At 39.9% G+C, this 72,089-nt stretch overlaps 3 protein-coding genes across 8 annotated transcripts; 1 reads left to right on the top strand and 2 right to left on the bottom strand.

Moving 5' to 3' along the window:
• The first annotated feature begins 1,698 nt into the window (after window positions 1-1,698).
• LOC141544204 (splicing factor C9orf78) lies at window positions 1,699-2,940 on the top strand. Its single transcript, XM_074270099.1, has one exon. The coding sequence runs from the start codon at window positions 1,934-1,936 to the stop codon at window positions 2,798-2,800; it is 867 nt and encodes a 288-aa protein (XP_074126200.1). The 5' UTR covers window positions 1,699-1,933; the 3' UTR covers window positions 2,801-2,940.
• A 2,492-nt stretch (window positions 2,941-5,432) lies between these two features.
• OR10P1 (olfactory receptor family 10 subfamily P member 1) lies at window positions 5,433-6,362 on the bottom strand. The gene has a single exon (XM_074270098.1). The coding sequence runs from the start codon at window positions 6,360-6,362 to the stop codon at window positions 5,433-5,435; it is 930 nt and encodes a 309-aa protein (XP_074126199.1).
• Window positions 6,363-42,694: 36,332 nt separating this feature from the next.
• On the bottom strand, window positions 42,695-71,616 carry ITGA7 (integrin subunit alpha 7). Of its 6 annotated transcripts, none has more exons than XM_074270097.1 (26): window positions 71,214-71,610; window positions 66,440-66,567; window positions 66,259-66,338; window positions 63,790-64,045; window positions 63,060-63,191; window positions 62,635-62,754; window positions 61,365-61,572; window positions 60,840-61,033; window positions 60,574-60,662; window positions 60,303-60,430; window positions 57,597-57,692; window positions 57,110-57,171; window positions 56,806-56,975; window positions 54,822-54,971; window positions 54,503-54,618; window positions 53,816-54,008; window positions 53,650-53,730; window positions 53,466-53,545; window positions 53,257-53,331; window positions 52,928-53,030; window positions 52,096-52,272; window positions 51,749-51,865; window positions 46,695-46,808; window positions 45,624-45,722; window positions 45,391-45,516; window positions 42,695-43,435 (listed from the first exon to the last, which is right to left on the bottom strand). In XM_074270097.1, exons 1-26 carry the CDS (start codon window positions 71,396-71,398, stop codon window positions 43,205-43,207), a joined length of 3,510 nt encoding a protein of 1,169 aa, XP_074126198.1. In that variant the 5' UTR covers window positions 71,399-71,610; the 3' UTR covers window positions 42,695-43,204. The 6 variants fall into 6 exon arrangements, with proteins under 6 accessions (XP_074126198.1, XP_074126193.1, XP_074126192.1 ...); XM_074270095.1 differs by lacking the exon at window positions 63,060-63,191 and adding an exon at window positions 44,793-44,905 and having other exon boundaries at window positions 43,237-43,435; window positions 71,214-71,616; XM_074270094.1 differs by lacking the exon at window positions 62,635-62,754 and adding an exon at window positions 44,793-44,905 and having other exon boundaries at window positions 43,237-43,435.
• Between the last annotated feature and the right edge of the window lie 473 nt (window positions 71,617-72,089).

Genomic DNA, 72,089 nt, shown 5'->3' with positions numbered 1-72,089 from the left:
TTAAAAAAAAAAAAAAAAAAGAGTTCATGATAGGGAGCAATGTGTATTCAGTCTAGAAAAATAGGCTGGAGCCATATTGTCAAAGGCTTTAAATACCAAACACATGAGTTTTTTATCCCAGAAATAACAGGGAGCCACTAAAAGTTTTTAAACAGAGGAGTGACATGCTCAAAACTGTGTCTCAAGACAGCTAGATGGTGTAATGGCTAGAACACTAGGCCTGGAGTCAAGAGGATCTGAGTTCAAATTATGTCTCAGACATTGCCCTTAACTTAACTCTGATTACCCACCAAAATAGAATTAAAAAAAACTTGTATTTCAGAGATTTTAACTTAGCAGTGGTGTGCAAACAGATTCATGAGGAGAGAGGCTAAAAACAAGGAATCTAGTTAAATAATTATGTTATTATTGTTACTGATTAGATAAGCATTGCAATAGCCCACCAAAAAAGGTGAAGTCTGAACTAGAGTAATGATCAAGAAAGAGATAGGCACGGATACTATCTTAGAGACAGATTCAACAAGCCTAGGTGATTGATTGATATGAGTCACAAGGAGAAAAGGGCTAAGGATGACTCAGAGGTTTCAAACATAGAAAGATAAAGGAATCCTCAACAAAAATAGAAGAAAAATTGGCTTATAAGAATAGAAAAGTGAATTCTGTTTTGGAATTATTGACTATGGGATGCCTCTGAGGCATTCAAATGCAAGTCTCCAGTAGCAGGAGAGAGAATCGTCTGACTAGAAATGATCCTTAATCTCTTAGGAGTTATGAGATCACCCCCCCCCCAAAAAAAAAAAAGAGTTTAGAAAAAAGAAAGAAGACCTGGGACAGTGTGATTCTGGGCAAATCATTTAATCGCAATTGCCTTAAAAAAAAGAGAGAGAGAAAGAATCCCTGGGTCAGATGCTGGAGGTATATCCATTCATAGGACAGAGATATGAATGAGGATACAACAAAAAGACTAAGAAGCAGCAATTTTCTAAGTTTGTCCCTCTTTCTGGAAGAGAACCAACTTTCTAGGTCGAAGAAACGTCCAGGAGTCATCTATTCTCAAGGAGAACGCGCAGGAGTCGTAGTCTGCTGTATCCAGAGCTGCAGAGAGAACACTAAGATTTGGGCTCAGCGATCCACACTTGGTAGCCTTGGAGAAAGCAGTTTCAGTTTGAAGGTAAATAGCGGTCTTTTCGGCTTTGGCCGGAAACCCCGCAGGTCTTCCCTTCCGAGATGTATTTATGTAGGTTGCGGAGGGGAGGAGACTAGGTGAAAGAGGAGCTTCTTTGCCCAGATTGCTACCCAGCCTTAACCACTGAATGGGGCGGCCTCTGCCAAAGGGAGACCTGTTGAAGACCTTAGCTTAAAGAGACGAAGGTCTCCCGTTTCATTAAGCCCATCTCCAGTCGCTTGATCTATATCTGGCCACTGGACCCAGAGGGCTCTGGAGGGGAGGTGACCTGCACAGCCTTCCTTAATGAAATCCAATTCACTTGCATGTCATGGCATCCCCTCCCTGATGTCATGGTCCTCTTCCAGAACGGACAAACAACCAGAGGACAAACAATCAACATTAAAAGTTTGGAAAGTAAAGGACAGGCGCTTCCCTATTCGGCCCCGGAGCCGAAGTTGCCCAACCACATTCACCTAGACGGGCTATGGGCGGAGCTTCCGGGAGGCCGTGCGGGAGGACTCCTCCCTGCCCCCCACCCTCTCACCGCCTTTCCCAGTCAGTGGGGGCGGCGGGAGGGGCTGGAGGGAGCGCACCCCCCACGAGAGCCCACCCCCAGGACGGGCCGCTGCGCGCCCTCTGACCTCACTCGCCTGCGCCGGAACTAGTCACCAGCCCCTGTTAGGACCTAGGACCTAGTGCCCTGGTCGGAGAGGGTGAGAGGCTTCCCTGCTGCGGCCCCTGAGGGAATCCCGAGCGCGGGGAATCATGCGGGCAGGTAAGACCTTCCGCAGGCGCCGCGCCGACTCGGAGTCGGAGTCGGACGAGCAGGACAGCGAGGAGGTCCGGCTGAAACTGGAGGAAACCAAAGAAGTTCAGAGCTTGAGGAGGCGACCTAACGGGGTGAGTGCAGTAGCCCTCCTGGTTGGGGAGAAAGTGCAGGAAGAGACGGCCCTGGTGGACGATCCCTTTCAGGTGAAGACCGGTGGAATGGTGGACATGAAGAAACTTAAGGAAAGAAACAAGGACAGAATCAGCGAAGAGGAGGATCTCAACTTAGGAACATCATTTTCGGCCGAAACCAACCGGAGGGATGAGGACGCCGACATGATGAAGTACATAGAGACGGAACTCAAGAAGAGGAAAGGGATCGTGGAAAACGAGGAGCAGAAAGTAAAGCTGAAGAATGCCGAAGACTGTCTCTACGAGCTCCCCGAGAGCATCCGGGTCTCGTCCGCCAAGAAAACGGAGGAGATGCTGTCCAACCAAATGCTGAGCGGCATCCCCGAAGTGGATTTAGGCATTGAGGCAAAAATAAAAAATATCATTTCGACCGAGGATGCCAAAGCCCGGCTGCTGGCCGAGCAGCGGAACAAAAAGAAAGACAGCGAAACCTCTTTTGTTCCCACGAACATGGCTGTGAACTACGTGCAGCACAACCGCTTTTATCATGAAGAGCTCCACGCCCCAGTCCGGAGGCACAAGGAAGAGCCGAAAACTCGACCCCTCCGGGTGGGAGATACCGAGAAGCCGGAAGCCGAGAGGTCGCCTCCGAATCGCAAGCGCCCCCCCAACGAAAAAGCAACTGATGATTATCATTATGAGAAGTTTAAGAAAATGAACAGACGCTATTGATATCAAGCTGGAAAGTGGAGAGGGTTTTGTTTTGGAGTTTGGGGGTTCTTTTGTTTTTGCAGAGATTTTATTTTTTTGTCAAACACAAATTGCAATGTAAAAAATCAGAGAAATAAAAGTTTGTTTCTTTAAAAAAAAAATGAGGTTGTGAGAAAATAAAGACGGGTTTTTCCCCCCCCTAAGGAATTTATCAAAAGCAGAAAACTTGTAGTATAGTAGTTTGTTTTTTTAATGCCACAATAAGTTGTTTTGTTTTTTAAAGGAGTTTGTAAGCATTTTTGCATGTATCAAGGAAGTAAACTGGATAAAAAGAAATTGGAGATTAGAAAGATAGTATAATTTAAAAATGCAAGCTTCCATGCGAGTTTGCAGGGGATGTGATCAGTAATTAGCTTTGTCCCTGAGATTGCAAGAAAGAATGAAATGTTAAGGGTACTTGAGATGTAGGATTAGAAATGAAAGGGAGATCACAAAAATTGTCTTTTATTGGTAGAATATGAAACAAAATCTGCTTAGAAGAAAAGGGTAGGATAATATCAATGACTTGAAGAAATAAGAAAAGGCTTAAAATAAAAAGTGCACCAATCAATCAGGGAAGAGTAAAGATTACTAGGCAGCCATGGGATCCAGCCAGGATATAATAATTATTATCTCACAATAACCCTGAGGTAGGTGCTAATATAATCCTTACACATAGGAGCTTGAGACTGGTAAAGTGATTTGATCTGAATCATTCAGCTAATAAGTATCTGAGATCACATCTGAATTCAGATCTTGCTGATTCCTGGCCCAGAGTTTTATCCCAAATTTGTAGCAGGGTTCTAGAATCAGCAGATCTGACCTAATCTCTATATCTAACTCACTTTGCCCTATCTAAATATACCGTCCTATAGAGATTCTGGTGGTGATTTACTGACCCTTCAGATTATTTGTCAGGCTCACAGATGTCTTTTCTTTTTGGAAAAATTGGAGTTAAGTGACTTGCTCAGGGTCATATAGCTAGTAACTGTTTGAATCCACAGTTTGAAATCAAATCCTCCAGACTGCTGGACTATTGTGCCACCTAGCAGCCCCTTTAGGGAGACTTCAATATACATGTTTATACCCCTCAAATATAATTGGCTTCCCATTTCATTGTCTCCTCTATGACCCTGATCTTTACCTTTTCTCCATCTTTTTTTCTCTTACACATATAGAGAGTAGTTACTTGTCCTTTGATAGCTTTAATCTCATCATCTCCTGTATAATCCAGAAATTTTTGTGTGCCATTAAGCTTCTACATTTGTATCTCTTACTGTCTCATACCCCTTCTGAAACTATTCTTCATTTTCAGGGCTGTTCTCAAGTCATTTTAATTTTCATTGCTTTCTTAGTGCATTACTGTTGCCCTTGCTTTGAGGTGTCATTTGATCTGCTGATTCCAGAAACAAGGGATCTAAAAACAGGCTGTACATCCATTCAAGCTCAAGAGTAGGACTCAGAACCTGGTGGAGTTAATGATTCTAAAAGGATCTCAGGAAAAACTTAGCCTAAGATGGGGATAGGAGGTGAACAAATGCTGGAGACAGAAGCAGCTATAGGGAAGTGTGATCTAAACTAGACATCTAATTTAGATCATTCCTCCAGTAAAATCTAAGTTCCTTAAAGGAGGACCTGTTACATTTGTGTCTTGTAAAATGTCACGTGTGTAACTTTGCAGAGTAAGCACATAATACTTGTTAAACTGATCTGAATACTCCTTACCCTTGGTAACTTCAAACTTTTATAGATTTATTCTCTGATAGTTCTTATCACTAAAGTAGTTACTGGTACTGAACATAGCCAGTGGAATGGCTTACTACCAAGGAAGGGGAAGAGTGCACTTCAAGATTCTAGTGCAGGAAGGGGTCCCAAATCCTGAGGTATAAAGCTGGTATATCATAATCACACTAAATCATTCACATCTATGTCCCTTAATCCATGTGAATCACTATCAGACTGCAATATTAGACTCAGCACATACTAATATTATTAACATAATAGATATAATAAACCTCCAAATAATATAAAATCTCAATGTTAAAAGTAAACTTAAGGAGGTCCAGTTCACAGCCTCCTCCACCCCAACTACTTTATACTTGGAGATTTCCCAGTATTTATTTCCTTCAAACATTAATTTCCTAATCCATATCTGAACATCCCTCCAAATGTGCTCATCCAGCCTCCACTTGACGCACAAACCTGAAAACAGGTACCAGGTCAGGATCTCAGATGAAAAATACATTCAATTACTGGGACCTTCAGAAAAGATAGGATTCCCTTCTAAAAGACCAAGGGCATCTTAATTAAAAATCTCTAGGAATCCCCCTGCTGATCAAAAGGTCTAGGGGTTTCCGCCTTTGACAAAGATCAGATCATAATAGGGAAGAACATTAAATATGCAGAAGAGACATTTCTGGGCAAAATTGATAAAGGAGTATTTTTTTTATGTATTGTATGTATTATAGCAAAGATTTTGCTTTTCTTTTTTCCTTAGTGCAAGGCAAGGGGGTGGAAGAACAAATGTTTGATAGTTGAAAAATATAAAAGTAAAAGAAAATAAAAATCAGGGAACAACTCCCAACTCACCAAAAATCTGGACCAGGCAAAGACTTCAAAGGTGTTTTGTTAATTTACGCCTCAGGGCTCCCATCACCTCCTTGTTCCTCAGAGTATAGATAAAAGGGTTGAGCATGGGAGTTACAACTGTGTAAAAAAGGGAAAGAACTTGATCTGTGTCCCCAGTTTCATTGGTTCCAGGTTTCATGTAGGTTAGAATTGCAGTCCCAAAGAAAAGTGTGACCACCAATAGGTGGGAAGAGCAAGTAGAGAAGACTTTTTGCCGTCCCTGAGCAGAGGCAACCCCAAGGATGGTAATGAGGATGCGAACATAGGAAAACAAAATCAGTGCAAAGGGAGTAATGATAAAGAGCAGGGTGACAACAAGATTCCCAACCTCACCCCAGAATGTGTCTCCACTTGCCAGTCTCAAAACAGGCAAAACGTCACATAGGAAGTGGTGAACAATGTTGGTGCCATGGAAGGGCAAGGTAAAGATGAATATGGAGTGGGTAGTGCTTGTAGTGATGCCCATTAGATAAGAAGCACCCACCATACCCACACATGCCTGCCGGTTCATCAGCATGGCATAGTGCAGGGGCTGACAAATGGCAGCATAACGGTCATAGGCCATGGCAGTGAGCACACAGCATTCAGCAATGCCAAAGAGGGCAAAGAAATACATTTGGGTGAAGCAGCTGGCAGGAGAGATGGCAGGATGGGAGAAAAGCAGATCAGTCAGCATCCTGGGTACAATAGTCATAGTGTAGAGAATCTCTATCAGAGAGAGATGTCGAAGGAAAAAGTACATGGGAGTGTTCAGGACTGGGTCCAACAGGGTAAGGGTGATGATCAAGGAGTTACCCAACAAGGTGACCAAGTAGACAAAGAGCACTCCCAAAAAGAGAGTGCTCTGGTAAACCCCCAAATCTGAGAATCCCAACAAAATGAACTCAGTCACTGCTGTCCCATTATCATCATCCATGTTTTTAAATCTGCATCTGGGTACAGAACCAAAGGAAAATTGTTAATAATCCCAAAGAAGAGAAAGAAGTAGATAAACTGCTGCAGCAAGAGAGATCCAGATTAGAGAAGACAAGAACATCCCAAGTGTGGAGATAGTGATGAATAAGCAGTATAATATTAGAATGTCCTTTCTAAGAAAACTATAACATAAATGATTTTTTTGACTTATCAAAAGTAAAATGGGATCTAGCTGTATATAATATCAATGTGAGTCCCTTCCACCTCATAAAACCCTGGATTCTAGGAGGGGGGGAACCTCAGTCTTTCAGCATTAAACTAAAAATGGGAACAGATACAGACAGACATAGAGAAATATTATGAGAAGAGGGGGAAAGAGAGAAGAAAAGAGGGGAGAGAAAGTGGAAAGAGGAGAAGAGAAAGATAAAAAGAGAAAGAGAAGCAAGGGGAGAGTTTAAAAAAAAAAAAAAAGAAGAAGAACCAGAGGAACACTGAGATAGACAGAGTGAGGCACAAGAAAAAGAGAAATAATGGGGGAAACTTTAAGCTTCAGATATAATCCCTATGGGTGTCCCTCTCAGAGCCCCTGTTAGAGTCAATTGCTGCTAGCAGTCATTCTCATGTGGTTCCCTGGTTTACTATATCCCATGGGGACTCCCTACAATGCAGGTATAGAGCTCTGTCAAGAGATAACTCAGTCTCATCTCTGTCAACCCAACTTCACCAAAAGGATTAGGGGATGGAGGGAATGTGTCAAGTCTGGAGAGAAACAGACGTCCAGAGAGGTCCAGAAAGAGGCAAATAACACACTCAAATCTTATCCAGTGAGTCTTAGGTAGATACTCTTACAGGATGCTAAAGAGACATGGATTCTGAAGATGTATACCCTCTGTTCAAGATGGATATTACCTAGTTTTCCTCCCGTCAGCCTTTAAGTAGTTAACACTCACACAGACCAAAGAGCCAGAATTTGATTGATAAGCAAGCCTTCTTATCTAGCCCCAACCCCACATTACCCTTAAGAATGTAAACTGAGTATTTTTTAATTTCGTGCAGGACAAGCTGGCAATGGGCCTGGCAGACAGATGGTATAACAGCTTAACAGCTGTGCTGGGAACCTGAAGATGATCATAGCCACCATTCCACCATAAGCTGACTCACTGGCTACCTGAGAGTAAAAGGAACAGAATTCAGGACAAGAGGGAAGAGAGGATACCTCCAGCAGCAGTAGTGCTGGGACCTTCCTGCCACAGCAGGTGCCAGCTACAGCCACCACCACTGCCAGCAAATTGTCAAGGAAGTAAAAAGCTAAGATACTAAGACAAAGATAATAATCCTAATTCTACAATGCAGGAAACACAGAAAAAAATGTAGAGTCGAAAAATCGTTCCTGATGCTAAGGACAGATCTGATAATTCTTTTCTCTCTTGAAGAAACAGGGTTTCCTGTCTTTGTCTCTTAAACGTTCTTTTTAGGAATATGCAGTTGTCTCTGCTACCATGGAGCAAAAAGGGGAGCAGAAAAAGAAGAAGGAGGAAGTGAAGGAGGAAGATGAGAACAAGGATAAAGACAAGGAAGAGCATAAGCAGCCCGTCTCATTCACCCTGAATATCAGAATGCATTTCACTGCACTGTTGTCTCATTCTATCAACTGACAAAGAGATGTAGTTCAAAGTAACCTTAGCTATTTCTAAGGTTACCTTTCAACAGTGTTAAAACTTTGACAAAGACCTTGAAACATTTGCCAGATATAAAAAAAAAAAGCATAATTAAAATGGAAAATCTGAAATCTTAATCAGAAGGAATAACTCATTGCTAAAATAAATCCCATATGAGGACATTTTCTTCAGGTTCATATAGAACAAAAGAAGAAAAAGAAAATGGAAGGAGAAAGAAAAAAAAATCAAAGAAATATGTGATGACTGAAATGGAGATTGTCAACTGAGATAGCATGTCACTATTAAATACTATGTAATACATATGGGATTGATCAGCACAGTGGATGATAGCAAGAATGACCATCTAAAAAAGTTACAATCTTTAGCAAAGACCAATTTAAAAGGAGGAATAGAGATAATAAATCCTTTTTATGCTAATATATTGCTACTCTAAGTAACTGAGTAACACTATTAATATATGAGAAAGTTGGAAACATTTAAGCAATTTAAACCTATGTTTTATTGGAATACCAAGAAAAGAAATGTGAAATGTGGATTTATATTTGTTTTTATTTTAGAATTAATAAAATGTGTTGAATTTTTTTTTTAAAGAGTTCTTTCTTTACGGTTTGCTTTTTGTGTTTAAAATAAACTAGTTTCTCTAAGAAAAGATCATTTGCCATTGAATTACTAAGTGTGTTTCAAGTAGGAGACAAAAAAAGGAAGAACTGGGAAAGAATAGCCCTCACCTATACAAGAATGGGGGCCAGAAAGAGGGAGTAATTGAGACCTCTCCTCAGTCCATCATATTACCACCCTGACACAGAGGATTTTCCCAACCACCAATATTATAGTTTTGCTATTTCTTTTTGCAGCTCTCTTAATTTCTCTTTTAAGAATTTAGATGCTGCACCACTTGGTGCATATATGTTTAATATTGATACTGCTTCATTATCTATGCTACCCTTTAGCAGGATATAATGTCTTTCCTTATCTCTTTTAATTAGATCAATTTTTGTTTTGGCTTCACCTGAAGCATAGTAGATTCTGCTCCACCCTTTTACTTTTATTTTGAATGTATCACCCTATTTCAGGTGTGTTTCCTATAAACAACATATAGTAGGATTCTGGCTTTTAATCCAGTCTGCTAACTGCTTCCTCTTTATGAGGGAGTTTACCCCATTCACATTTATGGTTAGAATGACTAATTCTATATTGTTTGCCATCCTGTTAACCCCTGCTTATGCTTTTCTCCTTTCCTTCCCTCTTACCCCCCTACCCAGTATTAAACTTGTGAGCACCACTTGCTTTTCACAGCCCTCCCTTTTTAGGATCCCTCCCCCACCTTAAAGTTCCTCTTCCTATTTTACCCCCTTTTCTCACAATTTCTGTATTCCTTTCCCCTTAGCTTACTCCTTCCCTCTCACTTTTCAATGAAGTACTAATTTCAATTGGGTACTAATCTACTGAAAAGTGGTGCTAATCAATTCAATTCAACTCCAAAAACTTTTTTTTTTTTTTTTTCCCTGAGGCTGGGGTTAAGTGACTTCCCCAGGGTCACACAGCTGGGAAGTGTTAAGTGTCTGAGATTAGATTTGAACTCGGGTCCTCCTGAATCGATCCACTACGCCATCTAGCTACCCCTAACTCCAAAAACTCTCAAATACTGTGCCTCAGATATTGAAGAAAAAAAAAAGTTTCTTTTTTCTTGTTATGGGTATTTTTTTCCTCTTTTATGCCCTTGTGGAAAGCAGAAAAATACCTGAAGTATGAACCAGATGTTGGGATGACATCTATCCATAGAAAGACAAAGCTAGGAAGTTGTTGTTTTTCCCAGAATTCTCTCTGGCTGTCCCCCAAGCCCTGAATACTCTTCTTAACCTGCTCTGATCCAACTAAAATTCTACCCTCTACAGGAAACCTTCCTCAACCCATCTTAATTCCAGTGCTTTCATCTTGTTGATTCCTTTCTATTTATCCTCTATATTGCTTGCTTTGTTTATTTGTTTACATGTTGTCTCCCTTATTAGACTGTAAGCTCCTTGAGAATAGAACTGTTTCTTGCCTCTATTTGTACAAAGCATTTAACACAATGCCTCGCACATCATAGTCACTTAAAAATATTATTCATTGATTTTTTTTTTTAGCCAAGAAATTGCCTATCATCACTTACTATGTGATAGTTGAATCCCCAATCTCTCTTTCTACTGCCTCTGTCAAATTCATAAAGAGGCAAAAGTAAAGAAAGATTAGTGGGAGCACCTAGACTTCCCAAAACAGACAGAGAAATGATAACAGCTGTAGAAACATTAACAGCTCCACACATTTCTATCACCATTCAAGCACATTCTATAGAGGAGGTCACAAAGCCAAGGATCCCCTTCTAGTTCCAATAGCAATGGCAGCTCTCTTGGAATCAGAAGTATGGCATATTGTGGCTGAGATCTGAAGGACCTTAGATTCAATCAGAGCAATCTCCTGAATCGGACTGCAAGGGACATAATGACAGAAATACTGAACCCATCAGGGAGACTTTGGATTCCCAGGGTTCTTAGACTCAGGTGGGGAAGAGAGATCCAGAACCCCAGGGGCCACACAGGGAAATATGTAGTACTCACAGAACACCCAGACCAGGAAAGACAAATTTCTGGAGAAAGTCCCCAGATCTTTCCAGTTAGGAAGAAATACTGTATTCCCAGTGAGATACTTGCCACAAGTGGGGAAAGATGTCAATTCATGAAGAGAGATTCCTTAGACCTAAGAGGAGATTCAATAAGAAACCAGAAGACTAGATTTCAAACCCTGACTAGGAAGACAACTTTCACAGACCCATTAAGAAAGTCATAAATGTCCTCTAGCCTAAAAGGAGAATGGACCAAGAAAAACCTTATATTCACTGAAGAGTCAGACTGATGTTTCTGACCCAGTGACAAAAATCCAAGATTCAATGACAAAGATCTTAGACCAAGATAGACCAGATGCTGATTATACTTAGAGAGACTTTTTAAATAGGGGACCAGCTCACTGTCCCTCAGACTGTTGGAGGGTCGGACTATAGTAAAAACAAAAGCTCACGCTCTGTCTCCGCCCTTCCGCCCATTTGCCATAACCCAGCAGGCTGCATAAACATCCTCAGCGGGTGCATCTGACCCGTGGTGGTAGTTTGAGAACCCCTGCGAGACAAACAGAGTAGCTGTAATAGCAAGAAGATTGTAGATGTATTCTAAGGCTAGGGAAAACAGTTTTTAAAGCCCTAAAAATACAGGTTCCCTGGGTCTCAAGCCCAAGGGGACCCTTGAGACTTGGAGCTTTATACTGTGTTATACAGGAACTGAACTAAACTATGAAACTAATCCCCTTCCCTCCTGCAGAGTTATGAGAAAGTACAGAGCAGGAGAGAGAGGGAGATAGGGTATGCACCCAGGCATTGGGGGAATGTATAGTTATGCTTACTATATCTTTGATGTAAATATTCCTTGAAATAGTTTTTAAACTATTAAGATTAAATGGAACTAGGGCTCAGGTGATCCCTAACAATTGGGAGAATACCATCAGTGGAGATTAGGCACAATGGCAGAAACTAGAATATAATCCAAACCCACTCTTCCTTTAAGGGTACTAAAGAATTCTTAGAAAGGAGTAAAATATAACACATCTGGCATTCAAGCAATAGAGGCCAAAAAAATCACAATAATTGTTCCATGGCACTATACACACCAGTTATAACAAATAATGTAATTATCACATATGAAAAGAAACTGGAAAGCCAAGTGCCTGTACCATCCTTGGATCCATTCCTGGATTCCATCCCACTCCTGTTCTTAAATCCCCAATTAAGGAACCTAGAGGATTAAATCACTATCCCCACACTCACTACAGACCTATCTGACCCCATTGCTGGGAAAAATATCCCTTTCTTAATTATTACCAGAATCTCTTATTCAACTCCACAGGGTTCTTAATTTTCCTTTTTTTCACTCACCCCCAGAGATTATAAATACTGTGGGAACAGGAAAGCAACCTATTCCCCATTCTACATCAGTTTCACAAACATGCCTTACTACTTAGCCCATGTTTCCCAGCCAACTTACTGGGAAGGGATTTGTTACATAAGGTGGAATTCATAATTTATTGCTGCCTTGATATGTTCTATCTGGATGTCCAGAAATCATAAGAAGTGGAAATAATGACACCCTTGATTTATGAGATCCTTCATCATTGTAGGAACTACTGTGACTCTTTAGTTTTGAATCACACGTGCAAACATGACCCTATCCTCACTATTCTAAATTCTAACTAGGATGGGAAGCAGGAAGTTGGGGCTAAAGGCCACTCTGATCTCCTCAGAGAGAAGGGGAATACTATCTCTTCCTTTAAATATTGTTAGTCAAGGGAATGTGAATTCCCTTCTTCTGATCACTGTTTCATTAATGGGAAGAAATGGGATTTCAAGCTTTATATTCAATATTTGACCCCTTTCTCACAAATAACAATTTCACAATGAACACACATATGGCAATTATCAAGGAAACCCCTTTATCCAATTCCACAGCAAAACAAAAATCAGAGAAAGTTTACATAAAACAATATATACCAGACAATAAAAGTAAAGAAACTCTCCCTTTGCTATCTCCTCTCATGCTGACTTTCTCCCAAAACCTTTTCCATTTTCTTTCATGAAGTTAGAAGTCAGAAATATTTGAAGTGACTCTACAAAACCAGAAGAGACTCAAAGTAAGCTCAAAGACATCCAAAGAGAGCCAAACTCTCCTCTGGAACAGTTCCTCCAACTCTTCCCCACTGTCACAGGGCATTGACCTCTCAAATAAGGCAAAAGTCCCATATCAAAAGCTTTGGAAGTAGGGATACATGTATTTGAGCCATGATATGTCAACTGTAAGAAGGCATCTCTCCAATAAGAGATTAGGCTGTCTTTAAAATTCTTCATATTGGAACTATACCCAAAGGGCTATCAAATTGCGCATACCCTTTGATTCAGCACTGTCTACTGGGCCTGTATTCCAAAGAGATCATAAAAAAGGGAAAAGGATCTACATGTGCAAAAATGTTTGTAACAGTTCTTTTTGTAGTAGTAAGGAACTGGAAACTAAGTGGATGCCCATCAGATGAGGAATGGCTAAATAAGTTATGGTATATAAATGTTATGAAATATTATTTTTCTATAAGAAACCATAAGCAGGATGATTTTAGAGAGGCCTGGAGAGACTTACATGTACTGATGCTAAGTAAAGTGAGTACAACCAAGAGAACATTGTACACAGCAATAACAAGATTATACAATGATCAGTTCTGATGGACATGGTTCTTTTCAACATTGAGGTGATTCAGACCAGTTCTAATGGTCTTGTGATGAAGAGAGCCATCTGTACCCAGAGAGAGAACTGTAGGGACTAAGTGTGGATCACAATATAGCAATTTTTATTGTTGTTTGCTTGCATTTGGGTTTTTTCTCTCTTTTTTTTTTCCTTTTTGATCTAATTTTTCTTGTGTAGCATGATAATTGTGGAGATATATAGAAGAATTACACGTTTAACATATACTGGATTACTTGTTGTCTGGGGGGAGGGGGAAGGGAGGGAAAAAATTTGGAACACAAGGTTTTGCAAGGTGAATATTGAAAAACTATCCATACATGTGTTTTGAAAATAAAAAGCTTTATATATATATATATATAATGTATATATACACATATATATTTGTGCAATAAAAAAAATAATTCCCCAGAGTAATCACAATAATAAAAATTGTTAACATTTATAATAAACTTTAAGTTTTGCAAAAACTATTATCTCATTTTATCTTCACAACAACCCTCAGAGATAGGTACTCTTGTCCTCATTTTACAGATGAGAAAATTAAAGCTAGTTAAGTGACTTGCCCAGGATAACAAAGCTAGTAAGTTCATAATTAGAACTTGAACTCCTAACCAAGGTAGTTCTATCAGGATTGTAGCTTCAAAAGATCTGGAAACTGGCTGCCACAAGTACTAAGGCACAGCCATAATGAGCACTACATTGGTGATGTAGTGTTAGGTCAGAATATCTTGGGCAGCACCATCCTTTCCATGACAAAACAAGGTGAAAGGTTTTTTGTAGTCTTTGTAGTTTTTGTGAAAGGTTTGAAGCTAGGAGCAGAGCTGATTTTCAAATAGTGTTGCCTCAACCTTCTGGAACTGAAGTAAATAATCAGGAGTGATGTCATGATTAAGGTTCTTTAATAAATTAAATAAAGCTACATATCTCTCAACCCAACAATCTACAAAAGCCAGCTGCACCCCTTAAGTCTTCATTTATAGTCAGTTGGTGTAGTGGATGGAGCTCTGGGGCCTGGACTCAGTAAATAAAAAAGTGAGTTCAACTTTTGTAAGGGCCCTTTAAATGGGCAGACACGGTGCATCGGGAGATTGAGGCCCAGAAGTAATTTCTGTGGATATTAGAACTACCTTGTAGGTGGGATCTTGGCCACAATGAGATAGCTTCATAATGGGTGACTCTCTCGCTGATTGGCTGTGTGTGTGACCTCACAGGCCCTTTATAAGCCCACTGTAGGCAGCAGTCGCTCTCTTTAACATGGTGCTCTTCACCCTGGCTCCCTAGCCTGGGTGGCCAAGCCAAGATGGGTAGCCAAAAGAGGTAAGGATTTTGGTAGTGAACACGTGGATCTTCTGACCAGGTGTTCACTCGGGAACCAACAAGTCAGAGCATCAGTCAGAGCATTATGTGAGTAGGTATAATAAAGGCTTTTAAGATTACATGTGGCTGTTCTTGAGTGTACTACCGGTTATTAAGCTATAGATTCAAGAGATTGTGGCCAGAGACCTTTGAAGGCCTCAGAGGAGGCGAGCCGGGTAGAGTTCACACTGCAAAAGTCAGTGGTCAAAGGTATGCTGTTGGGTCTAGGACACATTAGCAATTGTAACTGCCAGGAGGGCACGTTACAAACTTTAGTCTCACACCCTTAGTAACTGTGTGATTCTGAAGAAGTCACTCTGTTTCCTCATCTGTAAAGTAAGCTGGAGGAGGAAATGCAAATAAATCAGTATCTCTGCCAAGAAAACCCTGAATAAGATCACAAAGTTGGACACAACTGAAAAATGGTTGAACAACAACAGCATTACTCGGCAAATGTATTCAATAGCTCACATTAACAAATAGCAGGTAATTATCATACTGTGGAAAAACTACCAAATGTTCCCTCCTTGGAACAAGCGGACATTGGAATTTGCCCAAATTGCTTTGATCACAAAATTGGCCAACAAATAAAAACTGCATTTTCTGCCCACCCCCCAATCACAGGGACCATTTATAAACTTGGAGATTAATTTCATCCACTTATGTCAGTGTTGTTCTTATGAATATGTTCTAGTTATTTTTAACATATATGTGGAAGTCTACCCTTGAAGATCCTACCACTGTCACCAAGAAATTCCATAAGGCTTTCATTCTCATATTTGTATTTCCATTCACTATATACAGCATAAGGGAGGGATAGAGACTAGACTTGTGATTCCATGGAAATTGACACTTTCAAATGAGAGGACTCTCTCTACTACTACAGATTGTTACTTTATCTGCAATTATAATCTCAAAGAGTTGCCCAGAATAACTCTACACACGGTCAAATAGTATTACTCCAAGGCAGAGTTTGAACTCAAGTCTTTCTGGTTATAAGTTTTTTATCTATTATCTCATACATATATACCATATATATCACCATACATTTCACAATTAGTTATTAAAGATATTTGTTAAGCTCTTAATATACACAATCTACTCTGTAGTTACTACCTAAAGTCCAACAAAGAATGGGAAAATTCTGAAATAAAAACACATTTGACCAGTTTGTGCTAAACTCACCTCAAATGACCTAATATTCTTCCTATTTTTCTCATGCACATTGGATACATTGTACATGGAAAGGATGGCCTTATGTACCATATGAAATTTTCATGACATCCTCAAAACAATTTCTAGGTAGACCAACATATATATATATATATATATTCTATTCCAACACAAATCTTTAGAAAAGTGAAACTATGCTGGATTGTTGAAAAACACCTGTGAAATGTGCTGTATCTATCCAACAACAGTTCAGAAGGAGAACCATGATCCTAGATTGAGAAGTAGAAGAATATCAAAAATCATCTGGTCCAACACCCTCATTTTGCAGATTTGTCCCTATCGAAACCATCAACAGGAAATCAGATCTACTCAGAGATCTTCATAATAGAACGCTCAGAATTGCCTGGAAAGATCTGTTCCACATCTATCTGACCATCAAGACCACAATCCATTATCAAGGCCATCAGACTTGGATTCCATCATCTGTCAAAAAGATTACTCCACCTTTAAACACTGATGTCCCTGGTTGTTTCTCTATGCCACAAAGCCACCTTGTGGACAAAGAGGGGAAAGCCTAGAACAGTCAGTCTAACCCATGGCCTATGACTTCCAAATGGATTTGGATTTAAGTGAGGAAGGGCTGTGCAAAGTCACCAAAATCACTCTCCTCCAGAGCCATCTAGATCCAGTGGCAAGACATAAATCAGGACGACTGGGGATAGCCCCAGATGCAGTGGGAGACCTTAGCTTTTTCTAAGGTAAAGCCTTTCCCAGATCTCAGTTTGACTGAAGCAACAGCCATTCCCAGAACCTTATCCGAAAATACTTCTTTGCCAGGAAGGAGTATTATCATTCCTAACTATATTACTGTTAACTACTATGCTTTTAGCAGTGATCATTCTCTTACAATAGACAGATATTGGATCTGTGATATCCATGGGAATTTTATGATAACTATTCTATACATGAGTGGAAGTCAAAGTTCCTTTCAGATTTTGCCTTTTTCAGATCTTAATTGTCAATATCTGCATATCCTGCAGTTTTAGCTTTTTTAAAGGACTCTAAGGGTATACCCAATGCCAAACTTACCTTCTAATTCTATCTGAGATAGATCTTAGACTGTCTTTATATTTTGTTATCATATTAATACTCATTTGTTTCTGTTACCTATTCATTATTTTCTGTAATTGTATTAACCGACTAGGGCAGAGAACCAACTATTACTACACAAATTAAGGAGTAAGAGGGGAAGGGGGAAGGAGGAAAGGGGATAAGAGAAGGGAGAGGGGAAAGAAAAAAGGATGGGGAGGGGGAAAGAAAAGGGAAGAGTAAGGGGGAAGGGGGGAAAGGAAGGTGGAAGGGGGAAGAGGGATGAAGAAGGGGGGAGAAGGTAAAGGAGGAGGGGGAGAAAGGGAGAATAAGGAAAGGGGGAGGAGAAGGGCAGTAGCTTATTGGGACAATTCTGCTCTTTGTTCTCAAGGGTTGTTGATTGGCTCTAGAAAAATGAAGTCTCTACATCAAGACTGGAGCAAACAGTGGCATCTTCTACTGGTCCTATAAATTGCCCCCAGACTGTTTTCCCAAATGTTTTTTTGTTTTTGTTTTTGTTTTTTTAAAGATACCTCTAATAGTCAGGTATTAGATATCTCTAATAGGCACGGAGCACTGAGCCTGGAGTCAGGAAGAGCTGATCTCAGACATTTACTAGGTGCATGACCCCAGGTAAGCCACTTAAATTATGTCTGCCTTAACTGAAAAATGGGGATCATAATAGCACTTAGTTCACAAGTTATTATAGAATCAAAAGAGTTTAGCACAATTTTTAGCATATATTAATATGCTAATATTAATAAATACTTGTTCCAAGGAATTGAGTCATGTGAGCAATGAGGACTAGACATTTCCTCTGATCTCCTTGACCTCTCAAATCTCTCCAAAAAAATAAATTATGTGCCAATGATAAAGCAACTTCAGTTTTCTCCATGATCCAGAATATCCATAAAAAAGATTAAACACACACACACACACACACACACACACACACACACACACACACTAAGGTTCAGTGATACTGAACTCTCTCAGCAGCCCTTCCTCACCCATATCAGATGCTAGGCTGCACTAGCAGACCCAAGGACTGGACACACAATTATAACAAAACACACTCCTACACCACAGTCTCCCTCTCTCTTTCCAGTGCTGTGAATAGGATATTCACAGCTGTAGAAGCTTGCCCTGGGTTGTGTTGGCCTTCACGTGCTGGAGTAAAAGCCTAACAGATTCAACAATCCTGAAGAGGCCAATCCCAAAAGGGCCAAGTGCTAGGCAGGATAACCCTATGGCCCCAACAATTCAAGTTTTTAGTGTCCATGCAAGGAAAGAGAACTAAAGAACAGAAAAAGCAGGATAGAATACTTGAGGAAAAGCTGAAATGTTTAGTAATACAGTAAACATCAAAATGGACAGAGTCAGAAAGTGAATATGAGGAAAATTAGGGAGAAAAAGAAGAAAACTCAAAGACCTAGAACATAAGCAGAAAAATCAACAAGAAAAAAAAAAAAAAACAGTAACAGAAGGAAATCTGGCCTTCAGATCTAGGAAATTAGTTCAAACATCTATGAATAAATGCTGAGAAACAAAGAAAAATGATCAAATTCTTCACGAAACTGAAGACCCAGTAGAAAGTCAGAAGCACATGAAACTTCAGGACTCTGTTTCCTATTATGAATATCCTGTTTCCAAGTTGCAGAAGTTTGCCCTGGGTTGTGTTGGCCTTAACTGTCCAGGAGAAAAAGAAAAGGGCCAAGTACTGATGTAAACTGAGACTTTTTGGGGAGAAATAATAGGGATGAACCCTGAAACTGTCCAAACTCTACTCTAAAAGAGGCCCACCCTTCAAGGCATTTGGGTAGTCTCTTTCAGTGGAAGATTATGGCCAGGGACTTGGTCACACCCTCTATTGAGTTGAAGATTAGTCCCAAAACCACTCCCAAGTAGTGTCTTCTTTTGGAGATCTAGACCTGAGGCTTTGTCAACATTGAATGAATCTCATTCAATGTTGAATTGAAGCCCCAAGCCTCAAGCTAATAAAAGACAACTCTGAACTCTGAATCTTCTCAGACATCCTAAAAGGATCTTGCCCATTGTTGAAGAGATCTTCTTCTCAGTGTAACCTGCCTTTGCTATATTCCTTGCTCACTAAGAAGTCTGTCTTCCTAGCAAGCTGGCTTCTCAGTAACAATAAATCCCTTTTTGCCACACAGATTTCAAGTTTGTGAATTCTTTTGCATGTCCCACCAGAGAAGATCTCCCACCTCAATTATCACACCTCATCATTTGTACCTCATCAACCCTATAGCCCCAACTCTTCAAGTTTTTAGTGCCCATGCCAGGGAAGAGAACTAAAGAACAGAAGAAGCAGGACAGAATGATTGAAGAAAGGCTGAAATATTTAGAAATACAGCCAAAAGAAATTAGAATTAAGTGAGCAAAGCTTATGGAGCAGAAAATTATGGCTAAAAATAAGAAAATTGGAATCTGGAAAGCAGGTCTCACCAAAGAAACAATAGATTGGGAAAGCAAATACGCAGAAGTGAAAGACAATCTATAAAAAGCAACATCAAAACATTGTGATATTAAGTAAAAACATACTGTGCAAACAAAAGTTTGCACTGGAATAGATTGAAGAAATTTGATATTAAAGACAGGATACATAGAAACAATCTAAGTATCATAAGTCTCCTAGAAAAAAAAAAACACAATAAAAAACTTACCACCATAATGCAGGAATGAAGAGAATTTTTTAACAGAGAACATAAAATACCTATTGAAAGAACTCACAGGTCACTTCCAGAAAAAAAAAAAAAAAGAATGCAAAATCCAAGACATATAGTGGTTAAACTTGACAATTCAATTCAGATACATTCTAAAAATAATCAGGAGAAAGACCTTCAAATGCAAAGGAAAAGAAATTCAAATAATGTACAACTATTTTCCATCCATTAGGAAATATGGGAGGATATAGAAAACACAGGAACTCAGGTACCTACTCTGTAAATCTGATCTTAAATTACATGGGGAAGAGTGGGGACAAAAGTGGATATTCAGTAATAGATTTTTGAAACATTCCTAAAAAAAAAAAAAACAAAAACAAAAAAAAACAAAAACCTAAAAACTTGATTTGCTTCTACGACATCCCAAGCTACAAAAATGCAAGAATGAATGAAGGCAGCAAAGACAGCAACAGCAAGTGAATAACAATAGAGAGACCAATAAGAAGCTTCTTTCTAAATATACACAAAACAAACAAGAGTAAAGGTAGAAGTCTTGTAAAGATAATATCAAAGAAGCAATCTTGGGGCATTTTGGAGAAAACATAGTAACACTATCTGTAGGTAAATGAAAGTTTTGGGGGGGTTTTGTGGCAGGGAGGATGTGTCTGAATCAAACTGAAGGGAAAGAATGAGGGGAAGATGACCCTTGTGGTCTCAAAAAGAGTAGAGTTTATAGAGGAGTGAATGTGGAGGGAAAAGGATTAAAAAGGGGATGGGAAAGGAGATTTGCTTTGTTTGTTGGAAGGGATTTCATTGATGAATGGTCCCATGGGTAAAGAGAGATAGTCTATGAAGGAAGATAGGGACCTTGCACTGGGAATAGATTAAAGAATCTGATGCTTGAAAAATCATCATACTCATCCAGTAAATACTTGTTCCTCTTCCCTCTCTAGTCCAGGGGTTTCCAACCAGTGTACTCATACCCCAAAAGGATATAAAAAGCTTATCAATGGGAATATTTGTGAAACAACTTTATTGCTCTATTGTAGTTAAGAATTTCTAGGATCTGGAAATAAATTCTAGTATTTATTCTACAATAAATGCAAAATTTTACTTTCTTTGATATTATTTAATGGATTTAGGAAGGTATACAGAATGATGTGTATTTGTAGCTTACTTTGCTTGAAGCAGAAAGACTTAAGGAAGGGATTAACCCTAATTCCCAAGCAGGCAGAAGAGATTTAAACCAAGTTAAGAAGAGAGGAATTTGTTGGTTTCTGTGGGAACAAGCAGCAAACTGAGGGATTAAGTGTGAGATAGCCTGTTGGAAGATATGGACTGACCCTGTACTAGTCAGAGCAACTGATAGAGATCCATAGACCTGAGGTAGTGATAGCCAGTCCAAGGGACTTCACTAATCCAAGAATCTCATTTAATCTCTAGCAAAGCCTCTTTTCTTTCTTCTAGGTAGCTAAGTGTTCTAGTTTCTATTGTTTTCAATTTATATCTTATTTATAAAAATGATTACTCTTGATGAGGTGTGAAAATTGAGGGTAAGAGATTCCCTCTGGTCCATGTATCAGATCCCTTGGAAAAGAATTTGCTGTGGCAAAAGGGGATTTATTTACACTAATAAAAGTTTACTAAAAAAGACAGCTTTCTTAGTAGGCAGGGTCCTGTCAGGACTATTGCAAACATGGGTTTACAGTAAGAAGAAAATATCTTCATCAGTGGGCAAAATCCTGTTAGGATTTCTGCAAAGATGTCTGGGCATACATCGCTAGAATTATTGGGGCTGCTCTGATCCTTGGCCCCAGCAGGGGGCCTAATCTGTGGATGAATCTGAGAGACTGATTTTCAATTCAATGAATGAGATTACTTATCTTGGAAGTTTCCCTTATGGACAGAAGGGTATACCCATCCTAGAGGAGAATTTGAGACCCCAGTTACCTTTCCCCCACAGATTAAAGGGGACACAGTTCACAACAGGGCCTCTCCAACCTTTCCCCCAAAAGATCTCAGTTTATATCACACTGAGTCTCAATCAAATCTCACTTTCTACTTGGATACTACATTCATTCCCATCATCCTGAGTTCCAGAGTAATCCAAAGATATGTTCAGATATTTCCTCATTAAGTATTAATTTACTTCTCATTAATTGATCAGTTAAACTCAGTACACCCACCCTGTAATGTTCTTCTCTAAATTGTAATGTTCTCGTGAACAGGTTTCTTGGGGAGCTTCTGGGGGCAGCCTTAGTTTCAGTTCAGTTCAATAATCACCTCAAATTCAGCCAAGAGTTAAAGTCCAAATTCTTTATTGTCTCCTTCAAAATAGGCTGGTTAGCTTTCTTAGAAGCCTATTTCTCTCCTTGGTTCTGAGAGCTCTTGTGCTAGTGTTTTGCCTCTGCCAGCTTCAGCCTCTTGTCCTCCCAATGTCTCCAGCCAGCACAAAGGTGGAAGTTGGAATGAATCTGACTCCACCTCCGAGAGTAGGCTTGTGGGCTTGTGTGTCTGGCCCTGAGAGCTTCTTGCTTATATGCTGTGCACTGAGTATACTCCAATCATTACATCACTAGGAAACCATTATTTGTTGTAGGATTAAATCAATGCTAAATTAGATTTAACTATTGTCTCCTCAATTCCACTCAGTATCTTGTTTCAGGTTCTGGCCCATAACATCTCCTTGTAGGATCAGATCAATTATACTGAACCATGCTAAATTAGATATTTATTGTCTCTATAATTCCACTGTTTTAGTATCTTGTAAAAATCATAATATCTCCCGCTTTCTTTTGATTTAGAACATAGGTGGTCATGACCTCCCTGACTTCTCAAGGAGGTGAGAACCCCAAAAAAGAAGGTGATCATGCCTTCCCTGACTGCTCAAAAAAAGGAGTGAAAACACCATAAAAAAGGAGGTGATCACCTGACATTTCAGGAAGGGAGATGAAAACACCAAAGGGAAAGGGGAATTAAATCAGATTAGCGGGTTTCTGAAGGGGCTCACTTGAAACAGGTATATATAAATCCATCAATATGGGAGGTATTACACATAATTACATAAATTACATAAGCGCATAGTAGCATAACACAGGCTAGAAATGATGTAACAAATAACACGAATCAACATGAAGAATTATATATGTCCATAAGTCCTAGAAATAGTGCAAAAGGAATCTATTGTCCATTAGTTCATGTGCTAGGAATCCAATAATTCCTGCAAGTTTTGAAGTACTGCAACAGTCTCATCTTGTGTTAGGGAATCCAATAATTCCTGATGGTTTTCAAGTCCTGCAACAGTCTTTAACAACAATTTTTCATCTCAAGGAATCCAATGATTCCTGCTGGTTTTCAAGTCCTGAAACAGTATTATCTTGTGTTAGGGAATCCAATGATTCCTGCAGATTTTATTCTCAGGTCTTCTCCTTTGTTTCCAGATTTTTCTCTTTTTCTCTCTTTCTTCAGGTGCTCGTTGCCATCCATCTGTTTCCTTCTCCATCTGTAGGAATATAAGCAAACCCTTTCACCCAAGCAGTTAACCTATCTAATTCCTTCTATTTACTACTTTCTAAATCTCTCCTCATCATCTGGCTATTACATTGGAGCTGTTTGCATTGGACACTGTCCTGTTGGTTTAAAAAGCCGGTATTCTCCCCATTTGTAATCCCTTTATGCTATTTGATTGCTTTTTTGTTGGTTGATCATGTAATTCTTTTCTTCCATCTGATTGATTTTTGGCTGATAGATCACATCAGAGTCCTGAACTTGTAAAGACTCTCTGGGTATAAATTCAGCTGCCATTATGCCCCATCTGTCTTTTGATTGAGTTCTTGGAGCTGGGCCTCACCTCTCATATCTCTGGGTCAATCTACAATTCTGAGGCCCAGTGGAAGCTCTTGTGGCATTTTGGACATGGGGTTTTAGGTCTTCTCTCAGCCTGTCATCTCACTCTATGTCTATATCTACACTGAGTTCTCATATGTCCTATTTTTCCACATTGAAAACATTGACAAGTTTCTCTAGAAGTCCCTTGCCAAGAGGGACCCTGTCTTCCCATGTTCATCATAATGTGGGTATAATAAGCATTTGTGCCCACCACTGTGGCACAGAGTCTTATGATCTCTTCTAAAGGAACATCTTTGTGTAGTACCCATATAATTTTTCTGCAAACCTCATTAGCATTTTCCTTAGCCAGTTGTTTTATCATAATTTTTGTAGCTGCATTTTCTCCAATGGTTCTTGTGACAGCTGTTTGCAAACGTTCCACAAAATCTGCAAAGGGTTCATTGGGACCTTGCTCTATTTTTGTGAAGGCTTTACCTTCATCTGTTTTTCTGGGAGAGAACCCCAAGCTTTTATTGCAGGCTTAGAAATTTGCTCATACAATGTTATGGGATAATTAATCTGTGCTGAATTTTCTCCATACTGACCTTCACCTGCTAGTTGGTCAAAAGTGATTTGTATGTTAATTCCAGTTTGCCTATTTCGTTGGGCTTGAATCCTACATAATTCATGATACTCTGAAAGCCACAACAAGGTTTTTCCAGGTTCTAAACATGTCCTTGCTATGGATTTCCAATCACTGGGGGTTAGGATTTCATAAGCCAAATTATCTAGTAACATCTTAACATAAGATGGTGTAACCCCATAAAGAGTGCAACCTTTTTTCAAATCCTTGATTTTTTTCCATATCAAAAGGAGTGTATCTTCTCCTCTTTTGACTTGAAAAGTTATGCTCTTCAATCACAAGATATGCATTTATTTTTAAATCAGATATATCCTGCCCTTCATTTTTTGCCTTAACCAATGCCTTTTGTAATCTTGTCATAGGCTGCTTCATAGGTGAAGCTGACTGTGTCACTGTTCCTTCCCCTCCTCCTTCTTCCTTCACCCATGAAGAGTTAATTGAGGGAGGTAGGTCAGGGGATGGGAAATGCTCCTGTTGTGAAATGCCACACTCAGAATTGTACTTAACTCCATTCTTATCTGATTTTTCATCCTTTTTACCTAGTTTAGTTGGCACCTCCCCCTCCTGCTCTTCTTTTTTCTTATTCTATAACTTACTTAATTTCCTAAAGCCAGTTGTATTAAATTATATTAAGTATATTTTTGGAAATTGAGTTTAGATTGGAATTGTACTCTCCTACTAATTTCCTCTTGTCTAGATCCAATTGTTTTTCCATAGAGAACCAAGGAGGTGTGTACTATATAATTTCCAAAAGTTCAGTGATCTGCTCCCAAATTATAATCAAACTTTGGCTTTTCATAAACTTGACAATGCTCTCTACACATTTTCCTTTAAGAAGAAAAGCAGGCTGTTTTCTAAACATCTGTCCCATTTTAGGTGAAATTCTACTTTAGCTTTTTAACAAAGTTTCCTTGTTGTACTCACCCTAATTTCTGGGTTGAGGAGACTTTTCCATTGAAATCAGGATCAGAGACTTTTCTCCTGAAATCAGGATTGTGTCTACCCCACATTGGGCGCCAAAATGTAATGTTCTTCTCCAAATTGTAATGTTCTCTATGAGCAGGTTTTTTGGGGTGCTTCTGGGGGCAGCCTTAGTTTCAGTTCATTTCAATAATCACCTCAAATTCAGCCAAGAGTTAAAGTCCAAATCCTTTATTGTCTCCTTCAAAATAGGCTGGTTAGCTTTCTTAGAAGCTTATCTCTCTCCTTGGTTCCGAGAGCTCTGTCTTTTGCCTCTGCCAATTTCATCCTCTCCCCCTCCCAATGTCTCCATCCAGCATCCTCCGAGAGTAGGCTTGTGAGCTTCTGTGTCTGGCCCTGAGAGCTTATATGTTGCTTATATGTTGTGCACTGAATATACTCAAATCATTATATCACTAGGAAACCATTATTTGTTGTAGGATTAAATCAATGCTAAATTAGATTTAACTATTGTCTCCTCAATTCCACTCAGTATCTTGTTTCAGGTTCTGGCCCATAACATCTCCTTGTAGGATCTGATCAAACATACTGAACCATGCTAAATTAGATAATTATTTTCTCTATCAATTCCACTGTCTTAGTACCTTGTAAGATTCATAACACCACTCCAATTTGTCAAATATTGTTTAATAAACTAGGGAAACTTCTTTGGCCATAGTAGTTCCTCATATCTATATGTCAAAATCTCTGTCTTCTAGGATTAAATCTATATTAAAGTTTCTAACTATACAATCTATTAACAAGGCAACAAGATAAAATAATTATGTAAAATATTTTTAATTATAAGTCACCTAAAATCATCCTTAAAACTTCTAATGATTCTAAAATAGTGTCTGAACATTTAATTAACTCAAGATACCAAAGTCTTTTCTTAAAGAATTATCTTCATCTTCTTCATAAGATAAATGTTAAAAACAGTTTTATGAGAAAGTTTCTCCATTTTCTTTATCTACTAAAATCTCTCTTAAACTAGGTCCATTAATTTTTCTTCTCAGCCTGACAAAACTTTTATAGAATTTTCTTTACAATGTTTCTTCATAAAATAGCAGTTAAGGTTGGGCCTAGTGTTGATACCTGTAATGCCAGGAAGGTTTATGTTGAAGGATCTCTTGAGCTCAAGAGTTTTGAGTTCTAGTGGGCCTAAAAGCTGATTTTTATTAAGACTGGTACCAATTTGGTGAAATCCCAAGAGTGGAGCAGTATGCCTAAAGAATGCATAACCAGCCCCTTCTCCCTCCAGAAACAGAGACTGTTAAAGCTTGTAGGCCAATCAGCAATGAGATGAGTCTGTGTGTGGCCACTGCACTAGAGCTAGAAAAGAATATCCATCTCAAAATAAAAGTTTTAATAACAGCAGCAATTAAGGCAGTTTTACCGAGAAAGAAATTTTGCCTCATTCTTTCTGTTTTCCCTACCATATTTTTCAAACCATCTCTATTAATTCTCTATTTTCAGTTTCTGCCAAATCTTAAACAATCCATTTAAGCTCTTCCTTCCCTAAGCCTCATGTTGAAGTGGGAATGTTTCTTTCTCCCTCCCCAATCCAAGCTTTCCCCCAAATCTCTGTCAATGTCATTAGTGATCACATAACAAGGATTAGTGACCACCAGGACATACATATGCAGAGAGGGGAAGGTAAGGAGGGAGGGAGAGACAGACAGATAGACAGACAGACAGGAAATAACAAAAAATGACAATAAGCACTGTAAGGAAATAATTCATGTAGAAAAAACCCATCATTTGTTCCTAAATCCTTGGATAGAATAAGAATTCTCTGCATTTAACTCCTTTCTCATGTTGCATACATGGGGAATGTACTTAAACTCCACTATGATCAGAAAACATTTGTCATTCTCAAAACAGGAAAAAAAAATTCTTCTTCTGTTATTGCTACTTCTGGATATTAGAGGGAGGAAGAAACAAGACTTAGAGGTATTGGTCAATGATAAAAGTTGTTCTCTTCCTGTCATCAAGGCAGGGGTATAGAGTGTTGTCCAGAAACATTTGAATTAATTCACCAACTATTACTCTGAGTTCTCCAGATCTATGAAAAATGTGGTTCTTCTTAGTGGTTCAGTTATCTAAAACAATCCCAATAGGCTTTGGACAGAAAATGCCATCTGCCTCCAGAAAATAAACTAAGGAGACTGAATGTAAATCACCACATGTTATGTTATGTTGTTTTTTTATTGTTGTTATTGTTGTTGTTTCTCCCATGGTTTTTCCCTTTTGCTCTGATTTTTCACTCCCAACACGATTCATAAAGCAATGTGTGTTTAAAAAAAATAAATTAAAAATTAAATTAAATAAAACAAAATGAAATGAAATGAAATCATAAGACTAAAAAAAAAAAATGATGAGTGTGAATGTTTTCTCCACACATAACTGATCACAACTGGTCACTAGTTCAGGTCATAGATCCATGCCTTCTCCCTAATAATCATACTAATTTTAAACTGCCTATAAATAGTAATTTAATTATTGATGCACTTAAGGTAAAAACCTTGTCCAGCAACAATCAATATGCTCCTGAAGGAACCAAACCATAATCATACCAAAAGGCTTGCTATAAATGAAGCTATAACATATAAAGAAATTACAACTAAATGGAAAAAGGGTGAAATGTTTTATAAGCAGGGCTCTTCCCACACTCACGAATAAGGGTGAAGACCTATGATTTCCATAAATAAATCTGTGGAACAGAACTTGGAAGTTAAGTCAATAAGGACTTTGATACTCGGTGACTTCAATACACAGGTGTGTCCAGGGCAGAACACCAAAAGAAAAAAAGAAAGAAAAATAGGGAACTAAGAAAAGAAAAAAATTACAAATTGAATATATTTTTGCAAGAAGAGTAGTATGATGTTGGATATGAAAGCACCAAACTACATCATTTTTTAAAAAATGAAATTGATTCTCTCTTAAAAGGAAGTGATTATTGCCACAGAAATCATTTCAGAATCAGCTATTTATGTGCAATCAAACCACTAGGTAAAGGAAATTTATTAAAGAAAAGAAGAACCAGCTTATTACAACTCCAACCCAACATATTTATACAAACTACTGACACCAAATAATGGGAAATTAATAAAAATAAAGATCTTAAACCCTAAATGCCTGGCACACAATAAGTGTTGGGGAATTAATGTTTCTTATAAGGGTCAAGTTTCAAGTAGCAAATTCTCTCATATACAGTATCATATATTTAAAGTGCCTTAAAGATAATCTAACCAACTCTTTCCCTTTTTTGCCCGTTTTTACCCATTTTTCTATCCATTACCTTTTCTTTTTTAAAATTTATTCTTATTCTGAAATTAACAAATACCTAGTAAAATGGGCATTGCTATATATATATATATATATATATATATATATATATATATATATACCCTCTTCATTTTAAAGATGGAGCAACTGTGACCAAGAGAGTCATTTACTCAGGGTCACATAGTTAGTAACTGGCAGAACAGGAATCCATATTTTCTGATTTATAGTTTCCTGATTGACTATTACATAATCCTCAATTATTGTTCCAAGCTTTCTCCTTTCTCTTAAATCCCCATTACAACTCACATATCTTTCAGAAGATGACTTTGCCTTCTATTTTTACATTTCTTTTTTTGTTTTGTTTTGTTTTGCTGAGGCAATTGGGTTTAAGTGACTTGGCCAGGGTCATACAGCTAGGAAATGTTAAGTGTCTGATACCAGATTTGAACTTAGGTTCTTCTGATTTCAGAGCTGGTACTCTATCCACTATGTCACCTAGCTTTCCCTACTTCTACATTTCTAATTCCTTATTTCTCTATCTTCCTTTCCTCTTTACATCTAGTTCCTGAGAGAAAAGGTCACCTTTCTCCTTATCAAAACTAATAATTATTTTTGGGTTTAAGTGACTTGCCTAGGGTCACACAGCTAGGAAGTGTTAAGTGTCTGAGACCAGATTTAAACTTAGGTCCTTCTGACTTCAGAGCTGGTACTCTATCCACTATGTCACCTAGCTTCCCCTACTTCTACATTTCTAATACTTCTACATTTCTAATTCCTCATTTCTCTATCTTCTTCTTTACATCTAGTTCCTGAGGGAAAAGGTCACCTTTCTCCTTATCAAAACTAATAATTATTTTTGCTCTCAACTCCATCTCCTCCTACCTTTTTGGGGCCTCTTCAACAGTTAACATTCTCTTTCTCTTTCATCTTCAATCTCTAAATCTTTCCCTACAAATATGCTCATGTGACCCCTATTCACATGTATTACTGTAAACAGCAACCCCCTCTGGTTTGCTCCAGCTAAAGCTCACCCCATGGAATTCTTATCCTAATCTCTGATACTTTCAGGGAAATATGCTTCTCAACCTTGAAAGACTTGTTCCTTGGTATACCACATTGTGAAGGCTGGAAGATGACAAGAGGCTGTGTCAAAACTTCATCAGATATTTGTAAAAATATGTATAGAAGAATTGTTCATGTTTAATATACATTGTTACTTCCTGAGAGAATATTATAATAGTTATAAATCATTACTGCTGCTTATTTAAGTGTCCTCCACCTACAGGAGCACTGCTCATTTATTCAAGAGCTCATAAAATATCTCAATTTTCCCCTAATTAATTTTCTTAAACAAAGCAGTACTCTTAGTTACTCTAACAGCATTTTTTTAAGTGATAACAACTTAAACATCTCAAGTCATTGAAAAAAACATAAATCCAATAGCAAAAGTTTTCTATTACAAAAAGAGCTACTATAAATATTATTTCTATACAAATAGATTAAAGAAAAAAAAAAGAAATCATATGTGCACTAACATATGCAGCAGATCTTTCTGTAGTACCAAAGAACTAGAAAGTAAGGAGGTGTTTGAACAAATTATAGAATGTGATATTTGTAACAGCAAATTATTGCATCATAAGAAATTATAAAAGAAGACTTTCAGGAAAAAAAAAAAACTAGAAAGAGGAATATAAATTGATACAGAGTGAAGTAAGCTGAATTTGGAGAACAATTAATATAATAACAACAATGTAAGGAAAAACAACTTTAAAAAATTTTTAAATAGTAAGAAAAAAGAAAAGAAAAAAAATTTGAAAAATTTGAGACTTCTGATCAATGAAATGACTGTCCATTATTTCAGAGTAGCAATGATAAGGAAGCATGTTACATACCTCTCAACAGAGAGGCGATAGATTCAGGATATTCACATACACATACACACATACAGATACATGTTATAGTGAACATGGATGCTTGAAAGAATAGATATGAGAAGACACCCTAACATCACTCTTTTGAAAAAGTAGGAGGTCCACAAGTATATTGAATATATTTTCAGATTTTTTTCAAGTTATTGATAAAGTATACTAATTTTTCTTCTTCTTTTGTCTTTAAAAAATATTTGCTTTATGGATTAGTTCTCTGAAGGAGGAAGAGGTAGAATGATACTGGGAGAAAGCATAAGGATAGCAAAATCAATAAAAGTTTTTCTAATCTAATTTCTCTTCAATATATAATATGACTATATATATATATATATATACTGAGAAAGAAAGAGACAGAGACAGAGATCAGGAAGTAGGACCTAGTCATTTTGCAATCATAGTCCAAAGGGTAAACCCAACATATGGCTCCAGACTGCCTCTGATATCTTTCCCAGGAGACCTAAAGGGTAAAATGAAGAGCAGCTGGCAACTGTCACCATCATCATAATCATATCCAGATGGATTTGGATTTCCAGGAGACCATGCCCACTGCCCCAAATGCTCATCTATGCTCACTTTCTCCCATAACCACAGCTCTACATGTTCCTATAGTCTAACTCTTAGATCTCAAAATAAATTCCCTTTCAATTTCCCACCTTATAGAGCCTCCTTGGGTATCTAGGTAAAGCAATGGATAGAGTGCTGGGCCCGGAATCAGAAAGATTCATGGGTTCAAATCCAGCTTCAGACACTTCCTACTTGTGTAAACTGCTTATCTCAGTTTCCTCATCTTTTAAAATGAACTGAAGAAGGAAATGGTAAACTACTCCAGTATATTTATCAAAAGGAAAAAAAAAAAAAGATGGGGTCACAACTGAAAAATGACTAAACAAAGCTTCTTCACTAATCAGAATCCTTTCTAGGAAATATCACCATGCTACTGGTTCCACACACACATCCCAAGCATTATGGAAAATGAAATCTAATAGAAATGCCCCTTAAATCAACACTGAAAAAAATTTTCTTTATGCAATTAGATTGTGGGTAGTTAATACCTGGTGGTTACCAATTATATTTAAAATAAAGGGACTGATAGGGAAAGCTTATATTCTCCAAGTATTCTAGCACAAAGCTTTTTAAACTGTGGGTTGCAATCCCATATAAGGTCTCATAACTGAATGTGTGGAATGCAAAGTTATAATTTATTATCAGTAAATGTTTTGTTTGTATATTTATTTTATATATCAGTATACCCAGGGTTATGTAAAAACTTCTTGGGTGAAAAGGAGTAGAGAATGGAAACAATTAAAGAAGTCCTGTATTTAGCTAGCATGTATTCTTCTCAGGTGAAACTATTTTTGAATTTAGGAAAAGAAAAAGTACTAACATTCAAAAACAACTTTGTTAGAATGTATATGTATGATGCATAGAGGAAATCATTGATAAAACCATGAAAAATATCCTTTGCAAAATTTTCTGTGGCAAACTACAATTTCACAGTGATGCCCTCAATTAAATTATAAAGAAAACAAATAAAATCTTTCTGTATTTACTGCTTATACATTACACAAAACAAAAGCATTTGATTGAGTAGAGGAAAATTCAGTCTTAAGTCTGTCAAAATACTTGTTTTCCAAGTCTATAATGAGATCATGAGATCATACAAGAATTTGTGATAGCTGAAAACACAGAAACAATTTTGCCTCTGAGAATTGAGATCAAACTGGGAATAAAATATGGAAACATATAGACATATCAGTTTAGGAGCACACTGAGTATTCACCAGAATTATGGAAGATGTCCTATGTAAAATCCAAATGAAAAATGAATCTTCCATACATTCTATAATGTGCTTCTATTTGTAAATGACATTTCTATAATTACATCCAACCACAGAACACTATATGACCACCCAGAAGAGAACTGTCTAGCCATCCACATAAGGATTACCAAGGGAAAGAAGAAAGAATCCGATCTTTAACATTACATGCAGTTAAATGAGTAATCTATCATATAATTCAAGCAATATTTCTTTTTTTTAGATTCACACACTGCAAACAGACAATAAATGGCACTCATATAATTATATAGTGCCTTCAGGATTTCAGGCATTTTCCTACTACAAATACCTTTATTTCTCTAGTAATGTTATAAAACCCAAACTATGGAAATTATTTCAGGAAAAAAATGAAGAGGATTCAAAAGTCTGTGGAAAAATTCATTGTAGGGATATACCAAAGGCTTTACAAATATTATCTCATTTGATCCTCAGAGCAAACTTTTCAGGTAGCTTTTGTTATTATCCCATGTTGCAGCTGAAGAAACTGAGGCAAAAAGGCAAACAGAGATTAAGTGATTTGCCCAAGATCACAATGTCAATAAGGCTAGTATAAGGCTAGATTTGAACTCAAATCTTCCTGACCCAAGACCTAGCACACTATCCTCTACACCAACCACCTGCTTCTGAGGATAAGAGAGTTTCCAATGTTTTGAGTAGATCTCCTATAGAAAATGGATAAGAAAATGTGGACAAGAATCCCACAGGATAAAAAGCTTTAGGTTTAAAGGATGGATTTAAAATATTCTGTTATAAAACTTTGAAGACTAGATTATCAATAAACTACTGAGAATGGGGATGGAAGGGATGGAATCATTCTATAAATGAGAATATAACCAGCCAGTGTACCTAGGCTGGCATAGATGTGAAATGGACATTGGACCCATCTAGTTTAATTATTTCAATTCTTCAGGGAGGGAAAGGAATGAAAGGCAGAATTTGATAAGAAGTACCAATTTCCATACTCAAAAGTTAAACCATCAGTTCTGGGCACTGAGCCACTTGAAGAACTGGATTTCAAGTAGAACAATGGCTAAGATGCATAGAGAAAAATGTACTGTATCCCTCTTAGATTAAGGCAATAATCTGAAACCAAGAAAATTAGCTTCTTCTAAATCCCAGCCATAGGTACACCCAAGGAATATGATAGACTACTAACCCATGTATAAAGAGCCAGAGGTAAGAATGGGCTATAAAAATAGGGTTGCCAGGGTTTAACTAAAGACTAATGCTGGACTTTGTAACAAAAACAATTCCATGCTTCCGGACCTTATCTTGTATTTTCCCCCATAGTTCCTTAATTTGACTTTATAACTATTAGTAACTACTACTATTACTATGTATAGAAAGAGGTAGATAGACCTCTCTGTGTGTCTCTTTGTCTGTCTACGTCTCTCTGTGTAAATAGCTCTCTCGCTCTCTCTTTTTGTCTCTCTCTCTCTCTCTCTCTCTCTCTCTCTCTCTCTCTCTCTCTCTCTCTCTCTCTCTCTCTCTCTCTCTCTCTCTCTCTCTCATCTGTCTTTCTCTTTCTCTGAATTCTCAATACCAGAAGAGAAGCTGCTCATGAAGCCCCAGTCAGCCAGGTTCTTATTCTGAACTGCTGAAATGAGAGCTAGCTAATTCCCATGTGTGCCATTAACTTATGAGTTAACTCCACAAACACAAAAAATAGTGAATGCCTGAGATGTATTTTCCTACAGTATTGGTTCATATTTGCTGTTAACATAAGTCTTTGGGGGGGCAATTAGGGTGGCACAGTGGATAGAGCACCAGCCTTAAAGTCAGCAGGACCTGAGTTCAAATGTACTCTCAGACACATAACACTTCCTAGCTGTGTGACCCTGGACAAGTCATTTAACCCCAACTGCCTCAGTAAAAAAAAAAAAAAAAAAAATTAATAAGTCTTTTTTTTTTTTTAAAGCCAACAGCTTTGAATGAACTCAGAGTGCAATATTTAAGTAATTCTACTCTACTCAAACTATTCCCTTAGACCTGCCATGCTTACAACTAGTCACTTATTGGCAGGCTAAAAATGTAAACAAGCCTCTTCCTCACTCCCAATATGGCATTCCCATCCCACTCCCATTCCCAGGTTCCAAAGTAATCTAAGAGATGAAATATTGATTAAATATTAAAGTATGACATCTGCTATTTGTGACTGTAGGCTAATTGTCTCTAAATGTTAAGGTTGTTTTAGGTCTCTTCTCTCATCACCCATAGACTCAGACATTTAAAATTCTGTGATCACATTATTTTAATGAAAAGGGAATTGCAATGTAAAAGACAATATAAACTCCTTCTTTCATACTTTATCCTTTTTAGGTCTTTGGTGTGGATGGAAAATTCCTCAATTGCTCATACCCAACTCATAAAAAAGAAAGATTAAAGAGGCATTCACTCCACCATTTTTGATTCACAGATTAAAGAAAAATGAAACCCCCATTCCTAGTTCACCAACAACAAAAAAATATATACAACTATAAAATATGTAATATCTGTGGGTTCTTAGCCAATCTTAGGCAATTTTGGTTGTGCTGATCAAATGAGTTAATATTTTTAAAGCACTCAATAAGTGCCTGGCAAATAGTTAAGTACTAGATAAATGCTTATTTCCTCCCCTTCCCCTTTGTTGCATCATTGGCTTTCACTCATAGGTCAGCCTGTGACTGCTGTAACAGTCCTTACCATGCTTGCTATTGATGTCAATTCTGCTTATGTCCGAAGCCCTATCAACTCTTCTACAGAAGTCTGAATCAGAATAATGAAAAAAAGAAGAGAAATATGAAAGAACAAAGTATACAATAGGAGTGACAGAATGGGGTAAATTATGGTATATGAAGGTTATGGAATATTATTGCTCTGTAAGAAATGACCAGCAGGAGGAATACAGAGAGGCTTGGAGAGACTTAAATCAACTGTTTCTGAGTGAAATGAGCAGAACCAGAAGATCACTGTACACTTCAATGTTGTATGAAGATGTATTCTGATGGAAGTGGATATCTTCAACATAAAGAAGATCCAACTCACTTCCAGTTGATCAATGATGGACAGAAACAACTACACCCAAAGAAGGAACACTGGGAAGTGAATGTAAATTGTTAGCACTACTGTCTATCTACCCAGGTTACTTATACCTTCAGAATCTAATACTTAACGTGCAACGAGAAAATTGGATTTACACACATATATTATATCTAGGTTATACTGTAACACATGTAAAATGTATGGGATTGCCTGTCATCAAGGGAGGGAATAGAGGGAGGGAGGGGATAATTTGGAAAAATGAATACAAGGGATAATGTTATAAAAAAAATTACTCATGCATATATACTGTCAAAAAAATTTATAAATAAAATTTTTTAAAAAGGTTATGCCCTCACTAATCATGATCATAATGATATATTTTATAATAAATATTTCCTAAAAATAAATTTAAAAAAGGAGTGACAGAATGATCAGGGTTGTTCAACTATTCCTATTGCCTCACATCTAATTAGTTTTTAAAATTATTTTTTCAATTAAAAATCATTCATTTTCTATCTCCCACTCATCCCTGAAAAAAAAGTCTTATAACAAACAACAAAACAAATTCCCCCATTATTGTTATTGTTGTTCCGTCATTTTTCAATCATGTCTGACTCTTCATGACCCCATTAGGGGTTTTCTTGGCAAAGATACTGGAATGGTTTGCCATTTTCTTCCCTAGCTCATTTGACAGATCAAGAAACTGAGGAAACTGACTTGCCTAAGATCACTATTAAGTGCCTGAGGCCAGATTTGAACTCAGGAAATCAGGAAGACTCTAAGTCTCACACTCTATGTATCTAGTTGCCCTTATTCCCATACATTAATACACAGCAATTTGTTTAACCATTCCCTCATTAGGGGAAATACCCTCTTAGTTTCTAATTTGAGGCTACTACAAAAGGAACTACTGTACCAAGTTTTGTACATAGATTGCCTTCAATTTCTTTGGAGTATAGTCCTAATAATAGTATAGTTGGGGTATTCTGGTAAATGTTTAACCACTGGCTCCCAGAGGAGAAAAAAAAAAAGTGTACATATGACACACCTTTAAATTTAATCTGATCATAAAGAAGGGAAAAGGACTTACATTTGCAAAAATATTTGTATAAGTCCTTTTAGTAGTGGCAAGGAACTGAAAATTGAGTGGATGCCCATCCACTGAATAGGCTTTGCTATATGAATGTAATAGAATATTATTCCATAAGAAATGACCAGCAGATTACAGTGTGTCCTGGAGAGACTTACATGAACTAATGCTAAGTGAAATGAGTAGAACCCAGAGAACATTGTGCACAGCAACAGCAAGATTATATAATAATCAATTCTGACAGATGTATCTCTTTTTTCAGCAGTAAGGTCATTCAGGCCAATTTCAATAGACTTGTGATAAAGAGAGACATCTGCATCCAGAAAGAGGATCATAGGGACTGAATGTGGATCACAATATTTTATTTTCACTTTTTTGTTGTTATTGTTGTTTGCTTGCTTGGCTTTTTTTTCTTTCTCATTTTCCCCTTATGATGTGATTTTTCTTGTGCAGTATGATAAATATGGAAACTTGTATAGAAGAATTGGATTTAGCCTATATTGGATTGCTTGATGTCTAGAGGAGTGGGGAAGGAGAGAAAGAAAAATTTGGAAGTCAAGGTTTTGCAAGGGTGAATGTTAAAAATTATCTTTGCATGTATTTTGAAAAATAAAAATTATTATAATAAAGAGATAAATTTAATCTGAAATACTTGCATTTTTCCATCACTAGACAAGCAACAAAAAATAATGAATCAAGCCCTGATTTGTAACATTTGGTTATTTCAGAGATATAAATGCTCACACTAAAAATTGAACAAATAGCTCTGACAAGTTGGTTTAAACTAGCTCCAACACACCTTTGACTGGATCAAAATTACTTTTCAAAATGACTGAATCAATTCACAACTCCAAGCAACAGTAAGCAAGTGTACCTGTTTTCTCACAACCCCTTTAACATGTAATTTTTCCATTTTATCATCTTTGTCAATTGGATGGGTGTTAAATGAAACCTCAGAGTTTACACTTCTCTAATTGCTAGTGACTTGGAGTCTTTTTTATGTATGATTGTTGATAGCTTGGATTTCTTCCTTTAAAAAGCATCTGCTTATATCCTTGGATTATTTATATATTGGGGAATCGTTCTTAATCTTATAAATTTAAATAAGTTCTTTACAGGTCTTGGATACTGGAAAGATGTACTTCAGTTTTTTTTCCCCTATTACCTGCTTCTAGTCTAATTTTAACAACATCAGATTTGTTTGTGAAGTGTGTGCATTGCCCACACAGATTATATATATCCACATAGGTCTGTATGTATGACTTACGAGATAATAATAAATAGGTTTCTTTAGTATCCTACCCTCACCCTTTACCAAGGGAGACTTGATTCCTGCCAGAAGGGAAGCAGGTAGTTGGGGCCAAAGGCTGACTACTCTGCTCTCCCCAGAAAAGTAAGTCATGTTTCTAGAATGATGAAAGATATCATTCTAGAAATATGGGGACAGAAAAGAAGGTGATCAATCACACCATCAACAAATAAATGACCTGAATCTCTCACCCCTATCCAGAAAATGTGATAGATCATTTCCAGCATGTTGGATGTTATATGAAGATAAATGGACAAAAATTGGATCTCATGTGAAAGCACAGATGGGATGTCATTAATCCACACCAATAGCCATGTCAGTGAGATCATACAGCCATTTAAGGACTATAAGAAGTAATGTACTGGAAAATGCTTAACAACCAACTATGGTCAGAGGTTAGGGCAGAATGTATGTAGAACATATTTTTAAGTTTAATTTGCATTATTAACACTTTCTTAACAAATTAAAACCTTGACTTAAAGCATTTGATGATTTCCAAAATAGAAATGAATTTTGTTGTTAATCATTTCAGCTGTATGATTTTTCATGACCTCATTTGGGGTTTTCTTGACAAAGATACTGAAGTGGTTTGCCTTCTCCAGCTCATTTGATAGATGAAAAAACAGACAAATAGGGATATAAATGACATGCCTAGGGTCACACAGCTAAGAAGTATCTGAAGTCAGTTTGAACTCAGATCTTCCTGCCTTCCAGGCTCAGTACTCTATTCACTATACCACATTGCTGCCCCATGATGAATTTTAACTGAAATTTTAACAACTGATTCTCATGAGCCAGTGTGAGCTGGTTCTAGCTATAAGACATCAGGATACTTAACAGTGTTCAAGGTCTCAAACCAGCTCCACTGTAGAAAAATATAATAAAAAAGAAAGGAACAGAGGCCTATTGTCTAATGGGAGAATTCCAAGCACCATCCATCTGTTTCTCCATCTCACTCCCATGGCGCATTTAGTTCTGTTCTTTAAGGAATAAGTTTCTGTAAACAGAGTAAAGTTCAAACTATAAACAAATATTACTGAGGAAGCAGAGGAGAGTTTAGATGTTTAAATAGTACCAGACAGAAAGAAGAAATTCAATCACAGAGTGACAGAGAATAGACATTAGAACCACTATAGATGTCCTGCTTTTTGTTCTCCAGATAGTTCTGTGTCCTCCTCTTTCCAAATCCCAACTACAAGAGAATCAAACAGCTTCACTTGCTGGGTAACTGAGTGTCACTCTGAGCATAAGATTAAAGATTTAGTTGATTGGTGAGCAAGTCAATCCCCTCATGCCCTTTACCTGCTTGCCTGTTCAGACATTGGCTACCCATAGGAAATAAGCACTTCTCCTATCTCATGGCTGTACTGACTCCCAAGAGCAACCAGAAGATGAAGAAATGAAAGCTCTTTAGACAGGTAAAGAAACTTGCCAGAGCCTTTGACTTGGCTGCTGTCCGGGCGCTAACTTTTGAGTTCTATCTGGCCAGCTTCAGGGTCACCTGCATGGATCCCAACCTCTATCTTGAGAAGCTCCTGACAGTGTATGGTCAAAAACAAGAGTATGTAATGTAATCAGGAAAGTAAAACCATCTTGGAAGAAGCAGATTAGCTTAATTACTCAATGCTATGTTATCATGGGATCCTGGTGTTTTGGGAACCAGAAACTACAAAGAACAGGTCCTTGGTTTTTTGAAACCTGAAATATTTAAATAACTATAATTTTCCAGGAGTGATAAAGATAAGGCCCTGAAGACTAGGCTAGATGCCCTAATATCATCTCTTAAAAGATATTGGAGATGGACATACTCTATTATCATTATATACTAGCTCTAAAGTTAGAAGAATCCTTAAAGATCCTCAGATCTAACTCATTCATTTTACAAAAGGAGAAGTTGATACAGATTACCTGGTAAGGGTCCCTACGACTTCCTCTTCCTAAGAGAACCCAAATCCCAGCTACAAGGGAACCAAACAGCTTGACTTACTGAGTGTCTCTCTGAGCATAACATTAAAGATTTAGAGTTGATGGGTAAGCAAGGCAATCCCTTCATTTTATAGATTAAGAATCAGTTATTTGCATAATAATTCATATTTAGAAAGAGTTTTAAAGTTTTCCATGTTTCCCACACAACAATCCCATGAAATAGATTGACAAGGGGTACAATGCCCATTTTACAGACAAGGAAACTGAGTTTCAGAGAAGGTTCAGTTATACAAGTGAAAAAGTCTGGACTCAAACACAGGTCTTCTGACTCTATATCCTGAGTTTTTTCCCTACTCTTGTGAGCCTCTGAGGAGTTATAGGAATGTCATTGTGGGTCTAAGGGACCAAACTCCCACTGAAAAGGGAAGTGAGGGTACAAAAGAGAACATCTGGTTTAAGGGTCTGTATAGAAGAAGCAACATTTCAACAAACATAATAACTATGGTTAATGGTTAAAAATTTGTCATCTCTCGCAGTTGTATATCCCTTAACCTTCCAAAGTACATTCTAAATTATGATTTTATTTGACCTTCACAACAGCCTGCAACCATAGAGCAGATGTTACAATCACAAAATCACTGTATTAGAAGGGACCTGAATGTTTCAGGGTCTCTACCAATTCTGGCTTAAACGTGATATGTTGAGGAAATAGCCACACACCCCTGCCCCATCCAAAGAATGAATACCTTTAGACCATCCAATTTTTGAATATTTCCAGAGATGAGAAACTCAGTTAAGTCTCACGGCAGTCCAAGTATTTCATTCACATCAAATTCACAGATCCATTAACAATAAATTAGTGAACCTGTTCTCTTTTTCTTAGTAATTATTATCCACGTCTATTTTTTATTTTAATAGATTGTTTAGTAATTCAGTGTGAAATCCTTTCAATTGTATGCCTTATTTTTTTCTCTTTTTAAAAATAAATTCTGATCTTAGTGCTATTGAATCAAGGTTATGACTATATATAGATAGCCAACTCAGGTATAATTCTCATCCTCCATCTATTAAAACATAAATAATTTCATTATTTTCAAAAATACTTGATATTTGCCAGTCCCATACTCATTAACTCATTTTGTTGGGGAGAATTCTATTTATTTATTAACAAGTTTTTCCTTAACTGAATCTCTCCACAATATAATTTTCTATTATACCTAATAATATTAATCTCGTGCTCTTGTAGTATGGTGAGGTTTGAGACATCTATTTCCACATAATAACCCTGTCAGGGGTTTAAGCATTTTCATTCCTCTTTTACAGAGAGAGAAAATTAGGCCCTGAGAAAGATCCTACCCACAATCACAAGCTAATAAATTTCTGAGGCAGTATTTGAACCCACTAGGTGGTGCTATTGTGCATAAAGCGGTGGGCCTGGATTTAGGAAGATTAATTTTCCTGACTTCAAATCTGGCTCCAGATACTAACTGTGTAATCCTATTTTGCCTCAGTTTCTTCATCTGTCAAATGAGCTAAAGAAGTAAATGCAAGCAACTCCAATATCTCTGCCAAGAAAATCCTATATGGAATTAGAGTCAAACACAAGTGAACAATAATTTGAACTAAGATATCTTGACCCCCATTCTAGCAGTTTACTCTTGTGCATTTCTACCTCTCTAATGCATCTTAGACAAGATGTCCCTTAAAAAATTTGAAGACAACTACTCTAACTCCCATCCACACCTGCAAATATCTCCTGATTAAGCATCTCTCTGGCCCTAGTCCATTCAATTGATCTTCAAATGATAAGGTTTTAAATCCTTCCTAAAATGTATAGCTCAGAATTGGGGTGAACCATCATCCCAATTGTTCTACCAAATCCAACATACTAATTCCAGCTTCTGATCACCTTCACAAGCCAATCCCTCCCTTCTCCTCTTTTCTTTGACCTTATTCCCTCTTCTTCCAAATCCTTATCATTTCTGGAGAGTGCTCTCTTCCTTCTCAAATTTTCCTAGAACTCTTTGTCAGATCTCTTTCTTGATCCCATCACCCCCTATTTGTAATTGCTCACCTGCCAGTATATTTTATGGGACTATTTTCATTGGATTTTATCACTACAGTACCTTGAACGTGGTAGGCAGTTAGTAAATATTTGAAGAATCTGAATTCTTAGATGAAAAAACTAAGACACTGAGTGGTTAAGAAATTTACTCAAGCAAATTCTTGGCAGAACAAGACTACAAACTAAGACCTCTGACTTAGGCAGAGGAAAGGCCTTCCCACTATGTCTTCAGTTTATCCACCATTTAAATATTTGTAAATAAGAACAAGAACTTTATTTCTGGGGGGAACAAGTTGGGGAAGAAGGAGAGGGACTAGAAAGGATTAAAGGGGGGGAAATCTCTGATTCTACCATCTTTCCCAAAGTTTATAAGCTCTTGGTTTAAAAAAAAAAACAACCTGGGGTTGAAAAGAATGGAGGGATTGAAAAAGGCCTATCCCCTGAATGACTTTGTAACCCTTCTCCTTCCTAGAAAGGGAGGCATCTTGTTTAGAGAAACATGTGGCTGGGCCTCCTGAAAATTGGGCCTTGATGCAGCAGCTGGTTGACTAAGCCCACCTGGAAGTACATTAACAATGGCTGCTATTTCACCAGGGAGACCCTGAAAGAGCTGGAGAGGGCCAAGTTTTCTTAACTCCAACTAGAATGGTTACCAATTGGTCTCCACAACATGGGACTGGCTGTGAAAAGATTATGACTCACTTCTCACTTCTCTTTTCTCTCGGCTGCTATCTCACCCTCCTCCTTTTCAACATGCTCTCCCAATTATCCCTCCTACCAGGAGACCTGGGAGACCTACTCCTCCTCACTTGATCCATTCTTCAGGAACTGATCCCTATACAGAGAGCAGACTTATCTGTACATCTCTCTCTCTTTCTCTTTCCCCTCTTTCATCTTCCTCTCCTTATCTCCCCAGGTTATTTCAGTCTCCCTTCCTCCCACCCAGGTTTCCTTTGCTTTCCCCAGCCCCAACCTTACTCATGTCATCACTTCCCTATCTCCCTAATACAGCCTGTGTCCAGAAATCACTGGATCAATCTATCAACCCCACACCACACCTAGGGTTATATGGAAAATATAGAAGCAGAGAACTAAGCCAACAATATCAGGGGGCATGGGGAAAGTCAAGGGGTCCTTCATGTGGTACTTAAATACTTTTTAATAAATAAACAGAAGCCACTGAGACAGCCCAGCAAAATGGAGTCTAGAGTTTGGGGGAGAAGTCCCAGGGACAGCCTCTCCCCCTCCTTCTTGCCAGGGCTAAGGCACTTCCAGAGAGGCACTAGGGATATAGTTTTTCCAAGCATTAACAGAATTAAAGAAAACCATGATTGTTTCTCTCTCCCCTTCTAAGTCAAGACATCTTTGCCATAGTGGTCTTACTTCCTTTCTCCTGGATATTCTTTCACAGGCTCCCAGGACTGAGGATAGCATGATGAAGGGAGAAAGGGGAGAGAGAGCAGCAAGACAGGGGGAGAGTCGGTGATCCTGGACCCTTTGGGCAAGCCAACTCTGTGGACAACCTTTTTCTCCACACCCACACCACCCATGTTAAGAAGGTGTCTCTAGGAAGATGTGGGGAGGCAGACTGGCTTTAAGACCAGCTAGAAGAAAAGTGGCAGAGCCATGCCAGGAAAAAGTGAAGAGATGAGCTAGGCAGTTCCCATCTCTGGATGTCCACCGCCTCTCAATTCTGAGTGCCCATCGGGACCCAGAATAGGATGTCCATCAGTACTCTCTCTCCGGGGGGTACCCCAGTTATTCCTCAAGATGGTACCCGTCTTCTCCTCCTTGAAGAGCTGCCGGTCCTCCCGGGGGATCTTTACCGCATGGTACTGGGGCACTGTGGCTTCGGGATACTGCGCCCGCTTGAAGAATCCCATCTAAAAGAAGATTCCCCCAAAGTGAAAGGTTAGCAAGTCCAGACAATAGCTCCAGCGAGGGGCTCCCCCTCTCCTTCCTCAGTACAGAGGAAAGGTACATGTATTTCAGTTATAGCAGACCAATACAGAACTCCAAACACTTTAACTGGAAAGAGAGGTGGATCCTGTATGGCCTGAGTATACATGGACTAAGGAAGCATTCCTTCTCAAAGGTCAAAGGGACCTGAGGTTCAAGTGATACAGAAAGAAAGGTGACATTAAGGGAATTTCCTCTGCCAAAGATCTAGGAAGCTAAGTAGCACAGTGGACAGAGCACCGGCTAGAGTCAGGAAGATTCAACTTCAAATCCAGCCTTATACACTGACTAGCTGTGTGGCCCTGAACAAGAGATTTTTCTACTTGCTTATTTTTCCATCTGTTAAATGGAGATAACAACATCAATCTCCCAGAATTGTTGTTAAGAATAAAATGAAATAATACTTAAAGTATTGTATAAATGCTAGTTATTATAATAATTAGATCTCTCAGCCTTCTCAACACTAGGGGCTCCACGGTGAAACATCATGATCCTCCAACTCTGCCATGGCTGATGGTATTTCTCATTTCTCCTACTCGGAAATTTTCCATTCCTTACATTCTCTATACAGACTCCTACTTAGGCTGGGTTTCTACCTGCCCTTAGATCCCTTATCCTTCTAGGTGCTTAAATGGTTCCACTTGACCCCTTCTCAGGCTCACACTTATACTTCTATAGAATATTACGGATATATGAGATAATTTTCTCACCACCATCCAGTGAAGAAGGGAGGTCAGTTTTGTCATCCCCATCTTACAGATGAAGAAGCTGACGTTCAGAAAGGTACAGTGGTCTTAAAACTAGACCTCCTAACTCCAGGCCTAACACTGTCTACTACCCCACACCATGTGGGCTTATACAGAGTACATTTGTGGACCTTACACATTCTCAATCTTGCAAAGAGAACTGAGACTATAGTGATCCTTGTATACAGCAACCTGGGACCAAACCGCATGCTCAAGCTCCCACAATCTTGTGCTATCCCTCCACAGGCTATCTCATACCCACCTCTATACACTGATGTCTCCTAGAATACACATGCATGATATCTCCCAAATCTCCCACATGCTCACGCTTTCCAGATCTATGCACACTCATTCCACCATCCCCAAGGCTGTATATACTCACTCTTGCACACTCAGGCACCGTCCTTCCCTCCCAACTCCTGCAGGCTCAATATACTCCTGCTTCATCAATTCCCTTTGCACACTCACAGCCCTTGAATGCAGAAGGGACCAACCCCCAGGGGTATGTGCACACATACACACAGAGTTCTATTACCCCACAGTGCCTGGGCCCCCTTGGTCTGCGGCCGAGGGCTGCACAGCCAGATGGGCCCGGTGATAATTGGTGGCAAATTGTAGGCCTTGGCTTCTCCGATGAAAGAAACCACACTGGAGTATTGGAGGAGGAGAGGGTCAGAAGAGAAAGGGAATGGGAAGGCCCAAGGGGGTAGGAGTGGGAGAGAATGGAGGGAACAAGAGATCTGGCATTTCTAGAACCCCTAGAATATTTTGGTTGTCTATGTGAGAGAGTTACATGATTCCATAGGATTCCTGCAAGGGGGTAAAAATCCCAGGTTGATCTTATGAGGCTCTCATCAGATGAGATTTATCTTCTCCATAAAGTTGCAGATCACTCCAAAAGCCTATCAGAGCTTTAATGTGGATGAGTGTAGATGAGAGTGAATTCCCTTCATAAGTGTGATTCTTAGTATAGTCTCTGTTCATCCCATGACTTGTGGGGAAGAGAAGTTGTAAGTTCATTTTCCATGTGTGCCTCATGGGATTCTAAATACAAATGATTTCTCCAGGGATCCCAGTGGAGGAGCCCAGCAGGGCCACCAACCTTGCTAACCCATCCCCAGCTTCATCCTCACCTTCCACATGAGAAGAACAAGCAGAGCCAGCACCAGGATTCCAGCCAGTACAGCCAGTAAGATGACCCACCAAGGAACCCCACCAGCCACCACAGCCACAGGGTCCAAATACACAGGCACAGGGATCTGCAAAGAGAAGGGTTGAAAAAAGATTTGGCAAGGGGAAGAAGGGGGAGAGTGAAGGTAGAAATGAACAAATTGTCCTCCTCCCACTCCCAAGCCCTGGGACACACCTCTATATGGGAATTTCTGAGCACCAGATTCTGTATAGATGACTTGACAGTGATATTGGCTCGGACAATAATATCCAAGGATTTCACATCTGTATATTCCTAGAGTTGGAGGATAAAGAAAAAATGTGTCCACACACATGCCCGATCTAAACTCCCTAAGGGTCCCTAATCTCCTAATGCCCCAGAAGATCTGTACAATTTAACACTGACAGCTATTAAAAACACCTTTAATGTTCAAGGTAGAATGCTTGATACACATATAAAAAATAAACAGAATCAAAAGATTTCAGGCTTTTAAATTAACCTACAATTCAAGTGGAAGTCAGAACAATGAAATCATTTGAGTTTTCAACGGAGGAGTGTAATGTTCTTCTCTAAAATGTAATCTTCTCTGGGAGCAGGTTTCTTGGGGTGTTTCTGGAGGCAGCCTTCGTTTCAGTTGAGTGCAATCACCCCAAATGCAGGCAAGAGTTAAAGTACAAATCCTTCCCTTGGGGCTCGGCTAGTTTTTCTTTTAGAAGCCTTCTGTAGTCTTGGTTCTCAGAGCTTAAGCTGCCTTCTCTGGCTTGTGAATCATCTTGACTGAATCCTGGCTGAGGCTCTTGAGAACTTCTAGTAGGCTTCTGTTCCAGTGGGCTTGTCCTTTAGTGGGCTTGTCCTCTCTGACTTCTGAATTTCCTGGACGAATTCTGGTTGAGGCTCCTAACTTATATATGCTCTTAAAAAGGTGTGAATCTTATAGAACTATAATTAAGTACTAGGTATATTAGTGAACTAGAGAACTGTTAAGTACCATGCTAAATTAGATAACTGACTTAGCACCTTGTAAGAATCCTAACAGAGGAGGAAAAAAGGTAATTTCTGATAGAACAAAGGGGATTTGCTGCTCTAAAGTAATCTGTTCCTACTGCTGCCCTCATCCTGAGAAAGGCATCTCCCCAAATGTAGTAAAATTTAGAGCTGGGGGGAGAAGGTAGAGGAAGAAGGCCCAGAGATGCAGAAGTATCAAGATACTTGAGAAAAACCACAAAAAGGAAATTCAAAATATCTATGATACCCAGTACACTTTACCTCCAGGAAAGTACTGTTCCACAGGCGGCCCCAAACATGGAGGACTGCCTCCCGGTCAAAGCTATATAGCGGGCAGCTGTAGACAATGCAGTTGGCAGTGTGGTGTTCACAGTCCTAAAAACAGTCAGGAAAAGACTTTATTCTTTGACCTCACTACAAACCCAGATATCCAGAACCCTCAAATCATCCTCTTCCCATCATATAACTTGCTACAAGCTCAAATTTTTCCTATAAGCCAACCCCTCCCCTCTCTCCCACTATTGTTTCCAACACTCCATATTTTGCCCTTTCTTCTGTGTACTGAAGATTGTTCTCAGGTGTAATAGGTCACTTTGGCATTCTGATGAAACTGAGGACTTCTTCTCATGAATAATGTTTTTAAATGAACAAAATAAAATATATATGATTACAAAAAAATCCATTACATTGAAATATAACTATCAAAATGTTTTTAAATAAGCCATAAGCCCCCCAAAAAATCAAATATGATATTGGATTTGCCCTATTTGGCCCCAAAGAACAAAACAAAAAACAATATGGATGAAAGTTGCAAAGTCTGATATTATCTTTTTAAAAAACCTTTCTAAGAATTTGTACATATGTGATGGGAAGCTTCAAAAGTAGTGAGTTTGGGGGATAATCACAAGACACTTTTCACACAAAGTCATCTCAACAATTGGAGAATTATCAATTGCTCAAGCTAAGCTGAATCAATATATTAAAAATTATAATTCTAACTAAATTAATTTAATTATTCAGTGCCATACTAATCAAACTACCAAAAATTAGTTTATGCAGCTAGAAAATATGATAATAAAATTCACCTGGAAGATCAAAAGTTCAAGAATATCAAGGGAGTCAATGAAAAAAATCATTAGCAAATTAAAGGAGCATAGAAAAAATTTCCCTGTAGAATCTATGGATAAGGGTTGAATTTATGATCAAGAGATAGAAGAGATCATGGAAAATAAAATGAATAATTGTGATTATACTGAATTAAAAAGGGGGTTGTAAAAACAAAATCAATGCAAGGAAAACTTGGAGAGCAATTTGGAACTATGCCCAAAGGGCATATCTGTGCTAACTCTTACCCAGCAATATCCCAGACATCAAAGGAAAAGGAAAATTACTTATACAAAAATATTTACATTTTTGTATATAAATTTATCTTTTTATGAGGGCATGCCCATCAATGAGGGAATTACTGAATAAGTTATAGTAAACAATTGAGATAGAATGCTTTTGTGATTGAAGAAATGACAAGCACGGAGCAGTTAGACACTACAATGGATGGAAAGAACACCAGCCTTGGAATCAAGAGGACCTGACACTTTGGGCAAGTCACTTAATCCTTATTGCTTCAAAAAATATTTTTAAAAAGAAATGATGAACAAGATGCTTTCAGAAAAACCTGAAAAGACTTACATGAATTCATGCAGAGTGAAATGTACAGAACTGGAACATTTTACACAGCAATATTATTCCATGATTGCTCATAAATTAAGTAGCTATTCTGATCAATACTATGATACAAGACAATTCCAAAGCACCCATGATGAAAAATGCTAACTTCCTCTAGAGAAAGAACTAGTGGTATCTGAATATAGATTAAAGTATATGTTTTTTACTTTATTTTTCATGTGGATTTGTCTTTTCTTTTGCAACATGGTATTATGAAAATATATTTTGCATGATATATATACATCATATGTATAATCTATATCAAATTGTCTTCACAAGGAGGGGGAAGGGAGAGGAGAGAATTTGGAACTAAAAAATATTGTTAAATTATTTTTATATGCAATTGAGAAAAATAAAATAAAAGGAGGAAAATGGGGAGAAGGTAATGGGTTTCCTTCAGTCATTATTGTAAAGACCAAATAAGATAAGAGTTTTGACTATGCAGTTTCAATTTCAACTCTTCATCATTATTGCTATTGTTATGATAGAACTTTCCTGGGGCATTGAGAACTTCCTGGAAATACTTTGCATAAAATGCCTTTGTTTTAATGAATTTTATTGGCATTCTTTCTTTTTCAAAATCACCTAACATTTAACAACTCTCTTCAACGTAACAGCTAACCATGACTCCAGAAGTACCAGGATAAAACATGCTTCCCCCGTCCTAAGAGGTGATGATCTCAGAGTACAGAGAAAGACATGGCCAGTGCAGGAATTAGTTTTGCTTGACTATCCTTACTTGACTTCTATGTCTGTTTGTTTGTTTTTTCCTTGGTGAGAGGGAAATAGGAAAAAGAGAAAATAGATTTTTATTAATTGAAAAAATGTAAAAATGTTTAATTTAATTTAAAAAAAAAAGGTTTCTCCTCCTCCCCCCGGCAAAAAAGTAGTGGGGTTTCCTTCATTGGAAATTCTCAAATAGAGGCTGATTGCCCACTCATTGATGTGTTACAGTGGAGATTCCTTTTCTTCTGGTCTGAGTTGAACTATATAACCACAAAAAGTGCCTTCCAATTTTAATATTTTGTGGTTCTGTGATGCCCAACAATCATCCAGCTTTCATCATAAGATTTTTAATAAGGAGAAACCAACTTCTTTTAAATCAATTTATTCCATTCTGGATCAAGAGCTTTTTATCTTCAGTCTGTGATCTTTTTTTAGAAAATATTTTTATAATTGTATTACAATATCATTGATTTCCCTCACAATCTGATGTATTTTATAGTATACATTTAAAACCATGATTCTAAGAAAACTTTTCTCAGATTGTCAAAAAATAATACTGAAAAAATACTGAAATCCCCTGTATTATCAATGTCAGTCCAAAATGGAAAAATAAAAGTAGATAACTAGAACTGGAATCAAGAAGACATGTTCAAATCCAACCATCAGCACTCAGTAGCAGTGTGCCCCAGGTAATAATAATACTAATAAGTAATACTTAGATAGCACTTATTATGTGCCAGACACTGTACTAAATACTTTACAAATATTATCTCATTTGATCCTCACAACAACCCTGGGAGATAGGTACTATTATTATCTCCAGAAGAAACTGATACAAACAGAGTTCAAATTACAAAGTTACTAAGTACCTAAGATAGTATTTGAACTCAGAGCATCCTGACTACAAACTTGGCATTCTATCCACTGTATCACCTAGCTTCTTTGCCCTCTGATTCACTTTCCTTATCTATAAAATGAGAATAATAATGGCACCTACCTTACAGAATCAAGTGTTCTTTGCTAACCTTAAAGCATTAAACAAATGCTAGCTATTATTATATTAAACTATTAGAGACAGCTAAGTGGTATAATGGGGACCACATCCTACCTGGAGTCAAGAAGACCTGAATTTAAACATGAGATGTTCAAACATGAAAATGTCTTTGACATTAATAGCTGTAAAACAGGGCAAGTCATTTAACTCTGGTTTAATTTCTTCATTTGTAAAATGGGTTGTTGTGAGGATCAAATAAAATAATATTTGTAAAATACTCAGCACTGTGCTTGATACATAGTAAGCATTATATAAATGCTAGCTATTATTTTTATAAAGTTGTTGCAACTTGTAGTCAAGTTGCAAACTTGGGTCTTTCAGAAGTGGTTATTTCAAAGACCACAAATGCATATCCACACCAAGCATAGTTATTCTGATCTTTCTTTAATGTCAACAAAATATACACTATTACTAAATATAACAAATAAGCAAACATACTTTCTGCAGACAGAATGCCTCTCAAATAACCAACTTACTATTTTTCAAATGTATATGTAGAGGGGGAAAATATATGTATTTATTTAAAAGCATTACTGAATTCATGTATTTTCTCAAGCAAATAGTCCAACTGCTTTCATGAAATTTCTTTTTACATTAAAAAAGTTCTTCATTGTTCCAAAAACTAAATTCCTATCAATGGACTCTAAAATTTCAAGTAATTTTGACCACCAAGTCACACTAATGACTCTTATTAAGTTTGAAGTCTACTAAAACCCACCATGTTTTTCTAATAATTAATTTCTGTCTAGCTGTATCTTACCAATCCTGTATTTGAACAGTTGATTTTACTTTGACTTCAGTGCAGGATTAAATTTCATTTTGCTGCCTCAGACTAATGGTCCAGCAAAACAAAAAACAAAAATGTGCACACCATTGTTGCCCTCATCCAAATCACTATCCAATGAAAGAGACAGAGAGACAGAGACAAAAACAGAGAGACAGAGAATGCCAAGGATAGAATCCTGTGGCATTCTACTAATGATATCCACCCCAATTTAATTGATACATTAATCAGTATTATTCAAATATTCAGCTGGCAGTCCCATCTAAATATATTATATCATCCATGATTATCTTATCTTGTCCACATCCCTCCAACACCAATATACAATCAACTTTCAATTATCTAGAACAAAAGAAGGAAAAATCTTAAATTTCCATCTGATTATTTTTTTTAAATGTATATTGACCTTCCTAATTCAGACAATTATTAAATGGGTTTATAGTCTCTGAACTCAAAATGATAGCATCATGGGAAGTTGTCTAAGACAATGAGGAGATAAATCAACTCAAAACAAAATTTTACACAAATAACCCAGAACTTCTAATCAGCTATCATCAAATACATTTTTCACTTGTCCATGCAAGCTAAGTAAGTCTCACTGAGTTATTTTGCAATCATGTGTTGCTTCCTCTAAATCCCAACACTATCCCCTGGGAGCTCTCCCAGGGACAAGAACCTTGATATCTCATGCCTTGGTGATCTCATTTCTACCCACTACCCCAAATTCAACACAAGACGCTGTCCACAAGTCTGGTTACAAGTTTTCACTACCAGATTATGCTGGGCACCTGTCCACTTTCAACTCATAGGACCATTGCTTTTAGAGCCAGAAGTTATCTACTTAGAAATCATCCATCCCAATCATCTTGTTTTACAAATAATAAAAAAAAAAAATCTGAAAACCAGCAAATGAAATAATATGCCTAAAGTACTAAGGACAGCCTTGAGCAAAAGATTCTGTGATTCACAATTCAGAACTCTGCCTGTTTTAATCACCCAACCCTCATGTCTTTCCTGCGTTGTCCTCACCAGGGTAATCTTTTTCTTCTTCTCTGCAGAGGCCACAGACCACCAGGGGCCTGAGCTGCTGGACTTGGGCTCTGGCTGTCCCAGTTCCCGCCTCTTGCGATCTCCAATCTCCCAGTCCTAGAGAGGGAATACAACAAGGCCCAAGAGTCTCAGGGTAATATCCGCTCTTTTTCTCTTCCTAGGCTAGATGCACACTAGAAGGGATTAGGATTAAAAGTGTTGTCCTCTCCACCCCTAGACTTATAAGATATCCTCCCCAAGAGTTTAAACTCCATCTCTGCAGCTTCAGTAGTCTAGCCACCACCTTTCCCAGGCCTCTTTCCTCAACCCTCCTGACCCAGTTATACCAGTCCAAGGATGTTGGCTTTGGGGATACAATTCCCCTGATGCCCAGGTCCTCGTCCACCCTCCAGTTCCACTCGCATTGGATATAGGAGCCACTTCCCATTGGCAATCTCGTGTGGCCACATGATATTTAAGAAAGCTGAGCCCAGAGTGTTCAGTGACTGGCCCTGGTTAGAGACCTATAGGTACAAAGTAGAACAAGAAGTTTTTGATGAGTACAGGACCTGGCACTCCTTCAAGAGTTCACAAATATGTATGATTGCACAAAGGTAGAGACTTGGGTGAATGGTGGAATGGAGTGAAAGGTGGGCCAAGAAGGAGAGGAAGGAGACAGGGCAGAGAGTCCACTGAAAACTCAAGAACAAAGCCTTTGGACCAAATATTATGATCTGGAGGGAAGGCTGGAGATCACAGTAGGACTTGAAGAGAGATCCAGTCCTGAAAAGGACAGAAGTCTAGAAGGCAAAAAAACATCCTTCCCTCCCACTCCAGTCTCCTACCTAAAAGATCAGGGGTGACTTAAGGGCCATCATTTCTCTAGAGTAGGGATTCTTAACCTAAAGTCTATGAATCTGACTTTTAAAACATATTTATATTTTTATAACTATTTCAATAAAATTGGTCTCCTTTGGAATCTAATGTAACTTTATTGTATGCCTTTAAAGACATATTTCTAAGGAGTCCAAAGATTTACCATCCAGAGAGATCCAGGACACCCACAAATAGGTTAAGAATCCTTTAGGGGTATAATTAATCCAATCCAACTGAATAAATATTTATCAAGCTCTTGCCCCATACAGAGTATTATGCTAGGCTCTAGTTTAGATCACTCACCGTGATCTCATATTTGACTTTGCTGCCCACATCCCTCTCTGAATGCATGGCGCTCTCGCCCCTCACCACACCGGAAAAGAAGAGCTTCTCAGGAATTACCTTCCTAGGGAGAGAAATAGGAGATGGACATAGGAAATGGAAAAGGGAAATAAGTACAGAAATTAGGGAGAGTTAAGTATGGAAGTGAGAGAGAAGTAAGAATTTGGTTAAGGTCAAGAGCCCGAGGGAAGGAGAATAGATAATCAGTCTAGAAGCTGGTAGAGAGTACCCTGCCTCCATCATGCTTCCCACTCAGCAAAAAGCCTCCAAAAAACACTGAAAGCGCTTACCCTACTATGGACAGTGGCAACTCAATGACAACTCGGGCAAGGGCAGTGACTGGATGCAGCTCCTGCTCGCTGATTCTGGAGGAGTGGCAGTGGGAACAGGGTTGCTGGAGGTGAAAGTATAAATAACACAGGCTTCCAAGCCCTGGCCACCCCTTTCCAGTTCTCTATAGCCTCTCCCAGCCCCTATAGGGCAATGCCCCTGGTCTTACGTGGCCAACAATAGCTCCACCTCTAGCTTAGTGGTCTCAATTGTGATGCCTGAAGTTCCAAGAATAAGGTAGAAGGTCATCTTGAGGGAATGGCAAAGAGAGAATGCAAAGAAAGGACTGTTATGAGCAGTCGCCATACATAAATATGGAGGAGTAGGGGAAAGAAGTAGTCAGAGATACTAACCTGTGCTCCTCTCTTCATGGGGTTCCCCAGCTCACACTCCACTTGGGAAGCATTCTCATTAGAGAGACAAAGGGGCTTTTCCTAAAAAGTAGATAAGAATCAGATTAGGTTATTGGACATCCCAGTCCCTCTTCTCTTTTCCAGGTGTCTACCATAGGATCCTTACCGCAGGTTCCAGAGCCCGCACCCCCACATAATGCAAAGAAGTGGGGAGGGAAATTAGGAGCTGAGCTTCATGGGCGTCATCACCATCAGCCTCAGGCTGGGCTGGGTCTGAGGGCAGATTGGTGACAGTCAGCTCTAAAGCAATGACTGGCTGACCACTCAGAGCAAACAAAGCTGTGGTTCCATCTTCTTCCCTGGAAGAGTTAGAGATGATGTTCAATAGAGGAATCATCCTCTATATCTCTGTCTCTTTCTCAAGCCCCTCTAGGCCCAGTCTTTCCCTAGTCTTCTGCCCTTAGGCTCTTATTTCCAATTCATCTCTCTGCCTCCTTTTCTTCAACTCTCTCTCTTTTCCCTCAATTCTCTACATCATACTACAAACTCAGCCCAGACCCAAAATACAGGATCAGTATTTGGTCTGGAGGAAAACCCATCAGTTCTCTTTACTCTGCCTCATCTATGGGTTTGGCCTATGATCAAAAACCTCTTTGAGACTCAACTTCTCTCTTTTCTGCTACTTTCTTAGTTCCTCTAATCTCAGTCTGTTTTCTTTGGGGAAAAGAATGGCAAACCTTCCTACTTCAAAGACTTCCTAGGTAACACTACCACCTCTGAAATGTCTTTTTGTGAGGTCTAGAGACCTTGGCCTTTTCATTCTTCCCATCTCTTCCCTTTCCTACTTCCTCACATTGGCAATGCATGGAACTCTGTGTCCCCAACCCGGGAACAGAATTGGACCCGTGTGAGCTGCAGGTTGCTCTGGCAGATCTTATCTTCTCCACAACCTTGTTTGAGAAAGTGGACCTAAGGATGATAAAGTGGAGAGAAAAAAAAGAGCTCACTGGAAATGCCTCTTTATAGCAGTGCATCCTCCCACTCAAATAATACCCAGCCCCATTCAGGGTAATGATCTCTCTCTCTCTCTCTCTCTCTCTCTCTCTCTCTCTCTCTCTCTCTCTCTCTCTCTCTCTCTGTACACACACACACACACACACACACACACACACCTCTGTCCTCTGGGTACTGGGCTGGTGGGCATTAAGGATGGGTGCCAGTGGAAGCAATTCTTGTCCAGGGACCTGACGCTGGACTCGGGAAGGCTGGAGGCTATAGGACAGGGTCACTATGACAGGCCGAAGCTTGTCCTTGACATTCTCCTGGAAAGGCAGATAATAAAGGGAAGAAACCATATATAGATATATATAGATATATATATAATCCCCAAGTCTTCAGTCCCCCTCATGTCTCCACCAAAAGCCCAGTTCTTATTCAACTTGCTCTAAAAGAAGCTGAAAGAAACAATCATGAGGCAGGGAAAAGCTAGAAAATGTCCAGAGAAGACTGGAATGCTCCAGATATTGTCCTAGATGTAAGGTTCTAAAACAAAGGAGTTTCTGTGTATCACAAAAGTTCACCAACTTCATACATGTCCCTTTTTTGTTCTTCTTTGCATATCGTCAAGATCATAATAAAACAAAAAAATGAGCAGAGCCTATCAATCCTTTGAACAAATATCAAGAAACAGTTTTCTGTAATATTCTCTCTAAAATATAATTTTCTCTTGTTGGGGTTTTTTTGGGGTCCTCTGGGAGCAGCCTTCATTTCAGTTCAGTAAGTGCATCTGGGGATTAAGGTCTAAATCCTTTATTGTCTCTTTCCAAGTCTTGTCTCCTTTCCTGCAGCCCGGTTAGCTTTCTTATACTTCAGATCCTTTATTATCTCCTTCCTGGGGCTGGGCAGCTTTCTGGAGAGGCTTTCAGTCTGGCCTTGGTTCCAAGAGCTTGAGCTCCCGCCTGCCTACTCTGGCTTCTAAATTTCCCTGACTTCCAAGGGTTTGTGCTTCAGCCTCCAACCACAACAAAGGTGGAAGATGGAATGAATCTGTCTCAACCTCTGAGAAATTCTAGTGCACTTTTCCTTCTGCCCCTGAGAGCTTCTCCTTATATGCCCCACACCAATCATTATATCACTAGTAAACCATTATTTGTTGTAGGATTAAATCAATGCTAAACTAGATTTAACCATTGTCTCCTCAGTTCCACTGAGTACCTTGTTTCAAGTTCTGGCCCATAATATCTCCTTGTAGGATTAAATCAATCATACTGAACCATGCTAAATTAGATAACTATTGTCTCTATCAGTTCCACTGACTTAGCACCTTGTAAAAATCCTTTGTTTCAAGTTCAGAGTTCTGGCACATAACAATTTTCCAAATTTCCAAAAGGTCCATGTATGATGATACCACTATCATTAATACTAATATATAATTATATATTAGCAATAATAATAGTAATACAACTGTGATGTTATGAAGAGATTTAACTAGGATAGTCTTTCAAGATTTGCAAAATGCCTTCCTCACAACAACCTGATGAGGTAGGCAACACAAATATATCATTCCCCATTTTGCTGATGAAGAAACTGAGACTCAGTGGTTAATTTTACAGCTGAAAATGATATTTACAGCTTCTGACTAAACTAATATCAAAAGGTCTCTGGGAAAGAGAGAAAAGAGGAAAAGGGAAGGGAATAATTTTTTCCATTGTACCTATGATATTCTAAACACTGTGTTAAGCACTTTTTGCAAATATTGTGTCATTTGATCTTCACAACAACTCTGCAAGACAGGTCCTATTATTAACCCCATTTCACAGCTAAGAAAACTGAGACAAATATCAGATTTGTTCAGGGACATACAGCTAGTAAATTTCTGAGGCTGAATTTGAACTTAGGTATTTCAGGCCCTGCACTCTATCCTCTAAATCTTCAGCTGCCAAGAAAGGGGAGTGTCTCTATATTCCCTAGCATGGAAGGAAATATAATCCATATGGACCTGGGGTACAGAAACAAAGGGAAAGTGGACTGATCCTAGGAGAGGATTTGGAGACATCTTTTGAATACTAGATAATAAATGAAAAGATAGGAATGACTGGAAAAGCAGGGAGCTGAAGTGGAAATAGGAGAAGGAGATAGGTCAAAGGGCCTGCTAACCTGCAGCTGGAATGTGGCATTCCCACAGGCTCGGTCATTCTGGTGTCTAAGCCATACAGTGCCTGAGCTCTGATGTTTGGAGTCAGCAGGGCTTCGATTCAGAAAAGACACACGGGGAACTTGACCCCGGAGCCGCCGGTCTGTGTCCCCATCCAATACATAATTCAGGCCTGGTAGACAGAGAGAAAGGGCTGAGAAACAATCCCACTCTGCCCCTGTACATCCCCACCCCTCCTCACACAGCATCCACCCCTCACCCATAATGATCTAGTTCAGGGGGAAAAAAGCAACGATCTTCACTCACCAACACTAGGATTGTAGTTGCTGGGATTGGCAATATAACTGAAACAGACTCTCAGGTCCACACTATGGACAGAGAAAACAATTCACCAAGTCAAATATTGTAAAGACTGAGAGCTCTAAATCCTGCCCAGCTCCTGTCCTTAGGGATGTGCTGATCTGATGCACCAAGTCCAAATGAAAGAAGCCACATTTGGAAAGCAGAGTTAAGGAAGGGAAGAACTGAAACTCAGAAAGCCCAGAGCCACAGGCCCTAGGACCTAGCTCTCAGAATTTATAGTTAGATTAGAGATTATCCTGTTCCCTCCTTATTTTAAAGATAAGCAAACTAAGGTCCTCAGAGGCGAAGAGAGACCTTTACCAAAGTCTCTCAGCTAGTAAATATCAGGTGAGATCTGGACTCATATCCAGATCTTCTAACTTCTATACCCAGTGCTATTGCTCTGACACCGACTGTCTCCCTCCCAACTCCCCCAGGAGATCTGCCTCACCAGACCATGTGGCCATCAGCACAGTTAGGCAGCTCTAAGTCGATGGCTCGAGGTGAGATAAAGATGTCATGGGAGACGTGGAGGACAGGATGGGACCTAGAGATTGACAAGATGGTGCAAGGTGAGGGAGGCTTATATAATTAAACAGCAAGGAGATCATCAGGTATACAATATTAGAAAAGGTTATACCATTGCTATAAACAAGAAAGAAAGAAACTATGACTCTACAAATGATATGATGGTATACATAGAGAAACACAGAAAATCAATTTTTAAAACTGGTTGAAACAATTAACAACTTTAGCAAAGTTGCAGGATATAAAATAAATCCACATAAATCATCAACATTTCTATATACTATCAATAAAATATATTTAAAGTATCTGCTGGCAATATAAAATATTTGGGAATCTATCTGCCGGGACAAACCCAGGGACTGTGTGAAGACCATTACAAAATTCTTTTTACATTACAAAACGCACGTCTAAATAATTGGAAAAATATCAATTGCTCCAGGAAATCAATGAAACAAAAACAAAACTCTGTGACATTCTGTGAAGCAGAGTGGTCTAGTAGCATCAGATCTCAAAGTGCTTGATTACAAAGCAATAACCATCAAAACAATCTGGTACTAGCTCAGAAATAGAATGGAGATCAATGGAATGTATTAGGTACGCAATACACAGTAGTAAACAAAAACAGTAAACATTAATTTGATTATCACAAAGATCCAAGCTTTGAGAACAAGAACTCACTAATAGATAAAAACTGTCAGGAAAACTGGAAAGCAGTTTGGTAGAAATTAGGTAGAGACAAATAACTCACACCATATACCATGACAAGGTCAAAATGGGTACATGATTTAGATATAAAAGTTAATATCATAAGTAAATTAGAGGAGCATGGAAATTTTTCCCTGTCAGACTGTGGATAAAAGAACTTATGACCAAACAAGGGAGGAGGATCACAGGGAAGTAAAATGGATAGTTTTCAGTGCATTGAATTAAAAAAAGGGTTTGTACAAACAAAACCAATGCAGTCAAGATTAGAAGGAAAGCAAGAAACTGGGGAAAGATTTTTACAAGTTTCTCTGATAAAGTCCTCATTTTTCAAATTATCTAGAGAACTGAGTCAAATTTATAAGAAGGCAAGTCTTTCCCCAGTTGATAAATGCTCAAAGGATATGAACAGGCAGTTTTCAGAAGAAATCAAAGCTACATATAATCATATGAAAAAATGCTCTAAGATCAATAATGGTCCGAAAAATGTAAATTGAAAACAACCCTAAAGTGCCATCTCACACCTATGAAATTGGCTAATAGGATAGAAAAGGAAAATGACAAATAATGGAGGTTATATAAGAAAACTGGGACACTGTTGCACTGTTGGTGCATTATGAATTGATCCACACATTCTGGAGAACAATGTGAAACTATGCCCAAAGAACTATAAAAATGTGCATACTCTTTGACCCAACAATACCACTACTAGGTCTGTATCCCAAAGAAAGCAAAGAAAAGGGAAGAGGGTGTACATGTACAAAAATATTTATAGTAGCTCTTTTTGTGGTGGCAAAGAATTAGAAATTGAGGGGATGCCCATCAACTGGGACTAGCTGAACAAGTTGGGGTATGTGATTATGATGGAATGCTATTATTCTATAAGAAATGACAAGCAGGATGGTTTCAGAAAAATCTGGGAAAACATGCAAAGTGAAGTGAACAAAAGCAGGAGAACATTCTAACAACAATTTTGTAAGGATGACCAATTGTGAATGATTTGTCTACTCTCATCAAGACAATTCCAAAGGATCCATGATGAAAACTGCTCTAATCAAAGAACTGGCAAATTCTGAATGCAGATTGAAATATACTTTTTTTTTACTTTCTTTATTCTCATTTTTTATCTATTTTCTTTTACAACATAGCTAATATGGAAATAAGTTTTACATAACTTCACATATATAATCTATATCAGATTGCTTGCCTTCTCATGAGGGTAAGGACAGGTAGGAGGAAGAGAATTTGGATTTCAAAAAAAGTCTAAATGGATGTTAAATATTTTTACATGCAATTAGAAATATTTAAATGAATAAATAATTTTTAAATGAAGAAGTTTCAAAGAAATTTGGATCAATTTCTATGGACAGATGTAACGTGAGAAAAACCAAAACAATGTATATTGTACTGTCAATATTATAAAAACCTATAATTATGGGGCAGCTAGATGGCACAGTGGATAGAGCATTGGTCCTGAAGTCAGGAGGATCTGAGTTCCAATAGGACCTCAAATACTTAGCATTAGCTGTGTGACCCTGGACAAGTCGCTTAACCCCATTGCCTCATATACACACATACATTTAAAAAAAAAAAAAAAAAAAAACCCTATAATTCTGAAAAACCTAAGAATTCTAGTCAACACAATTATTAATAGTGATTCCATGCTATCATGTACCATTCTACCATGAACCATACTACCAATTTCTTGACAAAGCAGCAATAGACAATGCCAAAATAGATACCTATATTGTTTATCTGTGCTTACTAATTACAAGGATTTTCTTTTTCTTTCCCCAGTGAAAGGAAGTAGTAGAAAGAAGAAAAAATTAATAATTGACAATTGAAAAATTAATTAAAATAAGAGAGAATGGGGATGGGTGGGATAGGCAGTGAGATGCCAGGGATCAAAGATATAGTCAGACCTTACCTAAAGAGTGCAACAGTGTCAGCCAGAGACCCAACCAACAAGTCAGGATAAGCATTCCCATCTACATCCAGGCCTCCGGACAGTGAATAACCAAAGCTCTCTATGCCCACAGCCTCACCCTCCAGCACCTAGGAACCAAAGATAGTGCACCACACTTGCCTCAGTCTCCCATCCTTCCAAATCTCCCCACCACTTTTCGGCTCCCCATACATCCTTGCCTCTCCCTCTAATACCTAATTTTCATTCCTCTGCCCCGCCCCCCCATCCTTACCTGAGCAGGTTTGGGGACAACCCCAAGGCTGCTCCCATGATAGATAAAGACCTTTCCTTGTCCATCAAAGGGGGCACCTACAGCTATATCTGAGAGGAACAAGCAGGGATGGAGAGACTCAGGAAGAAAAAATAGTTCAGGCCCCCCACCTTCTCTTACTCAACTTTAGTCTCTCTCATCCCTTGACCCCTGCCCCTCCCATCCCATCCTCCATCCTTCTGGTCTCTTTATATGACTATGTCATTCTCTGCTCACTCAGGCCTTACCTGGAAATCCATCCTGGTTGATGTCCCCCAAGATGACCACGCTGACCCCAAACATAGAACCAGGAGATCCAAAGAGCCGAAGGGGAGAAACCCCTGCCCAGTGCCCTGCCTGGTTCACATACACATATACGGCTCCCCCCAGCTCTTTCTGGCGCTCAAAGAAATAGGGAGCACCCACCACCAAATCTGCCCAGCTGGGAATGGAAAGAGAAGAGAAGGTAAGTTTGGAAAACCTTGCCCAGAATCTTCCCCAGTTTAAGTGACAGTGGGGAGAAATTAAATTACCTAACACCCTTCAATAATAATCAAAACTGAGAGAAGGACAGTCAGGGGAGGGGCCTGTGCCCTAAATCCTTCCCAACTAGGCCCTTAAATTCTCCCTGTCCTTAAAGCATCACCAGCTAACTAAAACCCCAGCACCTACTTTCCCAGTGTTAGTTGTGGGCAATTAACACTAGAAGCTCTTTGGGCTAATTCTGGCAGTTCTCTTTTTATAAGCCGAACCCCTCAAGATGTCCTTCTTACCCATCATTGTTGAGATCAGCCACAGCTAGAGAATAGCCAAAGCCAGATGTCAAACGATCCCCAGGTAGCACAGCCTCGGGCACCAGACGGCTGGCGCTGTCCCTTCGAAGAATCACTACTGCACCTGTGTGGTTGGCCCTTGGGGCCCCTGCCACAAAGCTCAGCTCATCTGCCCTCATCAGGCCTTTCCCCGAGTCAATAGAAAAGCCTGGGGGTAGGGATGAGAAGCAGGAGAAAAGCTGACAAATAAGCACCTCCACTACCCAACTCCACCACTTTTCAAGAGAGCAGGGCCCATCAGTTACTCCTTGGCTTCTGTCCTCCCCTCCCTCCTCCAATTGCTATAGTACAGCCACAGATAATCTCCCCTGACTCTAAAAAGAAGAATTGGGACTCTGGGCTGCCTCCAGCTGCATCCTGGGGAGGGGGACACCATAGTGAAGGGAGTGGGGATAGCCTCAGGGTTCCAAAAAGCCTAGATTCCAAAGGCAGGCTGGAGTAGGCAATAGAAAAAGTAAACAGGATGAGGGGCAGAGGAGTCAGTTCCATGCCAATTTGTAAATGGCTAGGGAAAAAAGAGCCTCTCTCTTCATTCTATACAGCGCCCCCCCCCAATTCATACAGTCCTGAATATGACCCAGGGCTTTATTTTTCCTGATACTCATCCCACAACTCTTCCTTCTATCCTCCAGGAAGTCCTTCATCGAGTGAAAGTCCATTAGGTAAACAAGATCTCCCTCCAGTCCCACAGCTCCCAAGCCCCATTCCCTTCCCTTTGGAGAAGGAATGGGGACAAAACAGGAAGAATAGTTTACCAAAATCCAGGGTGATTCAACTAAATAATTTTGTCCTTTCTCCCTCTGTCCCCTTCCCAGGGGATCAGGGAACTTTCCTGTGACCTTTAAGACTCCCTATGTCTGGGAGTCTCCCAGATTAACAGAAACTTCCCTGACCACCACCAGAGATGGCTAAGCTTTCCCCTGCTCTGTTGGTAACAGGGACAGGGAATGATGGCTCTTCTTAGATACATCTACAGAATACCTGAGTCTCCATCTCCCTTCCTTCCCTCCTGAGCCTTGTCTTCTCCAGCTGTTCCCACCACCCAACCATCAGCTCCGTTTCTGTCTCAGAACCCAAAGTTGACATCATCTCGGTAAATGGGGAGAAAGTCACCCAGGAGGTCACCCATGTTAACCAGGAGGAAGAGGGAATCCTATGGGTGAAGGCCTCAATAGACCAACAGATGGATGGGGTGAGGGGGCTTACAAACCTAAGTAGCTATTGAGGGCCAAGTCTCCAGCTGGTCCCGTGAGCCGGTCAGCGGGTTCCAGGGTTTTATACACCAGCTGGTCAGGATCTGAGCTATCAATGTTGGTCATAAAGAGTAACCCTGCGGGAGGAGGAGTGAGGGGGGAGAACACCAGGAAGAGAAGGAGAGGAAACATCCAGAGGAGGGGGGAAGGAGACCGATATGGGAATGAAGGACGGAGAGATAGAGACACCAAGAGAGATAGGCGAGGTAAAGAAAGATAAAAAATGAGAGAAAAGGAGTAACAGAAAGAGAAATAAAAAATCAAGGATGGAAAAAGACAGAAGAGAGAGAGCAGTACAGAGACAGAGGGAGGGGAGTGTGGAGGGGAGGAAGAGAAAGGAAAGCAAAGGGTTAGAGAGGCCCTGGGCTGGGGAGCCCCATACCAAAGTAGCTGTTGGCAGGGACAGGGATGAGGCGGGGGTCCTGCTCCTTTTCTCCCCCCGCCTCGTAGGGCCCGTCGTCCAAGTGGGCCAGGTCCATGGAGCCCTGGGCACAGAGTTCCACCCGGGCAGTGCCTGTAACAACATTCCCATTTAGAGCCACGGAAAAGAGCCACTCAGTCTGAACCCTGAGCAGCCCAAACAGCTCCCCTCAGTCCACCCAGCCCACCGTCACCCTCACCTCAGCCCCAAGCCTCCTGAAACCCTTCCCCCAGCTCAGCATTGCACTCACCAGGTGGCAGCTCAGCCAGCAGCAGCGTGCAGCGGTGTGGGCTGGTATGTGAGAGCATGGGCTGGAGTGTTCATGCATTTCGGGTGCTGGTATGTGCATGGGTCTGACCATAAGTGCCCCTATCCATGCATTCAGGAACTCATGCTGGGATATTTATTCATGTGTATGCTTGTAGGTCTGAGTCTATTTGGCCAGAGGAGGGCACATCACACGTGCATACGTGTGCTGGCCTAGTAGGATCCATATGCACACACATGTGGCCCGGGCCACCAGGACACATGATTGTGTACATACTGGGTTGTCTGGCCACGGACTGGCTCTTTCTCGAGAGCAGTGAGAGAGCAGGCATTCCAAGATCCCAAGGGTAGGAGAAATGGTTAAAAGAGGGAGTTTGGGGACATCATGGGCCCACCTCTATCCCCTCCATAAGGAGAGACTCACCCTTCCAGTTGTAGGTGCCAGGTGCTCCAAAGAGGAGGTAATGGTTGTCAGGAGAGAAAGCAGCTGAGGTTCCCTGCTGACAAAACCCAAACTGGTCGTGGCCCTGGGGACGCCCCTCGCAAAATTTCCACTCCCCTCCATCCAGCTCATCACGAATCGTCAGGTCCTCACTGAGCACAAAGCATCGGCCAATCACGTCCCGAGTCTCCAGGGTCTGGGCCACCCGCTGCCTTGCCTCGTACAAGTGGGCACAGGTCTGCAAGATATGGGGAGTCAGGGTGTCAAGGCTGCCAAAGGGGCCTTGATACAGACAGGACCTACCAACACACACTAAAGTGCTAACCAAAAATGGCCACAGGCCTTGCCCTGGCCCACCGTGTGACACAGAGCCAACCATCATGCATGTATGCATGGCTGCACCCACTCACAGGCTTACAGGTTCCAGACTGGCCCAGGTATCCACAAGTACAATTAAAGCCACATAATCAACTGGCTAGGTGCACACACATGGAGCTGTAGATTTATCAATAACCACTTTGTTCATACTGTCAATAATCATACAAAAGAGATAGATTCAGAGCTGGAAGGAACATCAGAAGTTATCTAGTTCAAACGATCAGTAAACATTTAAAGTGTTTGCCAACGTGCTGGGCAGGAGTTCTGGAGATACAAATAAACAGAAGTGAGACCTGCCTTTAGGATGCTTACTTCTTTTTTTTAGTTTTTTGCTGAGACATTTAGGGTGAAGTGACCTGCCCAGGGTCACACAGATAGGAAGTGTCAAGTGTCTGAGGTCAGATTTGAGCTCAGGTCCACCTGACTTCAGGGCTGGTGCTTTCTCCACTCTACCAACTAGCTGCCCCAAGAAGCTTACATCTTACTGAGATAATACCATATGTTTATGGATAAGTAAATACACTTCTACTTACAAAATAAATATGCAATGATTGGGGGTGGGGGTGGATTAGGAAAGAAGGAGGGAGCACTTCAACGAAGCTTTGAAAGGAGACAAGAGTTCCAAGACAAAGTCAGAGGTGAGATTCCAGGAATGGAAAGACAAATAGTCTATACAAAGGTATGGAGGGGGGAAATGTCTTGTACAGAGAAAGAACAAATAGGCTATTCTGAGTATAGCATAAAATGAATGGGAAGTGATTATATGTAATCCACCTGAAATAGGCTAGAGCCAGATTTTTTTAAAAAGCAATGTCAAGAGTTTGTACTTTATTCCAAAGACAGTAGAGAAGTACTAAAGCTTTCTGAGCAAAAATGACATTGTCAGAGTTGTGCTTTAGGAAGTCATTTTAGCAGCCTGGAGGATATACTGTATGGGAGAGAGAATCAATGAATGAACACAGGGAGACCTGCCTCTATATCATCCCTACCCCCTCTTCTCTGCTTATATAAATCATAGTGGTCTTTCTCTTTCACGAAAAGTTCTGGGACAAATCCAACCTGCCCTCTCCTGTCCCTCTCTAGCAATTTACTGCTCATGACTTGACCATTAACCATACCCTATCCAGTAGTGTTAGCATTGTTTGCTAGAAAAGAAAATAGGATTCTTGAAGGCAGCACCCCGTGGGAACCCCTTGGGTTCCAAGGATAGTACCTTACTATACTAGGTGATCAATAAATACTTGAGTTAATAAATGATCTGGTACCATTACATAAATTTGGTATTGTTCATTAACTTTGCACACTCCCTCCTCCACTTAAACTCAACTTCAGTGCTTCCCCCTGGCATAGATATGATCCTTGGATGCCATCAGCACATGAAAGTTTCTGCCAGATCCCCCAGGCTGGAAGGATTCACAATACAGTCCTCAGGGCAGGCTGGCTGTCAACAGCACACCAGTCTAGCTAAGTTTGGAAAGGCTCACCATGAGAAAGTGGACCAGGAGGTTAGAATCTTTTTTCCCACCTTCACAACACACAAAGAACAACTGTCTAAAATGTCCATAGTGGAATACTGGAGGAAATGCCCACATCCAATCACATTCTCTTGGGGAAAATACTAGGTTAGGTGATACAGTGGATAGAGTGCTGGATTTGGAGCCAGAAAGAAAGTTCAAATATTGCCTTAGATACTGATTATGTGACTAACTTCTTATTTTAGGCTCATCACTTAGTCTCAGCACCTCCCTCACAGGGTTGCTACAAAGCTCCCAATATAAATGGTAACCGTTGGCTATGATTATTAGCAAAATAGCAATAAGTATTCCAGTGCTTCTCCTGTTTGATCTCTTGTTAAGATCCTTCAGGACAAAGATTATGTGCATTTGTCTTTGTATCCCCAGCAGCTAGGAGAATTCTTTACTATACTAAACACTTAATAAATATCCCACAATCTAGATTATAAATTTCTTAAGGACCACGGGAGTTTTTTAATAAGAAGTAACTCAACACAAATGTTAAGTCAGAGAACCCTTGCAGAATGAAGGAACATCATCTCACACACAGCACACTCACCACAATTTTGCCCCCAGGGCCCTGGCTCCTGAGACTGACACCCAGCCACTGGTTCTCTTTGCTCTCCTTCTGTACTTCAGCTGGAGGCAGGACAGCAGAGAGTGAGGAGGAGAGAAACCAGGTTTAACATTCCCACTCTCCTCCCTTCTCCCTCCAACCCAAGTGCCCTCCCGCCTCAAACCTCCTTGATCAATGTTCACTCGATAGCAATCATTCTCATCAGGGGTCAGAGGGCAGGCATAAAGGCCTCCAGTGCGGTTAGCTGCCTGGCCTGGAAGGGCTACTGCTTGAGGGGCACCTGCCAAAAGCCTGCAAAATGGGGAAAAAAAAGAAGGGAGTTAAAAGAGTCTCAATCTCTTCCAAGACTTATTTATCCTCTCTATACTTCTCTATGGAATGAAAATCCAGATGACAGGCCTTTGGACCCCAGATGGCAACCCGACATTGAGCACAGATAAGTACTGGATCTAGATTTAAATTCCTCCTCAGACACTCCTACCTGTGTGACCTCCAAAAAGACCTTTGTGCCTTAGTTTCCTTCTATGAAATAGCAACTATCATTTATTGAGCACTATAAGTTTTGCAAAATGTTTTACACAGACATTGAATCCTTTCCACGATCCTGAGAAGTACGTGCCATTTTACAAGTGAGGAACTAGAAGCGAGCAGAAGTTGGCCCAGGTTACAAGCGTATGAGGCTGGATTTCGCTTTACTATCTAACCACTTCTAACATGCAGATTGACTGAAAACACCTGAGGCCTCTGCAAGAAGCCCCACATACCCTGACCCAATCCTTATCACAAGGAGCCTCACCCACAAATATCTCCACTCAAAGGGTACAGAACATGTGTGTTCCCTCTTACTCAGTACTGTTAGTTTGAAAGAAGCGCCTGCTTCCAGCACCTGTTCCTATATGTCGTAGCCTCTCCACAGCCGAGAGTTCCTTTGCCAAATTTGCCCCCTCTCTCTGACCTACTTTGTTCCCTGCCAGATGCCAAGAATGCTGGGGGGGGGGGAGGCAACAGGTGACCACAGCTGGCATTTGGAGGCAGTCCGGATGTCCCATTGCAGGGGATTCAGTCTGTCCTGCTAAGCTCCCTGTTGATCATTAAAACAATAACCACCATCCCCCAATTGCCCAAGATTTTACTAGCCATCTCTAAGGTTTAGAGTTAGGCTGAGGAAAGAGGCAGAATTCTCCAGCTTTCACTCTCCCTCTTCAAGCCCCTTTTCTCATTCTCCTATTCTTCTTCCACCTTCCCCCATTCTAATACTATTCTTCACATCCCTCTATAATCTCCCCATTTTTCCTTATCTCCTTCCACCATTCTTTCTCTGTCCCCTTTCCTCATCTCCACATTTCCCCTCCCTCCTTCTATCCTCAAGCTCTCCACCACCACCACTCCTGCTTTCCCAGCTACAATTTTTTTGGCGTCACAATTTTCCATAGTCACAGCCAAGGCTCAGGCCCCAAGGGTGAGTTATGCTGGGAATGGAGGATGACTGAGCCCCCTGGGGCAAAGTAACAAAGAGGCCAAGACTGGGAGTGTGAGGGTGAGCTAGGGAGCTAGGGGGAGATTGAGAGAGAAGAATAAAAATGTGGCCCATTCGGTCACATAAACCTTCCAAAGCTCATATAAGGGAGTAAACCTCTGAGGTTTAGATGTTAGACCCCCTTAGGGTCTTCTGACTCCTTGTTAAACCTCTTATACTAACAGCAATCATTTCCCACCCACTCACTCCCTCGTTCCAAGAGCAAGACCTGTGGCAGTGGTGAGCTGTAGCAGTGAAGAAATTGTCCCTTTGGGGAGCAGGGGGAAGAGTGAGATAATTCAGGAGCAGTCAACCTTCCAACCTTTAAGACCCCTGGAGAAGGCAGTAAATCTTTTAACGGAACTGAGGATCAAAAAAAGCTGGTCCCCCAAGAGGGATTTAGGAATAATCCTGAAGGACAATGTGGCTCATTGTCAGTGGGTACAAATCCACTCCAGTAAATATGCACACAGGGGGAAAGCCTCTCCAGCATTCAGAACACTAACATAATGACAATGATAATTCGTATTTATACTAATGACTTATAAAATACTTTAAATATAAGGTTCAATTTTTAATTACCTTCATACATTGTAAGTGCTCAGTAAAGTCTGTGGAATGGATGGATAGATGGGAACTGACACGTGGTCAAGTCAATATAGATTAAGGACTCAGCAGCCTCAGGATAGTGTACAAATATGCACAGCAAACACCTGGGAGCTTGCATGCTGAGCTCTGGTTGCAGGAACTAAAGCCTGGATTTACACAGGGCCAGGGTTATGTGGAGGGGGGCTGAAAAAAATCTGCCCCTTAGGCTCCTCTGGGGACAGAAAAACTAAATGTACAGATGGGCCCAGCTCCATGGGAGAATGGGGGAAAAGGGAGGAGTCTGAGGAATGAAGAAGTAATTCTTTCAAGGACACAGGCATAGATACATGCAAACTTGAGCCTCAATATTCTCTCACCTTCTTGGCAACCCTCCATCCCTCACCCCAATCTTGATTGAGGATTTCTGAGCTCTTCTCAGCTTCTAACTCACAAATTGCCCAATCCCTGGCTCCCTCCAGCCTCTGGATTGGATAGTAGCTGCAGTGGCAACCATGGACAGGAGAAAAAAAAGAAAGAAATATTCTTAGCAATTTGGGAGGGACAGGAAGGTCATGGGTGGCATGAACTTAGGGATACTCATCCATGTCACCCTCCACTTGTCCAGGACACCAGCACAGAGGGGCCTGAATTGACAGGACCTTCTCTGTGGATTCTGCTGGAAGAGACACTATGAGATCTCTCAGGCTGATGAGGACTTCTTTCTTGAGGGTCTCCTCTCAGTCCAGAGGTTCTTTCAATCTAGGATACCGTCCTCTATGGGTTTTCTCAGTATAAGATGTTTCTTCCGTGAAATCTCTGCTGTTTCCCAAGGTTCCAGCAATCTGGAAGCATTCCCTTTGCTGGATCTCTCTCAATCTAAGGGTCTGGGCAGCTTCCCTCTGTGGGATCTTCTCCATAGGTTGTTTCAATCTTAGAATTCTCTTTGTCTGGGGGACTTTCCTCTATGAGGTTTCTCCTGTGAGAATAATTGATGTGCGTAGAAAAGAACAGCAATGCTGAAACTACAGCAGAAAGAATTTCTGATGGGTTTTTTGTTTTGGTTTTGTTTTTGTTTTTTTTTTTTTTTTTTTTTTTTTTTGTCACCAAAAATAGGTGTCTAGAAATTTCTCCTGAAAAGATTTTTCTGTCTTTCTATAATGAGAAGGGGTCCTGCAGCTTAATCAGAAGAATAGTAAAGATGACCCTGGTAATGTTTGCTCATTCACCAAATGTCCCACACCCAGGCCCAGTACACCCTAGGAAAGAGAAAGCATCAAGCTTTACCTTCTAAATCAGTCCTTAAAATGGCAAGAGGGAAAGGGGCTAGGAAAGCTGGTGTGGGACAGGGGGAATTAAGCTGGTAAAAATAACTTAGAATTTCCCTAGAAATAACAGTGCTCATCGTGTCCTAAAAAGGCCTCTTAGGCTGGAAGACTTGGGAATCTGGCAGACAGAGGGCTCCATAGGGGAAACTTGAGGGACTTCAAAAGAGAACAGCCATATATATCTTAACAAAAGTTTTAGGGACTCTTGGTCCCATAACCTTTCAGGTACCAAGCAAAAACAAAGATAGGAGTCAGCCCTCTCTCTAAGAAGAAAAAAAAAGGGGGGGGGGAATGAGAGGGCAGCACCTTCTGTTATTATCGCCTCAGCCCTTTCCAGAGAGATTGATTGACATGGGAGAGGAGGTCCCAGAAGGCTGGCACTGATCCTAATAATGGACTCAATAAGACTTGGGGGAGCCTCTGGAGTGGTGAGTTGGGGTAATCTAAGACCCCAGCCCTGGGGTAATCAGGATAACCAGCATTAGGAAAGACAAAGGAGGGAGGATCCTAAAGCAGGTAGATTTTTTTTTTTCCTTTCTTATTTTTATCCCTCATGAAACAACACCCACTCACACAAGTAACGAAAGAAATGTCCATGAAACACACATTACACAGGAATCCACCCTGCACCCAATGAAGGCCCTCTAACTGCTCCTAAGGAATCCAAGACTAAGCCTTTTCCCACCCCCAATCTTCCCACAGATAAGACCCTATGATGCTAAGAGTTTGGAGTGAGAAGAGGGAGGAACAGCAACATAGCATCCTTCCTGGAGTCTAAAGGGAAGCTGAGGCTCAAATTACTTGGATCCTTTTTTTATAGATCCTTCTTTTGAGACCCTGTTTGCCTGGCCCATTGCCCACCTTCAGCCAGAACAGTGAATCATAGCTTCCAAAGCCCATTCCATTGCTCTGCCAGCCCTACCCTAGCCAACAGAGTGCCAGGTCTCTATCTCATTTTTTTTAATTTCAATTAAAAATAAAAACCTCCTGGAAAGGAGGCTCCATTTATCTTGCTCCCCTCCAGACCGCCCATCTCTCGACATTGGCAGCTGGGAAGTTATTTCTGGTGTCTAACCTCCAAGCTTTTCTCTTAGTCTCAGCCCCTTCCCCCTCCTCTGAACAGCCCGAGAATGGTATGTCTCCTCCCTCTGTGGAACCCTTTCGGTTGGGACTGGGTACTCTCAGTAACTGAGTCAATCTAAATAACACGTCTTGAAGCTATTAACGTTGCTACTAGAATTAACGCCCAATCTCAGGGCTGAGAGAGGCAGGTTGGAAACCAATTCCCGAGGCTAATTAGCCCGTCGCAGGAAAACTGAGTCCAGATTCCCAGTCTTGAGATAAGGTAGAAGTTGGGCATTTTAGGATATAGGAAGAGAGGGTGGGGCTCGACTTAGAATGCAAGCGCTAAGATACGAGGGGAAGATCTAGAGCAGATGGGGAAACAAAAGTTGGGGGATAAAGATGGGCTGGGAACAACCTAGGACCTCTAGAACTGAGCGACTCACCAGCTCTGGGGACGGGGCCGAAGCTGCTGATGCAGGGCCACGGAGAAGCCAAACAGGCTGCCAGGCTCGCCCTCCTTGCGCAGAGCACTCATCACATCTAAGTTGAAGGCACCGGCCCCGGGAAGCAGCCACCCCAAGAATAGGGAGCCCCAGAGGCAGCACAGCGACGGGCGAGCTCCGGCCATGGGAAATGTGGACCGCCAACCCCTTTCCCAGGATCCAGATCCGCGCTCTCCTCTCGGGTTTCCCGGATCGCCCCGGAATTCTTTTCTGATCTTCAGAGCTCTTTGTGATCGCACCCTCCTGTGCTCAAATACTCCTCTCACATTCTAGCCTTCATTCCTCTGGATCCCGGCTCCTTCTAGCACAGCTCTCGGTCCGCAGCCCAGACTGTGGATGACCTGCGGAGCTCAGGCTCCCGCTCCTACTCCAGTCCCATCCCCCGGGGGGCACCGCCCCTGGCCCCTCCCCTGGCTCCTCCTTCAGTCCTAGCAGGTGGAAGAAGCCGGTAAGGAGTCAGGGTCGGAAGTACTCTCTTCATTCCCCCTCAAGACTCAGCCGCGCCTTCCCCACCCCACCCCATCCCACCCCCACACAAAGCTTCGACGTCCCGGGGCTTCTGGCTGTTCTCCCCTGGGTGAGAGCTGTGCCGTGGCTGCCGGCCTGGGCTGGAGGCGGCGCGAGGAGAGTGGGCTAAGCAATTTGGGGGGGGGGGGGGGAGGGAGAAACAGAGAGGAAAAAAGAATGAAAGGAAGGGAGGGGTTAGGGAACAGGAGGACAGAGGAGAATGGAAGTTAAACTCCGAGAAAAAAGCATAAAGACAGACACGGAGTAAGAGGAGTCTCTATTCCTGAACTCGGAGTGAAACAGGATGAG

Source organism: Sminthopsis crassicaudata, chromosome 5 (assembly GCF_048593235.1).
Source record: "Sminthopsis crassicaudata isolate SCR6 chromosome 5, ASM4859323v1, whole genome shotgun sequence".
Taxonomy (NCBI): Eukaryota; Metazoa; Chordata; class Mammalia; order Dasyuromorphia; family Dasyuridae; genus Sminthopsis; species Sminthopsis crassicaudata.
This window is presented reverse-complemented; position numbering and strand designations above follow the sequence as displayed.

Coding starts and splice junctions, on each gene's coding strand:
- ITGA7 (XM_074270097.1), bottom strand. CDS start 71,398: ATGGCCGGAGCTCGCCCGTCGCTGTGCTGCCTCTGGGGCTCCCTATTC. Junction 66,568..71,213: donor CGGCCCCGTCCCCAGAGCTG/GTGAGTCGCTCA, acceptor CCCATTTTGCAG/GCTTTTGGCAGGTGCCCCTC. Junction 54,009..54,502: donor GAGTTCCATGCATTGCCAAT/GTGAGGAAGTAG, acceptor TAACTCTTCCAG/GGAAGAAGATGGAACCACAG.
- LOC141544204 (XM_074270099.1), top strand. CDS start 1,934: ATGCGGGCAGGTAAGACCTTCCGCAGGCGCCGCGCCGACTCGGAGTCG.
- OR10P1 (XM_074270098.1), bottom strand. CDS start 6,362: ATGGATGATGATAATGGGACAGCAGTGACTGAGTTCATTTTGTTGGGA.